Genomic DNA, 72,089 nt, shown 5'->3' on the forward strand with positions numbered 1-72,089 from the left:
ACATGTCTGTGTGTGTTTGCTGAGGATCTAGATGATGATCATTTGAAGTGAGCTGGCTTTATACTGCCTTTGATCTCAGCATCAGCTGCATTGTTTGGAGTGGCTGAGGCCTAAAGTGTTTTAAAATAGAACAGAATAGAATAGAATAGAATAGGATAGGATAGGATAGAATAGTTCAGTTGGAAGGGACCTACAACGATCATCTAGTCCAACTGCCTGACCACTTCAGAGCTGACCAAAAGTTAAAGCATGTTACTAAGGGTATTGTCCAAATGCCTCTTAAACGCTGACAGGCATGGGGCATGGATCACCTGTCTAGGAAGCCTGTTCCAGTGTTTGACTATCCTCTCAGTAAAGAAATGCTTCCTAGTGTCAAGGCTGAACCTCCCCTGAAGCAGCTTTGAACCATTCCCACACATCCTGTCATTGGATACCAGGGAGAAGAGATCAGCACCTCCCTCTCTGCTTCCCCTCCTCAGGAAGCTGTAGAGAGCAATGAGGTCGCCCCTCAGCCTCCTTTTCTCCAAACTAGACAAACCCAAAGTCCTTAGCTGCTCCTCATAGGACATGCCTTCCAGCCCTTCATTTCACCAGCTTTGTTGCCCTCCTCTGGACACATTCAAGGACCTTAACATGCTTCTTAAATTGTGGGGCCCAGAACTGCACACAGTACTCAAGGTGAGGCCACACCAATGCTAAATACAGTGGGATAATGACCTCTTGTGACTGGCTGGTTCTGCTGTGTTTGATGCACCCCAGGATGCGGTTTGCCCTCTTGGCTGCCAGGGCACACTGCTGACTCATATTGAGCCTACTGTCAACCAGCATCCCCAGATCCCTTTCTGTAGGGCTGCTCTCCAGCATTCTCTGAGCACTGAAGGAGGCAAATTCTTCCACTTTTGCATTTGCTACAATTGTAGCAAATTGGATTACATACAATTGGATTGTGTGTAAATAGTCCACTTTTGTTTGGTGTTGTGATGATGTTATTTTGATTTTGGTGTGGGGAATTCTTTTTTGTTGATGTGAGTGAAGTTTGTGAAGATTGTGTGATGAATGTGGACTTTAATGATAATTCTTAAATATGTGGTTCACAGAGGTGAGGGGTGGAATGTATTGGGTTTGCATGGCAAGGTTTTGGTAGTGGGGGGGCTGCAGGGGTGGCTTCTGTGAGAAGCTGCTAGAAGCTTCCCCTATGTCCAATAGAGCCAATGCCATCCGGCTCCAAGACGGACCTGCCGCTGGCCAAGGCCGAGCCAATCAGTGATGGTGGTAGTGCCTCTGTGATAAGATATTTAAGAAGAGGAGAAAAAAAACCAACAAACCTGGACAACTGCAGCCAGAGAAAGGAGTGAGAATATGTGAGACAAACAACTCTGTAGACACCAAGGTCAGTGAAGAAGGAGGGGGAGGAGGTGCTCCAGGCGCCAGAGCAGAGATTCCCCTGCAGCCTGTGGTGAAGACCATGGTGAAGCAGGTTGTCCCCCTGCAGCCCATGGAGGTTAACGGTGGAGCAGATATCCACCTGCAGCCCATGGAGGACCCCATGCCAGAGGAGGTGGATGCCTGAAAGAGGTTGTGACCCCGTGGGAAGCCTGCGCTGGAGCAGGCTCCTGGCAGGACCTATGGACCCATGGAGAGAGAGGAGCCCACGCTGGAGCAGGTTTGCTGGCAGGACTTGTGTCCCCATGGGGGACCCACGCTGGAGCAGTCTGTTCCTGAATGACTGCACCCCATGGAAAGGACCCATGCTGGAGTAGTTCGTGAAGAACTGTAGCCCGTGGGAAGGACCCACGTTGGAGAAGTTCATGGAGGACTGTCTCCCATGGGAGGGACCCCATGCTGGAGCAGGGGAAGAGTGTGAGGAGTCCTCCCCTTGAGGAGGAAGGAGCGGCAGATACAACGTGTGATGAACTGACCGCAACCCCCATTCCCCGTCCCCCTGTGCTGCTGCAGGGGGAGGAGGTAGAGAATATGGGAGCAAAGTTAAACCTGGGAAGAAGGGAGGGGTGGGGGGAGGTGATGTTAAGATTTGGTTTTATTTCTCATTATCCTACTCTGCTTTGATTGGTAATAAATTAAAATAATTTCCCCAAGTCAAGTCTGGTTTGCCTGTGACGGTATTAGTGAATGATCTCTCCCTGTCCTTATCTCAACCCATGAGCCTTTTGTTATATTTTCTCTCCGCTGCCCAGCTGAGGAGGGGGAGTGATAGAGCAGCTTTGGTGGGCACCTGGCATTCAGCCAGGGTCAACCCACCACAGCTATTCTATAAATATTTTTTAGTGTTGGGAAAATCAAATGTAAAGTTTGATACTTAAGTGCCAAATGGTTTGGTGGGGATAATAAAGTGAAATCTGTAGTGTAAATTGTATAGTGTCAAAAATGTGTTTTAAATGCAATGGAAATAAAGACGTTATGAATATGATGAAATTTATGCGCATAGTCCCAAGAGCCTTCCTGAATTTGGTGTCCATAACATTTAAGGAAGTACAGCATTGGTTATTGAAACATTACTAGATAAAACAGTGCTAATTTGGAACAAATTTTGAGAAGGGCACATCAATTAAGCAGCCACATTTTGGGAAGTGCTTGTTAATTTTTCTTAAAATCTATACTTTAAGGGTTTCATAGAATCATAGAATGGCTTGGGTTGGAAGGGACCTTTAAACATCATCAAGTCCAACTCCCCTGCTGTGGGCAGAGACATCATTCACTAGATCAGGTTGCTCAAAGCCTCATCCAACCTGACCTTGAACACTTCCAATGATGGGGCATCCACAACTTCTCTGGGCAACCTGTTCCAGTGTCTCACCACTCTCACAGTAAAGAATTTCTTCCTTATGTCCAATCTAAATCTACCCTCTTTCATTTTAAAACCCTTGCCCCTTGTCCTGTCACTACAGGCCCTGGAAAAAAGTCTTTCTCCATCTTTCTTAGAAGCCCCCTTTAAGTACTGAAAGGCCGCAATAAGGTCTCCCTGGAGCCTTCTCTTCTCCAGGCTGAACAACCCCAACTCTCTCAGGCTTTCTTCACAGGAGAGGTGTTCCATCCCTCTGACCATTTTCGTGGCCCTCCTCTGGACCCACTTTAACAGGTCCATGTCTTTCTTGTGCTGGGGACCCCAGAACTAGATGCAATACTCCAGGTGGGGTCTCACGAGAGTGGAGTAGAGGGGGAGAATCAACCTGCTGGCCATGCTGCTTTTTATGCAGACCAGGATACAATTGGCTTTCTGGGCTGCAAGCACACAATGTTGGCTCATGTCCAATTTTTCATCTACCAGTATCCCCAAGTCCTTCTCAGCAGGGCTGCTCTCAATCCATTCATCCCCCAGTCTGTATTAATACTGGTGATTGCCCTGACCCAGGTGCAGGACCTTGCACTTGGCCTTGTTGAACTTCATGAGGTTCCCATGGGCCTACTCCTCAAGCCTGTCAAGGTCCCTCTGGATGGCACCCCTTCCCTCAAGCATATCAATCAGCTGCACCACATAGCTTGGTGTCATCTGCAAACTTGCTGAGGGTGCGCTCAGTCCCACTGTCTATATGTACCGTTTCTTTCCCCCACACCCATTTGACAAATACTTTGCTTAGTTAAAATATTTTTCCCAAGTTTTGTTGCTTTATGAATACATTAGTGTTGCATATATCAGGTGAAGTTGTAATTAAAATTAAAAACATGCACAAAAACTTCCTTTTGAATCCTCCTGAAGCAGCTGTCATGGGATAACATTTATTGCTTACCTATTGTACTCTGTTAGTCAATTACTGTTATTTTTGTCCTTGCATTTGAAGGCAATATTAAAAGTTGATGGAGATCGAGTTGTTGTGTGCAGACATAATTTGTGCTGTTCTTTGGGAAGCATGTCCTTTGTCCAGCAATGTTTTCATATGCATAAAATAAAATAAATCAAAGCTACATATGAAAATGACCTTTAGAACAATTTGTGACATAGATGAACTGCTTCCAAAAATAAGAAGTCTTTTATTTTTATGTTACAAAGAGGAAAATAACTGGAACTATATGCAAGTGCAGTTTTTATTAAATAAATTGTTCTCAATATTACTTTTATGTTCTACTGGTATGAAATGAATCAAGTGATACCAAAGGTCCTAAATGTCTCAAAAGCAGTATTTTTAAATGTATCACAAATCAAATGTTTATAAAGTTGTCATGATCAGTACTTTTTGAAGAAAGCAAATTTGGTAGGAATTTCTCTTCTGTGATTAAAAATTCAGTATAATTCCCGTGGGTTTTTTAATGCTGAAAACCGATTTGCCAAGCACAGTAAGAGTATTCTGAGAAACCACTGAGAAAACTTGCACACAATGGGGACACACTTGGTAGAGTTATAGTTCATAGCTAGAAGAGCATATGCTACAGACAGGTGTTTATTTTGATTTTTAAATATAATGAAGTCTAGTTATCTTTCATAAACATTCAAAGGGGAGCTGATTTTTCAACAAGAGGAAAGTCAGAAACAAACTGACCTAAATAAATTTAATCAGAACAGTCTTCTTCACTAGACATTTCTGAAATTTTATCAGCCTCTGGAATAGATGGGTTTTATTTTGTGAACCAGTTAAAAGCATTTTTTTTTCAGCTGCAGGTTACTTTTTTCTGTGTATTAATCGAACTGCAGACTAGTTGTCCAAGTTAGAACCTCAGCGCAGTGTATCACAGTGTGCTAGTTAACAGCTGTTTGTGTGGATATTTTTATCGAATTCATATGCTACTTAATATGAGTACATTTTAGTCTCGGAGGGGGACAAAACAAAACAAAACAAAAAACAGCCCCCCAAAAGTGCCCTGTTTTAATTTAAAAGAAGCAACAGTGGAGATGAAAGCAGCATCTAAGAATATTGTTTGAGGAAAATGGTGGCAAAGTCTGTCTAAAAATGTTAAGTAAATAGTGTTTTCCTTAATTTTCAAGCTTACAATTTTCTGGACTTTGAGGAAGGAGGGATTTGTTTTACAAAGGTTTTTGTTTAATTACAGCCTGCAGAAAACAGCTCTTATTGCAAATTGTCTTTGCAGAGAGCTTATGATGCAAGATTCGTTTGGGGATTTGTATGATCGCTTCAGAATATAGGTGCAGAGATGGCCTGGCCCTATAAATCCCATCTCCTGCATTAGTAGCAGTGCTTTCTTATCTGCAATTAATGAGGAAATTCTGTCTGAAGGGAACCATTCAGTAACAAACTCTGGGGTGTTTTTTTCCCCTTTCTTATGAAAGGAACGGGAAGGAATTTGGTTTGTATTTGGAAGATCTTGTAAAAATGTAAGTGAAAAGACATGTTATGGTTTTGGGGGGGACTACCTTCTCCCAGAGAAATGCTGCAGAAATTTATTGTTTTGGAAACTTGGAACTTTTCTGTATAATTTTCAAAGGTCAAATAGTTTTAATTCTGTTTTGGGCCTTGTTTGTGTTGTATTTCAGCCAGCATTTTCCAGTGCACAGCAGTGACGTTTTTAATTTCCCCCCTGGTTTTGCTCAGTAGAAATAGTTCCTTGGTGTAGTTATAGTAGACAAATATAACAGAGAACCCTTTTCTGGGAGAAGAGCCTCCTCATGCATTTCTTAACCATTTTTGGAAAGAATTGATCTATCTGTGCATGTGAGAGAGGGAGGTGGTAGCTGTAAATTGAAGTGACATCATCTATATACTCCCATTGATCCGCTTTTAGACTAGAGCCAGGATAAAAGGAAATGGCATCAGGGAGGAAGTATACTCATTTAGGCACAGCCTCCAGTGTGCTAATGGAATAATAATAGAAATCACGCTACTGTCAATTGGTTGCTGCATTAGTCTGAGGCACATTTCCCCTCAGAGGAGACTTTCAATGACTTCATTCAAGTGCAGACTGGAGGAAATGGGATACTCAGCATACCAGCTGTATTACTTCAGTGATTTGTGCCCTGGCTTAGGGGTGCAGTGCAAGCATTAGTGCTGTGGATGTTCAAGTACATATATCTGTGTCACATTTCATGGCTGTGAAAGGTCAGTAGCCAAATGTTTCAGTGGAATTTTTTCTAGTATAAAGGGCAAATCTGGCACTTATTGTATTTGTTAATGTAGGAATTGTAAATGCGCTCCTTCATATGGGTGGTCTTCTGGGATGTGAGGTCACTAACCTCTGTAGCTGCAATACCAGATCTTTGAAGAGACAAGATTTGTTTTCTTTGTGCTTTTTACATGTTAGGGGTAGGATTCAGAAAATTCGTAGTTTTGTTCCAAGATTATTTGTAGAAACCCTTTCAAAACTGTTAATGTGTTGAGATATTCCTGTAACAGTATAATGCTTGAAGTGTCTTGTATACTAATATGGATAAAATACAAAGTATGCTTTTTCTCCATCTTGGCTTTTTCAAATACAGAACTAGTTTTGATGATACTCTGTCTCTTTGTTTTTGTTTGTTTCAGAGATTTCAGCCTAATTATTCAAACTTTAAAACCACCACATCAGGTCACACATGAAAATTTAGTGGAAAAACAAAATAAACATTTTCAAAAGGCTGAATAGTTGCAGGAGAGGTTGTGCAGTCTTAAGGGCAAGATAAAATATACAGTGTTGGGATACAGCTTTATAGTGGGGATGTTGTTTCATTATATGGGACATGACAAAAAACCTCTGGTGTGCTTGATCAAAACATTAATTTATTCCCTCTTTGTAGTGTCAGTACTCACAATTGGGGGCAGGGGGAACCCTGGGAAATTAATAAGATTTCCATACAACAGGCATGGGTTGGGAATAATTATCTACTTTACAATATAAATAGATGTCATTGCAGCAATTGTAGCCATAATACAAAGTACTTGATTCACATTGTAAATACTGTTTCTTGATATTAGACACATTTCCTGGTCCAAGTGATGTACTTAAAAATGCTCAAATAGATGTGATTATTAATGGAGCATGCTCCTGTGCAGTTCAGAGGGTGTTGTGGTTGTTTATTATTATTATTATTATTATTATTATTATTATTATTATTAACGGGAAGGCTGAAATTTTGTGTTGTTTTCTGGAAGTGTTTTTGACATGGAAATATACATTAACACAGTGAAATTTATCTTGCAGTATTTTTCTGTAGCTGCATTGTGTATTTTTCCTGTATGTTAGATATTTGAGATGCATTCTAGAAATATGATTTGTCATAAAGGAAAATGGTTTCATAATACTTGAAACCAAATTTATTTTTGTTTTCTTTAGCATTTATGATTGGTAGCATTTAAAAGCAAGGGTCTCTCTGTATTAATCATAAGGCAAACAAATGGAAAATTGACAGTGTGTACCTCAAACCATTCTATGTGAATGATGAGAACTAACAGGTGGATGGGACAAATAAGAATGGTGGTGAGGAAAACAAAAAATAATGGGGTGTGTTTAGTTGACTAAAACTTCCAGTGCAATTTTATGAAGTTATAAATAATCTTTAAAAACTTTTGGAGATAGTGTTATTGATATTGCTCTATTTGTGGAAAAGAGGGTAGAAGAACTTTAAACCCTAAAAATAATTTTGTAATAGTCTGTGTCTTCAAACTTCTTCTGAGCTTTGGGATAGATTTTCTCTTAGGCAGAATCTCTTTTATTACAAGGGAGGGGGAAAATTGAAAGAAAATATATTCCTACTTGTATTTTTTGTTGGAATAAATGAGAGAACAAAATGTTATAGTTGCGCCCACTAGTGCCAATTTGGTTACCAGTCTGTAAGTATTTGTGCTGTTATTGCCCCTGCCTTCTGTGCCCGTGTTCACTAGTTCTTAATTTGCCCTTTAATTAAACCATGAGTTGAAATCTAGTACGTAAAGTCTCCCCTTGGGCATCTAGAACGTGGGAAAATAACAGAAGTCATGGTCTCGGATTTTTTTTTCTCTACAGTCTCAAATGTAAACTGAATTGTGAAAACTCTTTACCTGTAATGCAACACTAGACAGAGGTAAATTAGGGACATGGCTGCTGCTTTACTTCTTTGCTTTTGTTGACTTCAACTGGATTCCCTAATATTACCTTAAACAATGGCTTTCTGTGGGTGAATCAGTATAAAAATTATATTGATGATATATTATAAAATAATAACTCTCAGCTCTTCTGTACTTTCTCTAGCATATATATGTGTGTATATATATTAAAAAAACCCAAAAGTGTGTGTGTGTGTGTGCTCACGTGTATGTATTCCAGCAGCTATTCTACAGATGATAAAAATTAAGTATGGCTTTGCTGTCTTTGTAGTTAAAAGTGAAAGCTTGCTAAATAAGAAGTTACCTTTCTGTGTGTAGTGTTCTGCAACATTTCAAATTTTATTAGCATTCAAAATGAATTTGGTTTCCAAGCAGAGCCATTTCCCAGAACCCTTCCCTATTTTGTTTTTTAAAGTACCCCCCCCAGCAGCCGTTCTTGCACTGTGCAATAAACATTCAAATTGGCATTTTAGTAGTTGTCCTAAAATTGAAATATCAAATATTTTTAACAACTCCATTTTGTTGGCAGGCTTGGGTATTAGAAAATATTTCAGTTGGAGCCAGTAAGACGTAGGGTTTTTTCAGACACAAAGAATACAACTTTAATAATAAAAGAATGTCTTGCAAGGAAACCAAATCATTTAAATCTTAGAGATCTATTTCCCTCTTTGTTATGATTTAGGTACTAATGATAAATTATGTCAGACTAAGAGGGAAGAAAATATCACTGTGCTTATTTAGTTGTTAACTGGAATCTTTACAGGTTAAGACTTAACAGGAGATCCTTGATATATTCATGGACTTACTGTCAGAGAACAGGGGTGCAGGCTTGTTCAATCTGCATAATCAGACCTGGCTGGGGGGGGTCTGTTGGTAAGAGGACAGTGAAAGAGGCATTCCCTATGGCTCATGTTGGGGAATTTTTATTGTACCACTTGAGGCAAATTAAACACACATTTGTGCTTAAATATTAAAAAAAAAAAAATGAACAATGCATTGGACAGTCCTACCACCATAAGCAGTTCTACAAAGAGTCTGCAAAGGTGCAACAGGAGCAGATTCCTTATATACACTTGCACCAGCTCCAATCCTGTGAGCATCGGCATGGGGGCCTCAGCCCAGCCTTGGGTCCATCTCCTAGCCCAGCTCTGCTGTCCAAAGGTGGCCCCTGAGCACTTGCATTTCAGGATGGCTACAAGACAATGCTGCATGCTGTTTATCTCATCACCCAGGGAAACTTTACTCCCTTACAGGGACTTGTTCTGTCTCTGGCATTCCTGCTTCCAGCCAGTTTAACCCCTTCTGCAGTTGGGCCTTCTTGCCCTCCATGCCAGATCATTCCTTGGTCACAAATTACCACTGCTGAGCAGTTACAATTTTAATTTCCCCTTCACTGATTACATTTTGTACCTGCTTAGCACATTGATACAATAGAGGGGGACATGAACAGTGAGGCAGGAGTAGAGAGTTTCCAAACGCGATTAAAAATTTGACATAGTGTGTGGTGGATTGACCTTGGCTGCCCACCAGGTGCCTACCAAGCCGCTCTATCACTCCCCCTCCTCAGTGGGACAGGGGTGAGAAAATAAGATGAAAAACTCGTGGGTTGAGATAGAGGCAGTTTAATGAAGAAAAGCAAAGGCCTCACACAGAAGCAAAGGAAAGCAAAAAGATTTCTTCTCTACTTCCCATCAGCAGGTGATGTCCAGCCACTTCCTGGGAAGTAGGGCCTCAGTACGCATAGCAGTTGCTTCGAAGACAAATGCCTTAATAACGAATGCCTCCTGCTCCTCCTCCTTTCTCTTAGCTTTTATTGCTGAGCATGAGGTCATATGGTATGGAATATCCCTTTGGTCATTTTGGGTCAGCTGTCCTGGCTATGTCCCCTCCCAACTTCTTGCCCACCCCAGCCTGCTGGCCTTTGTGGGGAGGGTTTGTAGAGACAGCCTTGATGCTGTGTGAGCACTGCTCAGCGGTAGCCAAAACATTGGTGTGTTATCAACAGGGTTCTAGCTACCAATCCAAAGCACAGCACTATGAGGGCTGCTATGGGGAAAGTTAACTCCATCCCAGCCAGACCCAATACATAGTGTTAAAATAATAGGATATCTTTTTTTTTTTTCATTTGTCTTTCTGGAGTATATTAAAAGTGAGCAGTGCTGGTTTCTTTCTGTGTGCAAAAGCTTAAATTCACGTCCTTACTATCTCCACATTACTCTTGGTTCCCCACGATGATGGATAGTGAGGAAAGCTTTGTGGTATATAGCAAACATCTGACTGGTCATCCTGAGCCCTAAATTTCAAATAGATGTTTCATGGCAGCTGGTGTAATTTCTCTCTGAACTCTGAATTATTTATTTGTTCATCCAATAAGCCTATTAAACAGAGCAGTTAAGCACTTGCTACATCAGACTTCTTGTGCTTTTTCTTTTCTGGCTACATTAGGTTCAACTTGAAAAGTTGAACATTAGGTTTTGGATTCAGGGCACCTAAGTACTAAATATATTCATATATATATATACAGTGTGCCACAGACACTATATCCATGCTTTCTTTTCTGTCTAATGATGGATGCCTCCTGATTCTTTGCACTAGAAAATGGCTTAAAAAATGTGTTGTTAGAACATTATTTTATGTGTCACTTAGTTGTGTTGCATTTCTTTGTTCACTGTAAGAATACCAAGCAATTGCTCATAAAATAGGTAAAAATGCTACTCTTCACAGAATCACAGAATGGTTGAGGTTGGAAAGGACTTCTGGAGGTCATCTGGTCCAACCCCCCTGCTCAAGCAGGGCCACCTAGACCAGGTTGCCCAGGACCAAGTCCAGATGACTTTTGAATACCTCCAAGGATGGAGACTCCACAACCTCCCTGGGCAACCTGTTCCTTATGTTCAGATGGAACCTCCTGTGTTTCACTTTGTCCCCATTGACTCTTGTCCTGTTGCTGGACACCACTGAAAAGAACCTGACTCTGTCTTCTTTACACCCTCCCTTCAAATATGTATACAAATTGGAAGACACGGAGGTGATTCGAGAAAGCCAACATGGCTTCACCAAGGGCAAATTGTGCCTGACTAATCTATTGGCCTTCTACAAGTGGAGTGAATGCATCAGTGGACAAGGGAAGAGCTACAGATGTCATCTACCTAGACTTATGTAAGGCCTGTCAAATGGCCCCCCACAACTTTCTTACCTCTAAATTGGAGAGATATGTGTTTGATGGATGAATTGTTAGAAGGATAAGGAACTGGCTGGATGACCACATCCAAACAGTTGCAGTCAATGGCTCAATGTCCACGTGGAAACCAGTAATGAGTGGTGTCCCTCAGGGGTACTGGGACTGGTATTGTTCAATATCTTTATTAATGAGATAGACAGTGGGACTGAGCACACCCTCAGCAAGTTTGCAGATGACACCAAGCTATGTGGTGCAGCTGATTGATATGCTTGAGGGAAGGGGTGCCATCCAGAGGGACCTTGACAGGCTTGAGGAGTAGGCCCATGGGAACCTCATGAAGTTCAACAAGGCCAAGTGCAAGGTCCTGCACCTGGGTCAGGGCAATCACCAGTATTAATACAGACTGGGGGATGAATGGATTGAGAGCAGCCCTGCTGAGAAGGACTTGGGGATACTGGTAGATGAAAAATTGGACATGAGCCAACATTGTGTGCTTGCAGCCCAGAAAGCCAATTGTATCCTGGTCTGCATAAAAAGCAGCATGGCCAGCAGGTTGATTCTCCCCCTCTACTCCACTCTCGTGAGACCCCACCTGGAGTATTGCATCTAGTTCTGGGGTCCCCAGCACAAGAAAGACATGGACCTGTTAAAGTGGGTCCAGAGGAGGGCCACGAAAATGGTCAGAGGGATGGAACACCTCTCCTGTGAAGAAAGCCTGAGAGAGTTGGGGTTGTTCAGCCTGGAGAAGAGAAGGCTCCAGGGAGACCTTATTGCGACCTTTCAGTACTTAAAAGGGGCTTCTAAGAAAGATGGAGAAAGACTTTTTTCCAGGGCCTGTAGTGACAGGACAAGGGGCAAGGGTTTTAAAATGAAAGAGGGTAGATTTAGATTGGACATAAGGAAGAAATTCTTTACTGTGAGAGTGGTGAGACACTGGAACAGGTTGCCCAGAGAAGTTGTGGATGCCCCATCATTGGAAGTGTTCAAGGTCAGGTTGGATTCTACAATTCTATAAGATCCTCCCTGGGGCTTCTCTTCTGTAGGCTAAACAGGTGTGACTGACTAGCACACCCTTACAGTGGAGTATTGCTCAGGGGAGAAGGGCAAAAAAACCCAATGATCTTGGGGAAGAATGTATCATTATATTGGGTTTGTGTGGCAAGGTTTTGTTAGTGGGGGGGGCTGCAGGGGTGGCTTCTGTGAGAAGACACCAGAAGCTGCTCCCATGTTGGACAGAGCCAGTTTCAGATGGCTCCAGGATGGACCTGCTGCTGGCCAAAGCTGAGCCAATCAGCAGAGCTGGTGGTGCCTCTGTGACAACATATGTAAGAAAGGGTAAATAATGCTGCACAGCAGCTGTGAGAGAGAGGAGTGAGAAAATGTGTGAGAAACCACCCTGCAGACATCAAGGTCAGTGAAGAAGGAGGGGGAGGAGGGATTCCAGGTGTGGCAGCAGAGATTCCCCTGCAGGCAGAGAAGGACTCCATGCCAGAGCAGGTGGACGTGCCCTGAAGGTAGCTGCAGTCCTGTTGTGGTTTAGCCCCAGCCGGCAGCTAAGCACCACACAGTCGCTTGCTCACTCCCCCCCGGTGGGATGGGGGAGAGAATCGGAAGAGCAAAAGTAAGAAAACTCGTGGGTTGAGATAAGAACAGTTTAATAATTGGAACAAAATAATAGTAATAATAATAATGAATTGTAATGAGAAGGAAAACAACAAGAGAGAGAGAGAGGAACAAAACCCAAGGGAGGGAAAAAGAAGTAAAATAAAATAATAAAAAAAAAGATACAACTGCTCACCACCTGCTGACCGACGCCCAGCCAGTCCCCGAGCAGCGATCGCTACCCCCCAGCCAACTCCCCCCAGTTTATATACTGGGCATGACATCATATGGTATGGAATAGCCCTTTGGCCAGTTTGGATCAACTATCCTGGCTGTGCCCCCTCCCATTTCTTGTGCACCTGGCAGAGCATGGGAAGCTGAAAAAGTCCTTGACTAGTGTAAACATTACTTAGCAACAACTAAAACATCAGTGTGTTATCAACATTATTCTCATGCTAAAATCCAAAGCACAGCACTATACCAGCTACTAGGAAGAAAATTAACTCTATCCCAGCCAAAACCAGGACAAGTCCATGGAGAGGAGCCAACGCAGGAGCAGGTTTTCTGTCAGGACCTGTGACCCCATGAGGGAAAAAGGCTGGAGCAGTCTGTTTCTGAAGGAATGTTCTCCTTGGAAAGGACCCATGCTGGAGCATTTATTGAATACTGCAGCCTGTGGGATGGACCTACATTGGAGCAGTTCATGAACAATTGTATCCTGTGGAGGGACCCCATGCTGGAGCAGGAGAAAAGTGTGAGGAGGAAGGAGTGGCAGAGATAAAGTGTTATGAACTGATTACAACCCCTATTCCCCATCCCCCTGCTCTGCTCGGTTGGGGAGGAGTTAGAAGAGTTGGGAGTGAAGTTGAGCCTAGGAAGAAGGATGGGTGCTGGGGGGAGGTGTTTTTAGTTTTGTTTTTATTTCTCACTATCCTGCTCTGTTTGATTTGCAATACATTAAATTAATTTCCCCAAGTTGAGCCTGGTTTGCCCGTGACAGTAATTGGTAAGTGATCTCCCTGTCCTTATCTTGACCCATGAGCTTTTCATCATATTTTCTCCCCCTGTGTTGTTGATGGAGGAGGACTGACAGAGCAGCTTGGTGAGTACCTGGTGGCCAGCCAAGGTCAACCTACCACAGATCCATAGGGCAAAGGTCTATTTTTTTTCTCAGAAAAAATAAGCAGCATTTAAACTGTTGCTGTTTATTGTGCCCTTTTATTTTAATTTTTTGTTGCTGTGAGTTTCCAAATGCTTTACTTATTTTTAATTAATACTTGAACCAACTCTTCTATTTATAGCTATTAGGATATATTTTAATCACATCTGAATAGCAATGACATTTCAGACGTTCTATAATGGGAAGAGGAATAACTAGGGAGGTAGATCAAAGCAATAGCTGTGGTGTTGCAGCGTTGTGCCAGTGAATTGTGAACACCAGGCCACAAGCTTAGGTTTCTCAGGTTTTTCCTTTCTCTCCACATTCATGCTTGTTTTCTTCTTTGCAACGTCATATAAAGGTACATGAGTTATCATCTCAGATATTTAAAAAAAAAAACTCCTACAAAATTATGGCCTAAGTAAAAGGAGCATAATCTCAATTTTATTTTACAAGGTGAAACCAAGAGCTTAGCAGGCCTTGAGAAGTACAACTAAGATAACATTGCCATTAGCATTTTACCAGTCATCAGATCACAGGTACATGCAGTCCTTTAAAAGGAACATTAGTTCACATTCTCCCATGTACTTGAGGGAAGAATTTTTCATGTCTCTACCTCCAGTATGTGCAGTGAGGATTTTTCTTGTAATGACACATGGATAAAGAAACACAGTCCAAGATTCTAGCTTAGATGTTTATGTCTAAATTTAATTTGTGGAGACATTAATCAGTTATTGTCATCCACTTGTTTTACTGGAGTTCAAATGTTCTCAGTAACTGAACATCAGAAATTGATAATTAAAGATGAAGGCATAAAAAAATTGTAGGCAGGCCAATAAAAAAGAAAACTCTGTAGATATCAGAAGTTTTTATTCAGGGATTTCTGTAAGTAAAGTTGTCAGCTGAGTTCCATCCAACAGCAGAAAGTTAAGAAATAAGAACTTGTTTTCATATGTTTGACAACTAATATTTACATTCACATTAATCTTATAGTAGGTATTAGCAAGGATATGCCAAGCAATGTGTGAGAGTGGTGCACAATGAAGTATGCTTTCTGGATTTTAAACAAAGTTTGGCACTTAAAAATTGTCCGTGAAATGATTGTGTGCACCCTTGGGAGTTGGAAGGCTTTCCCTGTATATATTATAGATAGCTAAAAGACCTTCTTCTAGCATCAGAGGGAATATAAAGAATAGTATGTATATGTTGCGCTGAGTACTCTTGCAATGGCAATAATGCTCCAGACTATGTACTACTACTGTGGAAAAAGTAAAGGGTTTGAATATTCTCACCCTGTTGGCTACGTGTGTTGGGAGGAGTAAAAGGGATGGTTGCCTGGTGGATTTTACTGGTGGGGTGAAATTAGTTGTCGTGGTTTAGCCCCAGCCGGCAACTAAGCACCACACAGCTGCTCACTCACTCCCCCCACAGTGGGATGGGGGAGAGAATCAGAAGAGTAAAAGTGAGAAAACTCGTGGGTTGAGATAAAGACAGTTTAACAGGGAAAGCAAAAGCCGTGCATGCAAGCAAAGCAAAACAAGGAATTCATTCACTACTTCCCATCGGCAGGAAGGTGTTCAGCCATCTCCAGGAAAGCAGGGCTCCATCACGCGTAGTGGTTACTTGGGAAGACAAATGCCATCACTCCGAATGTCCCCCCTTCCTTCTTCTTCCCCAGCTTTATATACTGAGCATGACGTCATGTGGTATGGAATAGCCCTTTGGTCAGTTTGGATCAACTATCTTGGCTGTTTCCCCTCCCAGCTTCTTGTGCACCTGGCAGAGCATGGGAAGCTGAAAAATCCTTGACTAGTGCAGCAACAACTAAAACATCTCTGTATTATCAACACTGCCTTCAGCACAAATCCAAAACATAGCCCCATACCAGCCACTATAAAGAAAATTAACTCTATCTCAGCTGAAACCAGGACATTAGTAAAGAACCATCCCCTTCTCTCTGCCCCTTTTTAAAGGAACGGAATGTTCTTTATGAACACTTTGATCCTGTAACACAGTGACACTGAAATACCATATTGAAGCTAGCACTGGGGATGAAATGGGAAAAACTTGCGTAAGGAGTTCTTGAGACAGGTTGATCAGAAATGAGATGCAGGTGTTTTGAGCCTGTTTTGTCTTTGAGTGATTTTAAAGTTCAGTCATCTATAATCCTGTCTAACATAGCTCAGTAACAATATAAAACCCTTCCTTAAATTATAATTTTTGGTGGGGGGAATTTTTTGTTGTTGTGAACAGTGCCAACACCAAGGCCAGAGAAAAAGGAGGGGGAGAAGGTACTCCAGGAACCAAAGCAGAGATTCCCCTGCAGCCTGTGGTGAAGACCACGGTAGAGCAGGTATTTCCATGCAGCCCGTGGAGAGGACCATGCCAGAGCAGATATCTACACAGCAGCCTGTGGAGAACCCCACACTGGAGCAGGTGGATATGCCCCAAAGGAACTGCAGCTCATAGGAGGAGCCCACACTGGAGCAGGCTTTTCCTGAAGGACTGCAGCCTGTGAAGAGGATCCATGTTGGATCAGGGTAAAAGTGTGAGGAAGAAGGAGCAGCAGAGAGGAACTGTTATGTACTGATTGTGACCCCCCCACACACCATTCCCCATGGGGAGTGGGGAGAGGAGGTAGAAGAGTTGGGAATGAATGAGTGAAGCTGAACCTGGGAAAACAGGGTGAGGGAAAGGTGTTTTAGTTTGTCCTGTTGAGGAGGGAGAGAGAACAGCTGGGCAGGTGTCTGGCAGGTGGCCAAGGTTAATCCACTACAACTCATTATTGATTTTTTACATTTTTTTTCCCCTTTTTTTTTTCCTGCATCCTTCACACATACAGCATGGAATGTCCTGGTTCCCATTTGCTGAAGCATTTATATCTATATTTCTTAAACATCTTTTTTTTTAAACTTTATAGTTATTGAACTATATTGAACTGCACTTGATGTTCTAAAACTGTGTGCACCTGGCAGTGTCTGCACTTGCACACAGTGACATGCAGGCTTGTTATCATTCAGCTAAGATCACCAACAGCAGTATTTTGTACTGCTCACTGCTTGTTATCACATGCATATCCAGCCTTTCCAGCCTAAGGGCAACAACTTACTTCAGAAAGGAGGGAAGAGTTTGCAGTAGGTTCTCTCTCTTGTTTTGATTCCTTCGTAGCAGCCAGGAGAAAGGACCTCTGGAGGTCATCTGGTCCAACCCCCCTGCTCAAGCAGGGCCACCTGAAGCCAGTTGCCCAGGACCATGTCCAGATGGCTTTTAAATATCTCCAAGTAAGGAGACTTTACAACCTCCCTGGTCAACCTGTTCCAGTGTTCAGTCACCCTCACAGTGAAAAAGTGTTTCCTTATGTTCAGACAGAACTTCCTGTGTTTCCGTTTGTGCCCATTACCTCTTGTCCTGTCACTGGGCACCACTGAAAAGAGCCTGGCTCCATCTTCTTTGCACCCTCCCTTCAGGTATTTATATACATTGATGAGATGCCTCCTGAGCCTTCTCTTCTCTAGGCTAAACAGTCCCAGCTCTCTCAGCCTTTCTTCATAGGAGAGATGCTCCAGTCCCTTAATCATCTTCATAGCCCTTTGCTGGACTCTCTCCAGTATGTCCATGTCTCGTACTGGGGAGCCCAGAACTGGACACAGGACTCCAGGTGTGGCCTCATCAGTGCTGAGTAGAGGGGAAGGATCACCTCCCTCAACCTGCTGGCAGTGCTTTGCCTAATGCAGCCCAGGATACCATTAGCCGCCTTTGCTGCAAGGGCATGTTGCTGGCTCATGTTCAACTTGGTGTCCATCAGGACCCCCAGGTCCTTTTCTGCCAAGCTGCTTTCCAGCTGGGCAGCCCCCAGCATGTACTGGTTGTTCCTCCCCAGGGGCAGGACTTTGCACTTCCCCTTGTTGAACTTCATGAGGTTCCTGTCAGCCCATTTCTGCAGCCTGTCGAGGTCCCTCTGGGTGGCAGCACAACCCTCTGGCGTATCAGCCACTCCTCACAGTTTTGTGTCATCAGCAAACTTGCTGAGAGTACACTCTTTTCGTGGTTTAACCCTGGTCAGCAGCTAAGTCCCACACAGCCACTCGCTTACTCTCCCCACAGTGGAATGGGGAAGAGAATTGGAAGGGTAAAAGTAAGAAAACTCGTGGGTTGAGATAAAGACAGTTTAATAGGTAAAGCAAAAGCTGCACACGCAAGGAACAAGGAATTCATTCACTACTTCCCATGGGCAGGCAGATGTTTAGCCATCTCCAGGAAAGCAAGGCTTCATCAGGCTTAACAGTTACTTGGGAAGACAAATGCCATAACTTCTGAATGCCTCCCCCTTCCTCCTTCTTCACCTAGCTTTTATTGCTGAGCACAACATCATATGGTATGGAAAATCTCTTTAGTCAGTTGGGGTCAGCTGTCCCAGCTGTGTCCCCTCCCAACTTCTTTCCCACCCCCACCCTACTTGCTGGTGGGGCAGTGTGAGAAGCAGAAAAGGCCTTGACGCTGTATAAGCACTGTTCAGCAATAACTGAATAACTGGTGTGTTATCAACACTGTTTTCATCACAAATCCAAACCATAGCACCGTACAAGCTACTATGAAGAAAATTAACTCTATTCTAGCCAAAACTAGTACAACTCTGCCCCATCTTCCAGATCATTAATGAAGATGTTGAACAGAACTGCACCCAGTATTGACCCCTGGGGTACACTGCTAGTTACTGGCCTCCAACTAGACTCCACGCCTCTGATCACCACCCTCTGGGCCCAGCCATTCAGCCAGCTTTTTAGTCCACCTCCACTGTCTGCTCATTCAGCCCATACATCAACAGCTTCTCTATGAGGATCTTATGGGAGACAGTGTCAAAAACCTTACTGAAGTCAAGGTAGACAATATCCACTGCTGTCCCCTCATCTATTAGGCCAGTCATTTCATTGTAGAAGGTTATCAGGCTGGCCAAGTATGACTTCCCCTTGGTGAATCCTTCCTGACTGCTCTTGATGATTTTTCTTGTCCTTCATGTGCCTGGAAATGGGTTTCCAAGATTAGTTGTTCATCACCTTCCCAGGGATCAAGGTGAGGCTGAGTGGCCTGTGGTTCCCTGCATTCTCCTTCTTGCCCTTCAGACAAAGTAGTATGAGATCACTAGTACCTTCTTCCTTCTAAGAAAGGTACTGATTTAAATGCTTTGGTTAAAAAAGAAAGGAAAAAACCCCAAACCCAGAGGTTAGGCAACATATTTCTGATTCTTAGTTGTGATAGTGACCTTTGAGCCTTCAGAGTCAGAGATGAGATGCTGATGGTCTAATCATGTTTCAGACTGGCCTGCCACCTTTCTTGGATGTTAGAAGAGGCTTCTAGGACATCTGCATAGTTGCATAATTTGTGGCTTCCTCCTGTTTGTTCAGTCCTCTTCTATAACAAAACATTATTTCATTGTCCATTTACTATTCAGACCTTGGAACATCTGAGAAGGCACAAAACAAGTTTGTTTTCCAGAGATTAAATTTGCTGACATGAATTATTTGAATTGAGCATATCCAATATAATTTTAAACAACATTTTGAGAGCAATGGAGTTTTCCAGTTTGGAAGCCATTTCTCCATCAGCTCTCAATGCCCTGAGCCTATCGTGGCTCTGACTTTGTCAGACAAGTAGGAGGCAATTGCTTGGCAGAACAATTGTGTCCTTAGTTTCCTCTTCCTATTCACTCTTTTCTTGTTCTACTGCTTCCTGCTGCATAAGAATATAGTTCATAGGTTACATCTGTGATGAACCATCACCATCTCAGTACAAGAAAGACATGGACCTGTTGGAGCAGGTCCAGAGGAGGGCCACAAAAATGATCAGAGGGATGGAATACCTCTACTATGAGGAAAGGCTGAGAGAGTTGGGGTTGTTCAGCCTGGAGAAGAGAAGGCTCTGGGGAGACCTTATTGCAGCCTTTCAATACTTAAAGGGGGCTTCTAAGAAAGATGGAGAGAGACTTTTTAATAGGGCCTGTAGCAATAGGACAAGAGGTAATGGTTTTAAACTATAAGAGGGTAGATTCAGACTAGACATAAGGAAGAAATTCTTTATGCTGAGGGAGGTGAGACACTGGAACAGGTTGCCCAGAGAAGTTGTGGATGCCCCATCCCTGGAAACATTGAAGGTCATATTGGATGGGGCTCTGAGCAACCTGATCTAGTTGAAGATCACAGAATCATAGAATGGTTTGCGTTGGAAGCGATCTTTAAAAGTCATCTAGTCCAACCCCCCCTGCAATGAGCAGGGACATCTTCAGCTTCAAGATTCTATGATTCTATGATTCTATGATCTCCTGTGTCTGAGAGAAGCATTATAGAAATTGGGTGCAGTGAATCGAAGATGACAAAGTCTAGCTGGAAGTTTAGCTGATCAAGGAGAACTGGGGTATGTTACAAAGAAACTACAGTTGCCATCAGACAGTGTAGTAGGAAAACAGATTTGAAAGTGGGTCTGGTTTGTTTTGTTTTGGTTTTTTTTCTGAGGTGGCCATTTTCTGCAGTTAATCTATTCAAGATCTCACTTCTGGTAGAACATAGAGAGTTGGTCTACTTAGAAAGTTTCTGTATGCTAATATTTTTAAAGTCCTCCTAACCTTGATGACACCTCTTGATATGAGCTTATTACATTTGAGCATAGTCTGTTGAGGACCTTCATTAAAAAAATTGCAATCAGTTAGTTACAAATATCTAAAGACAACACTGACAGCTCTGGATAACAAACAGTGAATTTGTAACTAGCAACCATATGATTATTTCCATTATTTGCATTATAACATCTTCATTTGGTCAGGGAGAGGCCTGTAATACATGCACACAAGGTTACAGGATGCGGAAGTAGCCTGCACAACAGTTATTACTGTTGTAGGTGACAGGAAAAAGATCGCTAAGGCCATAGGAGAAGGGCAGTGGATGTATGTGAATCTTTCCGTCCTGTCTAAGTCATAATAATAATTCTGCAAGTGTATTTTGTTGCTGAATTATGTAAGATCTAGTGATTAAAAAAAAAAGGATTGTGCATGAAGCAAAAAGATTTATGGTGCATTTCCACATTATTTTCACAGTAGAGTTAGCTTTTCTTTCCTACTGCAGACATCACTTTTTTGTACAATATATCACCTGCACAGCATATGTTAAGTTGCTTTGTTAGTTTTTCTCATCTCAGCAAATTGGCTGAAATGCTCTTTACTTTCATAATGCTTTCCCTGTATTCAGGATCATAACATGGTGTATATTTGGGAGAGGAAAAGAGGAGAGACTATAACTGTTTTTGAAGAAAATGTGAGTAAAATGAGTTAAGATCAGAATATCATGTCATGTGTGTGGCATAAAGCTATTCTTGCACTACTTCATTGTGCATGAGGTCTGCCTATGAGACCAAGGCTGTAAACTGGTGGCATCTCATTTCACTGACAGAAATCCAGCCATGCTAAAACAAACCATACAAGGTGCTTGGCATCCTAACAGTAGTGAGAATTGTGTTTAGGACAAAATAACTTTGATTCATTGAGCTTTCCTAGTCTGTAGAAAATCTAGTAGAAATAAAATTACAAATTGATTACAATGTAATATCTGTCTTGCTGCTTCCTGTTTGATGGTCACTGCATTAAGTTAAGCATTACCTTGCACTGCATAATTCAGTTTTCCTGCAGGTTGTTATTGAGCATTGTTGGAAGGTGTGTTCATGGAACAAAACTCTGTAGAGTATAGTGTAAAATTGGATGGAAAAAGGGAACTGGTCAGGAATGGTCAATCCATGCTAGCAGGCAGAAAAGGCACTTGGTGAGTTTTCCTTTCAGCACAGCCACTGGGCTAGTCCTCCTTTGCAGGATGTGCTCGGGGCAGGGGTTCAGAGGAACAATCTCCAGCTTTTGAATAAAACTAGCAATGTGTTGCAAATACCTCCACAGGCTTGCCGGTCCTTCTTGGCTGGACCATGGAGCAACATGTAGGCATCTTTCAGATAGTGTTATTGCAGTTGGACAGGAAGATATATGTATGCTTGATCCTTTTCCTTAACCCATGTCATTGTTGGCATGAACCACCGATTTGATAGATGAAAAATATATACACCTTGAATTAAGTGGCCATTTTACAGGACATTTCTTTCTTTGGGAAGCAGGGAGAAAGTGGAGGCAATAACATCTTGCTTGTTTTTGCAAAACTAAAAATAGTTTCTGTATTTATTTTGTTTTTAAGCATACAACTTGTTACTCAGCTTCAACTCAAGTCAGCAAGAGATGCCTTATTTTGTATATGAGAGTATGTTTTGCAGTGTTTACAAAGCTGCTGTGTAAATTTACCACTGATGCAAAATATACTTCACCTGCATTTTCCTTTCTTAATGTTATATTCATATGATTATTATGGCACTATAGATAGGTAAGATTACATTGGAAAAATGTTTTATTTGCACTTAGCAATTCGATATTTAGAAATTAACAACTTTGAATGATCAACCTGCATGCCAGATTTGTTTCTGGAAATAATAAGACTTGAGGCTTGTATGCGCAACCATTTCTGAGGTAGTATTTCTATTAAATAGACAAAAAAGAGAAAAAGTAAGAGATTTTTACAAAGTGAAATATCTTTACTGTTATCAGTCTGATACCTTTCCACTCATCCACACAAAAATATTAAATATTTCCCTGCTTTTCTCCTCATATTTACCCTGGCAAATCCTAGTAAAGAATATGTTACTGTCATAGAAAACCTTTTCCAGTTTCACCAGGAAAGGGGACATAAGGAAACACTTTTTCACTGTGAGGGTGACTGAGCACTGGAACAGGTGGCCCAGAGAGGTTGTGAATTCTCCATCCTTAGAGATAGTCAAATGCCATCTGGACATGGTCCTAGGCAATGGGCTCTAGGTGGCCCTGCTTGAGCAGGAGGGGTAGATCAGATGACCTCCAGAGGTGCCTTCCAACCTCAACCATTCTGTGATTCTATTTCTGTGTAAGGCAGTACAAACCTAGCACTGTAATACAAACCGCCTGGCATTCTCATGAAATTTAAAAGGTTAATCTGTTTGTATATATATGATAGCACTAAAATAGCTGCCAGTATGTCAACAAGGATGTGGTGTTTAAAAAAAACCACAAACAAAAACTTGTTGTATCAGGAGAAATCTTTCCTGATTGTTTCATTATGAAACTTTAGCTATGTTTGTATCTGTATAGGGGGCCTTCTGTGGGTTGGTTGGTTTTTCTTAAACTTTGAACAAACTGTAATCATAGAATGGCTTGTGTTGGAAGGGACCTTTAAAGATCATCAAGTCCAACTCCCCTGCCGTGTGCAGAGGCATCATTCACTAGATCAGGTTGCTCAAAGTCCAGTCCAACCTGACCTTCAACGCTTCCAGGGATGGGGCATCCACAACTTCTCTGGGCAACCTGTTCTAGTGTCTCACCACTCTCACAGTAAAGAATTTCTTCCTTATGTCCAATCTAAATCTACCCTCTTTCATTTTAAAACCCTTGCCCCTTGTCCTGTCACTACAGGCCCTGGAAAAAAGTCTTTCTCCATCTTTCTTAGAAGCCCCCTTTAAGTACTGAAAGGCCGCAATAAGGTCTCCCTGGAGCCTTCTCTTCTCCAGGCTGAACAACCCCAACTCTCTCAGGCTTTCTTCACAGGAGAGGTGTTCCATCCCTCTGACCATTTTCGTGGCCCTCCTCTGGACCCACTTTAACAGGTCCATGTCTTTCTTGTGCTGGGGACCCCAGAACTAGATGCAATACTCCAGGTGGGGTCTCACGAGAGTGGAGTAGAGGGGGAGAATCAACCTGCTGGCCATGCTGCTTTTTATGCAGACCAGGATACAATTGGCTTTCTGGGCTGCAAGCACACAATGTCCAATTTTTCATCCACCAGTGTTGTCTCACAAACGGAGTTTGTTACCCAGTGTGCAACACCCAATACACACACAGAGCCGAGATATCAGTTTATTTCAAGTTTTGTGCAAGACCAGGTGCTAGGTCTCCACAAAGCTAGCACACCACTCGTTCATACAGGTACAGTATTTATACAGTCTAGTTATACATATGCATAAGTAATTACATAAATCATTTTTCTATTGGTCTACATTTTCTCATCTTATTCTTAAAGCTACAGTATTACTTTAATATTCTACGCATGCCCAAAGGTGAGGGGTCTCTGCTTAGGCCAGGGTCTCCAGCTCAAGGGGTGTGACTTATAGTATTATAATGAGGACAGTTCGCGTGAGGGTGCTTCTTATCACACTTCTACTAGTAGCTTCAGTAGAAGCTACTTTTGTTCCCAAATCATCTTAATTAGCTTACATATTTCTCCAGGATGTGTTTCACTTCCCAAGGACAATAATTTTGATTAGACATTCCACATTCCGATCTAAATCCCCTTATCAACTTTATGTAAGTCCTGGCCTTCCGCCAGCTCCTGATTGACTACACCAGTATCCCCAAGTCCTTCTCTGCAGGGCTGCTCTCAATCCATTCATCCCCCAGTCTGTATTAATACTGGTGATTGCCCTGACCCAGGTGCAGGACCTTGCACTTGGCCTTGTTGAACTTCATGAGGTTACCATGGGCCTACTCCTCAAGCCTGTCAAGGTCCCTCTGGATGGCACCCCTTCCCTCAAGCATATCAGCTGCACCACATAGCTTGGTGTCATCTGCAAACTTGCTGAGGGTGCGCTCAGTCCCACTGTCTATCTCATTAATAAAGATATTGAACAATACCGGTCCCAATATGAATCCCTGAGGGACACTGCTTTTTACTGATCTCCATTTGAACATTGAGCCATTGACTGCAGCTCTTTGAATGCAGATGTTCAGCCATTTCCTTATTCATCGAATAGTCCATCTGTCCAATTCTTACCTCCAATTTAGAGGTAAGAAAGTTGTGGGGGGCCATCTGACAGGCCTTACATAAGTCTAGGTAGATGACATCCATAGCTCTTCCCTTGTCCACTGATGCAGTCACTCCACTTGTAGAAGGCCAATAGATTAGTCAGGCACAATTTGCCCTTGGTGAAGCCATGTTGGCTTTCTCGAATCACCTCCCTGTCATTCATATGCCTTGACATAGCTTCCAGGAGGATCTGTTCCAGAGTCTTACCGGGCACAGAGGTGAGGCTGACTGGTCAGTAGTTCCCAGGGTTCTCCTTTTTACCCTTTTTAAAATTCTTAAGATACTTTTTATCATAAATTGATTTTGATGCTACATCCAAACAGCTCACTTACTTATTATTTCTCATTTCTGTATAAAGGCTGAGTGCAGATGCCTGTTCTGCCTGGATGGGACCACAAAGTTGGAAAAAATCTAGCATGCCATAAGCATATGAGGTCTAAGTAGTGCAAGAATTAGGTCAGTTCAAAATTTCTAACCGTAGCTGGTTCTGATGTCATTACCTTAGCTGCAAAGATCTGGTCCCATTGCTGAGTCACTGACTTACTAATGCATGGGTAAAATTCTGCTGTCCTCTTTTCAACTCTGCCATTTAAATACCTTTGGGGTTGCAGTGTCCTGGAGAGGAATCTTGCTGTGTTCCACATGGAATAAATATTATCCTAAGTAGCAAGGGTAGTTGTATTCTTGGGGCAGGGAATAAAAAAAGATGACTCAAAGAAACCCTGAAACATGGAATAAAATTTAGGTGTTCTCATTACAGGGATGAGTATGTGTTTCCTCTGGGTTTATAAAATCAAGATATATTTATCTTAAGAATTTGAGAGTGGGAGCAGGGAAAAGGGCATGAGAGTGATGTGAAAGGTCTTTGTCTTTAGAGTCAAAATCTCATGTTTAATTGTTTTGAAAATTGGAACCAAAGCTTTAAACTACGTAAAATTGGAAGGATGTGAGTATAGGCCATATAGGCTGGCTGTAGACTAAACCATGGAAGAGCTAGGCAGCCACATTGTTCATTGCCTGGAATTTGTGTCTCATTTTCATATTCAGCTCCTGATTCCATCTATGTCAGTAATTTTGCATGGAAATGACAAATGTTTGGACCACAGTCACTTTGGGAGGTTGGAGATAAAAGGAAGGCACTCCTTTTTCTCTAGTTACAGGAGAGAGGAGATTGAAGTAGAAGGAATGAGAGAGGGATATAAGCAAAGGGAATAGCTTGCTGTTGGGTTGATACTTGCAGCAACCTTTACTTTTGCTGAACAGGAGTTATAGTTTAAAAAAATGGTAATAGGTTGGTGTGCTTGACATCAAACTCTTCAGAGTTGGATTTCTGCTTCAGATGTATGGGTGTTAACGTGCTTTTTCCCCACTATAACATTTGGTTTTATAAGCCCAGCATGCTTTTATATGCATGTATAAATAGCTTGTGTGTTGAAATATATATACAAACATTGCATGGGTAAAAATTCTAGGCAGACTCTGCCAGGATAGCCAGCCAGAGGAAACAATAATTATGGGTAATATTTGAATCATTCATGATGTTGATGAAAAAAAAAAAAAAAATTGTTGCTACCAGAAGTATTATTGTAGGAAGGCATTGGGTAAGGTGTCAGAGGGAATTTGGAAGGGGTTGTATATGAGACTGACAGAGACAGTTGCTGTAATATTGTTATATATTTTGGATAAGGTGTCAGTTGGAACATATACCCAAGCCTGTCTTATCTTGCTGAAGGTATGGGACTTTTCCCTTTAGTATTTCTTGAAGGCTGCAATGTGAGGCTGTACTTGAGGTTAGGATCTGTTCTTCCTTTCCTATCCTCAGAGGTACAGGATCTCCCTATCCCAGCAATACCCTGTCCTTACTCGCTCACAGCCTGCGTGCCTTCATGTGTGTGGCTGACCTCTACACGTGGCTTGGAAGACAGGAAAGCGCTACTGCTGCAGAGACAGAGGGTAAACAGGAGCATGGCCAGAGCCACCGGGCTGCACCAAGAGCACCCCGCCAGCCCTCAAGTGGGGACAATGAGGGCAGCAGAGGTGCTGCAGGGTTGGGCATGGGGCTAGTGCTGTGGGTACCAGTGCTGGGACCAATTCAGTTCTGGTCCCACACTGCTGTTGTACCAGCAGGTCTTCTATTACTGTGGGTGCAGCAAGATTTGTGAGAGCAGAGCAGGCCTTTGTTCTGCAGTAGGCCAGAAGGCAGCCCTATTTCTGAGAGCTAGCAGCACCACAGCAAAGCAAAACTCAACATATATCTCCAGTAAAAATGTTAAAAAGGCAGCTGATAACATCTTTTTCTGCCATTTCCATCTTGCTGCAAGCTGTGAAAAGCACCAACACTCCAGCATACTGAACATGCAATACCAAAACGGCAGGGGAGAAGGAAGAATTTGGTTCCAGTGTAAGTAGTGTATTTATGTTTTTAATTAAGACTTATTTTTAAGAGCCTTTGTTTTTTCAAATTAAATGAGTTCACATGCTGTGTTAAACATTTCCTTACCTCACATGGCATTATGATATAGGAGCTACTCCCTCTAGAATGGCAGCATAAATGAAAACATGAGAAAAGCCTTTAGGCACAGCTGGGAGACTCTCTTCCAGCAGATGTTAAAGTTGTTGTCGTGGTTTAGCCCCAGCCAGCAACTAAGCACCACGCAGCCGCTCGCTCACTCCCCCCTGGTGGGATGGGGGAGAGAATCGGAAGAGCAAAAGTAAGAAAACTCGAGGGTTGAGATAAAGACAGTTTAATAGGGAAAGCAAAAGCCGCGCACGCAAGCAAAGCAAAGCAAGGAATTCCTTCACTCCTTCCCATGGGCAGGCAGGTGTTCAGCCATCTCCAGGAAAGCAGGGCTCCATCACGCGTAATGGTTACTTGGGAAGACAAACGCCATCGCTCCAAATGTCCCCCCTTCCTCCTTCTTCCCCAGCTTTATATACTGAGCATGACGTCATGTGGTATGGAATAGCCCTTTGGTCAGTTTGGATCAACTATCCTGGCTGTGTCCCCTCCCAGCTGCTTCTGCACCTGGCAGAGCACGGGAAGCTGAGAAGTCCTTGACTGGTGCAGCAACAACTAAAACATCTCTGAATTATCAACACTGTTTTCAGCACAAATCCAAAACATAGCCCCATACCAGCCACTCTAAAGAAAATCAACTCTATCTCAGCTGAAACCAGGACAGTTGTCACACTACCTTGATGTTGGTACTAGCTGTTTTTTCCCTCTTCCTCATCTAAGCTTGCTATAGATCACTTTATTGGTCTGCAGTAAAAGAACAAAAATTTGGATCAAATATTGTTGTGTATCAGTCTTCTGTTAAATGGGAGAGAGAAGAGGCAGGCTGAAGAGCATATGGAATTACAGAATTAAATGTCCAGTTAGTCACTTATTCACAATGAGAGCTTTGACACAAGAAGAGAGGCGCAGCCTGTGTTACTTCTCAAGAAGGATTAGACATGGCTTCTGAATCTCTCTTATCTTTTCTGCCTTCTTTTGGAAAATTTTCTTCTATGAATGCAAATGTCATTGATCACAGATGTGGCCTGCCTAGGGAGCAGAACATCTCATCATCTAATTCCAAGCTCTCTTTTTGTGAATCTGAGGTGGGAAAAAGGGCATTTGTTTTTTCTAAACAAGTTTCTAGCACGTACTTTGCCAAGGGATGAATTTTGACCTGAAATGCTGCTGTTCAGTTGCTATGCCTTTCAAACAAATGAAGGGAGAGTAGTAGTGATGTTCTCTGCTCTATTTGGATTCTTCTAAGCAGCATGTTGTGTGATTCCTAGGCTTCTGTATGCTTATGTAGGTATGGTGGGTTGACCTTGGCCAGCTGCCAGATGCCCATCCAGCTGTTCTCTCATTCCCCCTCCTCAACAGGACAGGGGGAGAAAATAAGATGAAAAAGCTTGTGGGTCAAGATAAGGACAGGGAGATCACTTACCAATTACCATCATCAGCAAAACAGACTCAACTTGGGGAAAATTAATTTATTGCAAATTAAAATAGAGTAGGATGGTGAGAAACAAAGACAAAAGCTGAAATACCTTTCCCTCATCCCCCTTCTTCCCAAGCTCAACTTTACTCCTTCATTCCCAACTCCTCTACCTCCTCCCCCCCAGCCAGAGCAGTGCAGGGGGGATGGGGAATGGGGGGTTACAGTCAGTTCATAACAGTTCATTTCTGCCACTCCTTCCTCCTCACACTTTTCCCCTGCTCCAGCGTGGGTCCTTCTGATGGGCTGCAATCCATCAGGATAAACCTGCTCCAGTGTGGGTCCCCCACGGGCTGCAATTCCTGTCAGGAGAACCTGCTCCTGCGTGGGCTCCTCTCCATAGGCTGCAGTTTGAAGAAATCTGTTGGGAATATCCAACTGCTCCTGTGTCGGGTCCTCTCCACAGGCTGCAGGGAAATACCTGCTCCACTGGGGTCTCTTCCAAAAATTCTACAGGCTGCAGGGGAATCTCTGCTCTGGCACCTGGAGCAACTCCTCCCCCTCCTTCTCCTCTGACCTTGGTGTTTGCAGGATTGTTTCTCAAGCTTTTTTTCCCCCCTCACTCCTCACTGTCTGTGCAGCGTTTTGCCTTTTCTTAAATGTGTTTTCACAGAGATACCACCAGCTTCACTGATTGGTTCAGCTTTTTTCTGCGGTGGGTCTGTTTCTGGGCCAGCTGGAATCAGCTGTGTCTGGCACAGGGCAGCCCCTGAACTCTTCACACAGAGGCCACCCTTGCAGCCTCCCCTGCTACTGAAACCTTGCCATGTAAACCTATTATATTAGAAAAGAGATTGCCATATTGGTTGTGGAGAAGCATGTTTCATTTGGAAGTGGAATCGTATGTTTACAGTGTCGGGGACTTGGAGAAGAGGGAGCTGATTAGGTTGCTCTTAAGGCCCAGGTACTGTAGAAACTTTTAAAAAGTAACATTCAATTGTATTATTTAGAAATACTTGAATGCTAAAATTGAAACATACAGTTGGAGGGGAGATGAAAGGATGGAAAAGAAATACATGCCCACAAGAAATACATTTCCCACAGCATTCTCCTGTAGAAACTGGCTGCTCATGGCTTGGACGGGTGTACTCTTCGCTGGGTAAAGAACTAGCTGGATGGTCGGGCCCAAAGAGTGGTGGTGAATGGAGTTTACTCCAGTTGGCGGCCGGTCACAAGTGGTGTCCCCCAGGGCTCTGTGTTGGGGCCAGTCCTGTTTAATATCTTTATCAATGATCTGGACAAAGGGATCGAGTGCACCCTCAGTAAGTTTGCAGATGACACCAAGTTGGGCAGGACTGTTGATCTGCTTGAGGGGAGGAAGGCTGTACAGAGGGACCTGGACAGGCTGGATCGATGGGCTGGGGCCAATTGTATGGGGTTCGACAAGGATAAGTGCAAGGTCCTGCACTTGGGTCACAACAACCCCATGCAACGCTACAGGCTTGGGGAAGAGTGGCTGGAAAGCTGCCCAGCAGAGAAGGACCTGGGGGTGTTGGTTGACAGCTGGCTGAATATGAGCTGGCAGTGTGCCCAGGTGGCCAAGAAAGCCAATGGCATCCTGGCTTGTATCAGAAATAGTGTGGCCAGCAGGACTAGGGAAGTGATTGTGCCCCTGTACTCAGCACTGGTGAGGCCGCACATCGAATACTGTGTTCCGTTTTGAGCCCCTCACTACAAGAGAGACATTGAGGTGCTGGAGCGTGTCCAGAGAAGGGCAACAAAGCTGGTGAAGGGTCTAGAGCATAAGTCTTATGAGGAGCGGCTGAGGGAACTGGGGTTGTTTAGCCTGGAGAAAAGGAGGCTGAGGGGAGACCTTATCACTCTCTACAACTACCTGAAAGGAGGTTGTCGAGAGGTGGGGGTCGGTCTCTTGTCCCAGGTAACTAGTGATAGGACGAGAGGAAATGGCCTCAAGTTGCACCAGGGGAGGTTTAGACTGGATATTAGGAAATTTTACTTCACTGAAAGGGTTATCAAGCATTGGAACAGGCTGCCCAGGGAAGTGGTTGAGTCGCCATCCCTGGAGGTATTTAAAAGACGTTTGGATGAGGTGCTTAGGGACATGGTGTAGTGGTGGTCTTGGTAGTGTTAGGTTTATGGTTGGACTCGATGATCTTAAAGGTCTTTTCCAACCTATACAATTCTGTGATTCTGTGATTCTGTGAAATCAAATTTATAAAGGGCATTAGGTTCATTAGGTTCAACCTTGTGCCTATTGCTAATTAGAGGCTTGCACCAGCTATAAGAACACACTGCCTGACTTGCTGGCTCACTTGTGGAGTTACAGGTTCAAATAATGTCAGTTTTCCCATAATCTGCAGTTGAGTGAAGTGCAGAATACAGAATTTTTTTTTTAAAAGCTTGATCATAAAACGCCTCTTACTAAATGGAGGCAGTGGCTGTACAAGCTTTACCTACAGCACTCTATCAATCAGAGCTGTTCAGTGGAGGAAGGAGAAAGGTCCTTCTCCTCATTGCCAGCTCCCCTTGTACATTGTGCAAATGCTTGATCTTTGCAGAAATACAAATCAAAAGGAGTAAAATCAATTAAAATGAATTAAGTGTGATAGCTACCAATATTACCAAACTCTAATGTCTGGTATTTAGACCTCTACATAGTTCTCCTTAAAAATTACAATTAACTCCTAACAAAAAATAATTTTGATTAGCCGACCCATTATTAGTTTAGGGTTTCCTGAATGACCATGCTTCAGTTTGCTGGGTCGTTGGTGGACTAAGATATTTGTTCTGTGGGATCTAGGGAGGAAAAGGTTGTTATCCAAGATGGCAGTTATTGGCGTGGAGTTGCCTGTACAATCAATATCCAACACAGATCATGAGAGGGCTCAGTGAATTCAATCAGGCTCTGGTCCTGCTACCCCTATTTCCAGGGAACAGCAATTCTTCCCAGTACTTAAAGTAAAAAGCAGAATGAATAAGGCTTGTAGAAGCCATTTTTGACATGTGAAGGGTTATCATAATTTTGACCATAACTTTGGAAATTAAATATAATACTGAGAAAAAGTATTACACTGTAAGAAACGGAAATGGCGGCATTAATTGAACCTTAATGCTAAAAAGGTTGCTATCAAAGAAAGATACCTGCTGCTTTGACTCTATATCTGGCCCATGTTTTCTTTGGCCCTGCAGCATTGTCAGAGGGAGTGTTATGATTCAGTGCCTGAGAAATAACTTATGCCATGAAAAATCCTGGAGTTCTTGGTCGAAAATACAAGCTCATTTAAGCTGTTAGACAGCTTCTCTGCTCAGACTCCTTCTGACAAACCCTTGGCATATGCAATAAACCCCATTCCAGAATTCTTGTCAAAAGAATGACGAATCCATTCTGCTTGCATTCTGTAGGTTTTTGGCTAGTGAGGATATTTTTTCAGATTGCCAAACTGATACTCTGTCAGCACAATTGTAACACACATGGCTGTTTCATTGCTCCTTCTGAACTCATTCAGCATCACTGATCTTACTTGGGTAAATGTTTGTGAAACCAAATTTATGTGCTAAAGTATGCATATACTGTGGAATAAAAATATGAATGCTCATTTGAAACTCAGACTACGTAGAATGAAAAGTCACTGGTGCATCCTGGCTGTTGTGTTAAGGAATAATTATTTCAGCTGTTAATGAATCTGTCTGCTTTTGCAAAGATCAAGGAAAAAAATGAAATCTTTTAAACACGCTTTGCCACAATGATATTTTAAAATTGGCAATTCTTAAACTGTTCTTCTATGTTAACATATTGTAAAACCTGGTTTTTAGTCCAAAATATTGGCCTGTAACATCTAATAGTTGAATCCAATTTATGTGGAGATAGGAAGATACTGGAGATAAATACTTTCAGATGGAACAGAACAGCACTCTGGTACTCTGGAGATACCCAGCTTCCTCCTCATTAATAAAAACTAAGCTATAGTAACGTAGTTGGGTTATTTTAAAAAGTTTAATTGTATTTTTCCTCTACAAATTAGACTGGAGCGTGGCATTTGTGGCTATTTTTTTAACATTTGCAATTCTAATTTTTGGAGTAATTTTTTTTTGGTTGAGTCTGAATCTGTGTTTTATAAAGATCACTTATGCCTCCTACCTTTAATATAGGCTCTATTTTGTTGGACAACAGTTCTTACTACGTTTTAAATTACCCCATTTTCTAAGATCTCCAAGTATGTTGCTTTTCTTTTGCAATTTAGATTTTTTTGTCTCATGGTGCCTTTTAACTTAGATCCAGCTATTATTAGAAAAATGTACTTTTTCCATGAAGCTAGTCTCCCATTCTGCAGACCAAAAGCTTAGTACAACTCTTTAGGTTGTTTTTTTTGTTGTGGTTTTTTTTTTTTTAATAAAAGCATGGTTTAAATTACTTGCTTTCTAAATCTTATTTTTAGACCTAAGAAGTAAAATATTTATTTTTTTGCTTGCATACATATGACTGAGAACATTAGCAAGCTATATCATTACAATGTGAAGCTTTCTGTGTAGATGTTTGTTTTAAGCTTGTCTGATGATTTGGGGGCATTGGGAAGAATAATATGAGAGCAGGCAAAGTAATTTATTGTCTGGGTCAGATACGAAAAATGATCACTTTGAGACTTGTATAAAATAGTTTAAAAATACTTTTTTTTCAGGTATGTCAATGAGACCTTTTATTTGGAAAATCAAGCCATGTATTTGGTGCCTGAGATGATTGCCTATTCAGTCAGCTTCAAGCATCATTTAAGAAAATATATTGTCCCAGACTTTTAAAACAGAAGGACTGTACTAGATCTGGATTATTAATATATTTTATATATTTCAACTGAAATAATCTCACTTAACAGTTTACTTTCACTGAAGATAGACTAAGACAGTGTCATTTTGGTTTCTAAACATTTTCTATTGCACTGTCAAAATACAGGTAATGATAGGCAATATTGTATATTTTTCTTAAAAATAAATTATAAGACCACTGGAATTATTTTATAAGCTGCTGATGCTAAATTTGGGAGCTCGGTGCTATCTGACAGTAGCACCCCTTCAGGACACTTCATCTAGATGCTAGTCAATACATAGATATTGATGTGGCTGATATTTATGAAAATGAAACTGTCAATTTTCAAATGTCATACCTGAGACAGTGAATGAAAGTTTCCTGCCACTGAATTGTGCCTCTGAAATATAGTACAATGTGTGGTGTGTCTTGCAAAACTCAATAACAATCTTCATCTAACTTAAAGATGGCGGTAGAAACTTTAGCATCAGCTGTGAAAACAGGTTTGGAAGAAAGAAAAAGTAGGAAGGGCTGTTCAGTCTGGGGAATCAGTCCTTTCAGGGACTGAACTGAGAAGGAGGAAGCATGTGAAGGACTGAAAGAGTAAGGGACAGAGCGAGCAAAGGAGGAAGTGAGCAAAGTTCATCAAAGGACAGCATTTTGTCAGAAACATGACAGACTGTTGGCCCAGGATAGCAAATGTACAGCTTACCGGTCACACACAATACCTTTGAGTTCCCATTTAATCACAGAGCCTGGCCGCGGCATCTCCACACCGCTCCACCCTCCGAACAGTACCTTCTTAGAGTCAGTACACCAAGCTCCCCTGGCGTCACCGACGTCTAAGGTTACAGGCCTAGGGAACTTCCATGGAATGGCCTTGCATGTCAGCCGCATTCCACCCAGGAATCTTCTTCAATGCTGTACCTTACCTAAAAGTGTGAATATAAGTTTAATTTCTAAGTCACCTCCAGCTATTATCCCACAGTGCTGTGTGATGGCACTCAAGATGATCTGCTCCATAACCTTCCCTGGCACTGAGGTCAGGCTGACAGGCCTGTAGTTCCCCGGATCCTCCTTCTGGCCCTTCTTGAAGTTGGGTGTCACATTGGCTAACCTCCAGTCAACTGGGACCTCCCCAGTTAGCCAGGACTGCTGATAAAGGATGCAAAGTGGCTTGGTGAGCACTTCCACCAGCTCCCTCAATACCCTTGGGTGGATCCCATCCAGCCCCATAGACTTGTGTGTGCCTAAGAAGTGGTGTAGCAGGTCGCTAACCATTTCCCCTTGCATTATGGGGGCTTCATTCTGCTTCCCCATCCCTGTCTTCCAGCTCAGGGGGCTGGGTGTCCCGAGAACAACTGGTCTTACTAGTAAAGACTGAGGCAAAGAAGGCATTAAGTACCTCAGCCTTTTCCTCATACTTTGCCACTATGTTTCCCCCTGCGTCCAATAAAGGATGAAGATTCTCCTTAGCCCTCCTTTTGTTGCTAATGTATTTATAGAAACATTTTTTGTTGTCTTTTACCACAGTATCCATATTTAGTTCTAGTTGGGCTTTGGCCCTTCTAATTTTCTCCCTGCATAAACTCATGATGTCCTTGTAGTCCTCCTGAGTTGCCTGCCCCTTCTTCCCAAGGTCATAAACTGTCTTTTCTTTCCTCCTGAGTTCCAGCCAAAGCTCTCTGTTCAGCCAGGCTGGTCTTCTCCCCCACCTGCTAATCTTTCAGCACATATGCTGGGGGCCGCCCAGCTGGAAGGCAGCTTGGCAGAAAAGGACCTGGGGGTCCTGGTGAACAATGTTGAATACGAGCCAGCAATTTGCCCTTGCAGCAAAGAAGGCTAATGGTATCCTGGGCTGCATTAAGAGGAGTGTTGCCAGCATATTGAGGGAGGTGATCTTTCCCCTCTACTCAGCACTGGTGAGGCCACACCTGGAATGCCATGTCCAGTTCTGGGCCCCCCGTACAAGAGACACATGGACATACTGTTCAGGGTCCAACAAAGGGCTATGAAGATGATTAAGGGACTGGAGCATCTCTCCTATGAGCAAAGGCTGAGAGAGCTGGGACTCTTTAGCCTAGAGAAGAGAAGGCTCAGGGATCTCATCAAAGTATTTAAATACCTGAAGGGAAAAGAGAAGGTGCAAAGAAGATGGAGCCAGGCTCTTTTCAGTGGTGCACAGTGACAGGACAAGAAGCAATGGGCACAGTAAGGGTGACCGAGCACTGGAACAGGTTGCCCAGAGAGGTGGTGGAGTCTCCATCCTTGGAGATATTCAAAAGCCATCTGGACGTGGTCCTTGGCAATCGGCTGTAGGTGGCCCTGCTTGAGCGGGGGAGTTGGTCTAGATGAACTCCAGAGGTCCTTTCCAACCTCAGCCATTCTGTGATTCTATGGTTCTATGATTCTATTATTCTATGTGTATTTGTTAGAATAGCCCAGCCTAAAATCTACTACCTTGTCAAAGCTATGGTGGCAAAACTGTTTTATTTAACTGAAAGTTCCCTGTTTCATGGTTTTATATCTAACTTTTATCCTTTCAGCATGAATGTAGTATTGGTACAGAATTATATTTAAGCCTTATCTCCTGGATTATACACTTATGTAGAGGAAATTATCTTGTGGCTCTTCCAGATGCTTGTAATGATAATCTCCCCCCTCCCCCCTTTTTAACATTTTAAAATAAATAACCTCTAACCTAACTTAAAGAAAAAAAAAGTGTAGACTGGAAAAGTTTGAGGTGAAGATACTGCAAATCTCTGCCTGTCTTTGGATACTTTGGCGTTCCAAAGCTCGGACACACAGACACACTAGCACAACCTACCTAGTGGTGTTTTGAGGCATTTGACAGGTTGCTGAAAATGGTATCCGCCCTTAAAATCAGAAACTTCTGTGCTCTTATTTTAAGGCATGTAGGATTTCATGTGAGCCTAACATATTAAAGTACATTTTATGTTATGTTTCCCAGGCCACCTCTTTTGCCAAGGTGATTTAAAAAAAAAAAAAACTGGTTAGAAATTTATTGTTTACTAGCATTTGCACAGGTATAATAGTTTCATTTTTTTTCTTTTTTTTTTTTTCTCTTCCCAAAGTTTCATCATCGGTGGTGAGAACTTGTCAAACACAAATATGTGCCTGGATATGGAGATGTTGAGAAATTTCTCAGAGAAGATCAGGTCAGTTCCACTTAATTAACATTTTCAAAATAATCACCTTTTACTGTGTCAAACTAAAAACTGGTTTTAATATCTTTTCTTGCTGTGGATTGTCAAAAACTTGAATTTTTATTCATTTCTTTCCCTTTCCTTAAACACTGTGGGTTAAGAAAGCTACCTAGTTGTACTTAGCCCTACCTAAGCATGCTCATCTTCTGGTAAGTGGTTAAACAGGATATATCATCTCCTTTGCTTTAATTTTATGCAAGCCACAGGTGGTAGTGATGCTGGAAAAATGCTTCTCAGCATCGTTTCCATTTGCAGGATGACAAAGGCAAGTCTAGTTGTGAATATTAATGCATATAGATGAGCGTTAGGTGCAAAATAGTCAGTGCTGTAGAGACTTAAGTTTTCAGGACCATGTCCAGAAAGAGAAATACAGGGATCTCTAGGGTAAGGGAAATGCTAGGAGAAGATTTTTAAGGTCTAAAAGGCTGGCCATACTCACTGTCTTTACTATGGCTTATTATTTAAGCAATTATGAACTTACAGTTGTAATTGTATCTCTGCTTGTTCTTTCAATTTCACTTTCATGTATTTTTAGTCCCTATGAACTTTATAAAATCAAGACATTCGCTGCCTAGGATGACTTATATATTTAAAATTTATGCAGAAAACTGCAAGATATATCAAAATCTGCAACATATTCATGTCTTTGCCTTTTATGTTGACAATGAACAGTCATTTACAGCCTATGAAGTTTTTATGCTTTCAAACAAATATATTTTGTCACAACAGCACAATAAAGTTATTACAGTCTCCCATACTCTTTCTTCCAGCTCTAGAGTATGCCTCCTATTTATATCTCCTCAAGATTTATAATTTCCTCAAGTTTATACAAACAAACAAACATGTTGAACTGCATTATGTTTGGAACAGATATTATGACAAATAAAGACTAACATTTTCTACAGTGCAGGGAAAGAATTTTTGCAACTATTTTTTAATGCCATCTTCAATATCCTTCATTTAATTTACTCTAGCTATGCATGCAGTTTATGGCACAACCAGGTTCTGGAACAATTACAACTGAAATGAGAGTAGTTGCATGTCTTTATGGATCATGAAAGACTTGGATTTTTTTAAAGTCTGGGAAAAATGCAAAAGAGACCATTTAATCCTTTTCAGGATTACAAAAACTGACTGTGTTTACTACATTTTAATGTTTGGGTTTGGGGGAAATTTATTAACACTGGGTAGAGAAGGTAATTCCTATTTGGAACAAAATCTCTACATTTTGAAATTCTCTATGAAAGCAACTGGACCTCAGCTCCAAGACAGTGTGCCTGATATGACTGCCCTGAAGCTGCAGATCCTGGAAATCTGAGCTCTCGGCTCTCTGAATGCAAAAGAGCATGGTTAGGGAATTGGCGAGGAGTCTGGCAGGTTTCTGTCTGTCTGGGACTTTTGCCTTTAATTTCAGTCTTTGTTAAACTTTAAATTTCCTTTCTTGTTGAAACTAAATTTTTTTAAGGCTTACCAGCCAACCCCAGAAATTGTGAGGAATAATATTAAAAAATGTGTTTTTCAATGATATCCATATTTTTTCCTCTCCTTAAGCTGTCCAAACATTGAGTACAACTTTAAAAGTTAATGTGCTAAGCTGCTAATATTTTAAGGCATATGTATAATCCTATTTTGATAAGTGCAACTTAACACTGAATTCCTGTAATTAGATAAAAATATTTGTATAATCATAAAATAAAATGGCAATCCATGATGAAATTTTGTTTCCTTTTAAGTTAGCCAGTGCTTTGTTACCTGCCATCAAAGGGGGCCAGATTTTGCACCAAAATGCTCAATTATCTTTCTTGATTGCTGCTATTTCCAAAATCAGTAGTAAGGAAAAGCCTGACTTCTTACCAAACCAGAATTGTGTGTATGTTTAAGCATATCTCATATGTAAAGAGAAGATTCTGAAACACAGACCTGACCATTTTCAATTGATTTCCAGTTACAGACTTGCCAAATGGGCATTTTAGAATGGACTGAGCAAGAAAGCATTTTATTGTTATGATATAACATACATCTCTTATATTAATGTTCTTTTTTCTTACACACTCAATGCAACATATAGGCAATCTTCCTTAGGCTAAAGAAAGACAGAGAAAACTTTGGAGGGAGGGGAGTATGTGTTATAGAGTATATGGTCTTTTCTCTGTGTGTGCATTTTTTGTTTGTTTTTAATTAAATAAGTGCTAGGAGGTAAATGGAACAAAAACTAGCTAGCTGGTCATAAGTGTTGATAGGATGAATGTGTGTTTTATTCTTCTTTCAGGCAATGGGCACATATCTCTATGGTGAGTTAATGGTGAATGAAGATGCAAAATAAGAACTTGCCTATAAATGCTGTGTCCTTAGCCGGAGCAGTGGCAGATATGCCATTCTGAAAAGGTGATTTTATTTTTTTTTTTCATGTAAAACCCTGATTTTACCTCATACAGAATGAATATGCATAGCTCACTAAACAGTAAACTTTGGCATACCATAGAATTTGTGGATGCTTAGCTCAATAAATAACTCTTGTTAAATATCTTGTTTGTTTTTAAACCCAGCTGCTGGAGCACTGAGTTAGATGCATGTAGGCACTAGCTGAAGAGCACAGAGGGGCTTTGTTCTAGGCTTTGTAATGGCCTGTACAATAGGCAATTGTAAGTCAGAACAGCCAGAAAAGGCCAGGCTCCACGTGCAGTTGTTTTCCATTCTGTATTCTTAACTCTGTTTACAACACATCTTAAACAAAATTGCAATTGTGTGAGAAGCAGTTTACCAAAGTTGCATATTGACTTGATAGGTAGCACAATCTTTGAAAAGAATCTGCACCCGTAATGGAATTATGAAATTGTACAAATCTGAATCGTGTGAGAACAATTTGATAATTTAAATAATTTTGTGCTAAGTGTAGTCAGGTCTTTGAAGACTGAATCTGAGGTAAGAAGAGAAGCCTTGACATTAAGAAGCTGCTTAATGTCATACACAATCTAGCTTGTTTCTGAAATTAATGGGGATGAGACAACAGAGAAAATGCAAAATTGCAAGTAATATTCACAAAATAAAGATTGCTGCAGGTTATAAACTGGTCATTTGCAAAGATATTCTCCATCTTTCAGTCTATTTATTTGAATTGCTTGAGATAACCTTACATTATTTGTACATGTATGTTTAACACACAGCCAGTTAGGATTGGTATGAAGATCAGCAGAGACCAGTACAGCATACCTCAGATTTTTGCCTAATGATATAATTCATCTGACAGACTGATTGCCTTGGATGTTCACATAACTTTATAGTTGATTTGTGATATCAAAATTAAGACATCTAATTTAGCAAAATCATAATTTTGTAATCAGTACTGAGCAGGAATCTTAATTCTCTCCCATTCAAGCCTCAACATGTAGGCAGTGCTTGATATTAAGTTCAACGTGAATTTATGGCATTTACTATATTTATATGGACTATGGCAGATACCATGAGAACAAGTTTGTTTATGAATAGTCCTGTTCTGTATAGACAAGAACTGTGCCTGCCAGGAAAATGTGGTCAATGTGGATTAGATTGTAGAGTGACCGGATGTCAGTTGGAGGGGAAAGGGTCACATTCTAAAAACAGGCAGGGCTATAACAAGACACTTGCTTATGCGCTCCCAGTTATCAAGAACCCACCCAAATTTGAGAGTTACATTCAACATTTCTGTAATCGGGTAAATGCCTTTTAAGTGTCTGAAGTACAATGAAGGCCATAAAGATGCAGATGCAGTTTGTTCTTCTTGGTGCTGTCTTCCTATAGTTCCTTAAATATTAAAATGAAAATAAAAATTTCTACAAATTTCTGGTGGTAAGTATCTAGCATAGGAAAATTACACAAGATATGTTAGCAATAGTCTAGAATTACTTGTTTGACTTCTCAGACAGACTAGAAATGCATGCTGAGCTAAATAAATAAAATCTGAGGATTTTGTTATGAGAACTATGCTCTTAAGAAATATTGAGCTTGTGAAGAAAGAGTGACTGCACAGCTTTCTTTTAATGTTGTGGCTGTTTGGGTTCCTGGCATGATGATTTAGGATTTGAGATTAAAATCACATTGCCAGGGATTACCACATAGCCATAACCCCAGCTGCTACTATGAAAATCATCATGACTATCTATCTGATATACACCTTGGAACCTTCTCCATCCATTTAAAAAGTCCAAACAGAAAAGGAACACATATCATGGAAGAACCTCATATGATAATTAGTTAGATGAAGACCTCTCTGACAAGGTACAGAGCTTAGCTGATTGGTGAACAGTGATTGTTTTCCTCTTTGTTCACAGTGGCTAAGTTCTGTACCTGAAGAGAAGAGGAGATGAGAACATTTCTTAAGTGCCAGCCTACATCAGGTGGAGTGCATTTGCTGGCTGAGATACACTGCTGCTTAATATATAGTTCTGTAATAAATGTTTGTGTGTGAAACACAGTATACAGAGCATAAGAAGCAGAGGTGACACAGCAAGAACCAAAGACACTCTTTTTTAGCTAAGAATAAACAGTGCTCTTTACTTTTGCAGTCAGACTGAGAATTTAAGATAATTTGGTTACAGTGCTTTTCTAAAGGTCAGAGGGAATAAATGTGATTTTAAATTGGAATTGTCTATAAAGCGTTGTTTTGTAAAGTAGTCTCTTCTTTAATGGATGCTCTCATGATTTCTCTGCAGTTGTAGCTTAGCAATGTATATTGTTTGCAGGAAATTATTGTTTCCGACTGGAGCTGCCATTTACAGCTGCTGCTGTTGTTCCAAGCTTTTGATGGACCCGTCCTCCGGTGCCTACTGAGCTGATATCAGTTCTGATTTTACATACTGGCTCAGTTCAGCAGGAACAGGAGTCGAGCCCTGGAGCAAAAAAGATGTACCTTTTCTAAGAGCCTATGAAAAATGTTATTGTTTTCTCTCTAAAATCAAATTAGTACACCTTATGATATTCTTAACACAAGAAGGTATGTGGATATGCAGAACATTATACAGTATTACTGCAGTAATTGACCTCTAGCATCATCTTCAGAGTGACCTGCTAATAATTATGGGAGTGTGTTTGTACTTTGGCCTGATTTTTCAAATGGACTTAGTTTTTAAGTTACTGGCAGAGCATAACTGTGGTTATGGAACTTAGAGAGCTAAATTTATAACTATATCTAAAAACACTGTTTCCCCTTATATTTCATCTGGTAAAGAGTATTGAGTACCCAGAAGGGAGATCTCTCTAGATTTCTAGACCTACAACAATAGCTTTTGGAGAAGAGCCAATCAAGAATACACAAATACTCCTTTATTGTAGCAGAGTAATAATTTTTACTGCTGCTTCTGCTGCAGGAAAGATCACAGAGAAATTATTTTAAGATTTCTCCTACTAAACCCTGGTGGTACTAGGATTTCATTGACCCAAGATATCAAAGGAAGGATTATGTGACTGCTAAAACAATCAGCTAATAGAAATGGTTACCTCTCAGTATTTATGTTTTCCAGAGGCTCACTGTAACCAAGAACACTTAAAACCACACACAGATACTCAAACACAAACTTCATGTGCACAAAAACTACACGTGCACACACACTACTGTGGCTCAAGGTAGTTCTTTAGTACAAACAGTTTGGGTTTTTCTTTGCTGTTTGGTGATATAGCCATTCTAAGCAAAGGAGCAAGCAAAATAGCAGAGAAGCAAGTGAAGGAGTGAGTGGAGACATGGAGAAGCAAGCAATGGAGCAAGGGGAGGAGCGAAGAAGTGAGCAAGCAAAGGAGTGAGTGAAACAGCAAAGGAGTGAGCAATAGATTGAGCAAATGAAAGAGCAAAGGAGCGAGCAAAAGGAGCTAGCAGAGGAGTGAAGGAGCGAGCGGAGGAGCAGAGGAGCAAGCAAAGGAGCGAATGAGAAAAGCTGCAAAGGAGCAAGCAAAACAGTTGAAGGGGTGATCTAAGGAGTGAGCAAAGGAGTGAGCGAGTGAAGGAGCGAGCAAAGGAACAAGCAAGTGAAGCAGCGAAGGAGCAAGGGAGCAAACGAAGGTACAAGCAAAGCAGCGAAGGAGTGAGCAAAGCAGCGGAGTGAGCAAGCAAAGCAGAGAGTGAAGCAGCAAGCAAGTGAAGCAGCGGAGGAGAGAGGGAGCATAGGAGCAAGCCAGCCAAGCAGCAGAGGAGAAAGCAAAATAGTGAAGGAGTGCAGGAGCAAGCGAAGGAGTGAGCGAGCGGAGGAGCAAGCAGAGTTGCAAAGGGTTGAGCGAGTAAAGCAGCTGAGCAGAGCAGTGAAGGAGTGAGCAAGGGAAGCAGTGAGTGACACAACGAGTGAGCAAAGGAGCAAGCACACAAACCAGCAAGTGAAGGAGCAAAGCAGCAAAGCAGCAAGCAAGTGAAGCAGCAAAGGAGCGAGCCAAGCAGTGAAGCAGTGGAGGGGTGAGAAAGTGGAGGAGAGAGCGAAGCAGCAGAGTGAGTGGAGGAGCGAGCAAGGCAGCGAGTGAACAAAGGAGAGAAAAGGGAGGGAGAAGGGGAGAGAGGAAAAAAGAGGGAGAGGAGGGAGAGAGCAGGAGAGAGAGAGATGGGGGGAAGAGACAGGGAGAGGAAAGGGAAAGAGAGAAAGGGAAAGGCAGGAGAGGGGGGGGGAGAAAGAAGAGGGGGCAGAGAGAAGGGGAGAGAAAAAAAGGAGAGGAGAGAGTGGGAGAGAGAAAGAAAGAGAAATGGAGAGTGAGAGTGAAAGAGAAAGAGGGAAAGGTAGGAGAGAGAGAAAGGGGGGGAGAGAGAAAGAAGGAGCGAAACAAGAGAGAAAGGAGGAGAGAGAGGGAGAGGGAAAGAGACAGGGAGATGGGGAGAGAGAGAGGAGTGAGAGGGAGAGAGAAAGAAAGAGAACGTTAAAGAGATGGAAAGAGAGGGAGAGAACAAAAGGGAGAGAGAGAAAAAGGAGGGGGGGAGAAAGCAATACAGACAGTTGACCCAACTTGACTGAAGAGATATTCCATGCCATATAATGTCATGCTCAGCAATAAAAACTGGGAGTGTAGTCTTGAATCAGCACCAAACAGAGCCTGCCTAAATGGTGACTTCAGTCCACAGAATACAACTCATATTTACACCACTACAGTCTCTGAGCTCCCCCCTTCGAGGCACAGTGTCATTACCTGAATTATGGGACAGTCAGCAACTTCTTTCATATGCAGCAAGAGTTAGGAAATTGTCCAAGAACATGCTGAGTTACTGCAATGGCTTCGAATGCAGTTACACTCACAGATGTATTTATTAAGGGATCCTATTCCTAAAAGAGTTATGCCTCATTTCACAGGTTTGTCCTGCAAAGGCCAGCAAGGGAAACCAACCTGCTTTTTGCTTTTTCCATTCTGTAAGGGAAAGAACCCAGAGCTGAAGAAAGTTCTTCCAAAAGGCACCCAGAATTTAAATGTTTTGTAAGCTTTGAGTAGTTCATAGTCAGCACTGTTAAACCTACATGGCAAATCAAGAAAGTAATATACTCATAGAATACAATCACATAATCGTATAGGTTGGAAAGGACCTTTAAAATCATCGAGTCCAACCGCAAACCTAACACTGCCAAGTCCACCACTAAACCATGTCCCTAAGTGCCATGTCTACATGTCTTTTATATACCTCCAGGGATGGTGACTCAACCACTTCCCTAGGCAGCCTGTTGCAACGCTTGATAACCCTTTCGGTGAAGAGACTTTTCCTAATATCCAATCTAAACCTCCCCTGGCGCAACTTGAGGCCATTTCCTCTCGTCCTATTGCTTGTTACCTGGGAAAAGAGACCGACCCCCACCTCTCTACAACCTCCTTTCAGGTAGTTGTAGAGAGTGATAAGGTCTACTCTTCCCCAAGCCTGTAGCATTGCATGGGGTTGTTGTGACCCAAGTGCAGGACCTGGCACTTAGCCTTGTTGAATCTCATACAATTGGCCTCAGACCATCAATCCAGCCTGTCCAGATCCCTCTGTGGAGCCTTTCTGCCCTCAAGCAGGTCAACACTCCCACACAACTTGGTGTCGTCTGCAAACTTACTGAGGGTGCACTCGATCCCCTCATCCCCATTCATAAAGATATTGAACAGAACTGGACCCAATACTGAGCCCTGGGGAACACGACTTGTGACCGGCCGCCAACTGGGTTTAATTCCATTCACCACCACTCTTTGGGCCCAACCATCCAGCCAGTTTTTTACCCAGCGAACAGTACGCCCGTCCAAGCCATGAGCAGCCAGTTTCTCCAGGAGAACGCTGCAGGAAATGGTGCCAAAGGCTTTACTGAAGTCTAGATAGACAACATCCACAGCCTTTCCCTCATCCACTAGGAGGGTCACCTTGTCATAGAAGGAGATCAGGTTAGTCAAGCAGGACCTGCCTTTCACAAACCCATGCTGACTGGGCCTGATCACCTGGGTGTCCTGTACGTGCCGTGTGATGGCACTCAAGATGATCTGCTCCATAACCTTCCCCGGCACCGAGGTCAGGCTGACAGGCCTGTAGTTCCCCGGATCCTCCTTCCGGCCCTTCTTGAAGATGGGCGTCACATTGGCTAACCTCCAGTCAACTGGGACCTCCCCGGTTAGCCAGGACTGCTGATAAAGGATGCAAAGTGGCTTGGTGAGCACTTCCACCAGCTCCCTCAATACCCTTGGGTGGATCCCATCCAGCCCCATAGACTTGTGTGTGCCTAAGAAGTGGTGTAGCAGGTCACTAACCATTTCCCCTTGCATTATGGGGGCTTCATTCTGCTTTCCCCATCCCTGTCTTCCAGCTCAGGGGGCTGGGTGTCCTGAGAACAACTGGTCTTACTAGTAAAGACTGAGGCAAAGAAGGCATTAAGTACTTCAGCCTTTTCCTCATCCTTTGCCACTATGTTTCCCCCTGCGTCCAATAAAGGATGAAGATTCTCCTTAGCCCTCCTTTTGTTGCTAATGTATTTATAGAAACATTTTTTGTTGTCTTTTACCACAGTATCCATATTTAGTTCTAGTTGGGCTTTGGCCCTTCTAATTTTCTCCCTGCATAAACTCATGATGTCCTTGTAGTCCTCCTGAGTTGCCTGCCCCTTCTTCCCAAGGTCATAAACTGTCTTTTTTTTCCTCCTGAGTTCCAGCCAAAGCTCTCTGTTCAGCCAGGCCAGTCTTCTCCCCTGCCGGCACATAGGGACGTCCTGCTCCTGCGCCTTTAAGATTTCCTTCTTGAAGAATATTCAGCTTTCCTGGTCCTCTTTGCCCTTCAGGACTGCCTCCCAAGGGACTCTCTCAACCAGGCCCCTAAACAGGCCAAAGTCTGCCCTCCAGAAGTCCAAGGTAGCAGTTCTGCTAACCCCTCTCCTTACTTCTCCAAGAATCGAAACCTCTATCATTTCGTGATCGCTGTGCCCAAGACGGCCTCCAAACATCACATCTCCCACAAGTCCTTCTCTGTTCGTAAACAACAGGTCCAGCGGGGCACATTCCCTAGTTGCCTCACTCACCAGCTGTGTCAGGAAGTTATCTTCCACACACTCCAGGAACCTCCTAGACTGTTTCCTCTCCGCTGTATTGCATTTCCAGCAGACATCTGGTAAGTTGAAGTCCCCCATGAGAACAAGGGCTAGCGATTGTGAGACTTCTCCCAGCTGCTTATACAATATTTCATCTGTAATATATAATCCAGGCAGTTTATCTCCACAGATGATGAAGGTCTTGAGAATTACTATTAAATTAAGCTCTATTACAGAAAATGTTAGTTGTTTTGTTAAAGTCTGAGTTTACAGTTCTAGACTCCTCTGCACACATAAGTGTGTAGGAGGAAACAGAACTGTGTCATCTTTGTAAGAATGAATCAGCACCAAAGTTATTGAACGGGGGGTTTTTTAGTATATTATCCTTTAGAAGAGATATTACTCCCATTTGCACATTGTGTTCCACTTTAAAAGTGGCCGCTCTGAAGTTTCATTCAGTTTTCTTGGCTTCTTTCTCCACATTTTCCCTACATTTCTCTTTCCCTCACGTGCCCACTACCATTACGTAAGAGTACTTCCAAACCTGCCAAGCCACTGTATTTCTCTATCATGTGCCAATGGCTTTACTAGTTTTGTGTTGATTTCTTCCATACAAAAAACTTGACAGAAGCTTTAAGAAATATTAGGGAAAAAACACACCTTTCAGGACTGTGTCTAAAATATCATCCCTAAGCAGCCAACTTGTAAACAAGTTGTAGAGAACACAAATAGTAGGTGGTGATAGGTACCGCATGTGCTGCAACAGTAATGTGCAACACTAAGTCATTGTGTTGCGAGATGGATTTTCCTACTGCATAGCAATGTTGTCTGAGTTTCTGGGCTATAAGAGGGAGGAGATTCCATGCTTTCATGGGTCATGACAGGGAGATTGTTCACCAGTTACCGTAAAGAGCAAAACAGACTTGACTTGGGGAAAATAATTTAATTTATTGCCAATTAAAAATAGGATGGTGAGAAATGACAAAACTAAAAACACCTTCCCACCCCCACCCTTCTTCCCAGGCTCAGCTTCACTCCTGACTCTTCTACCTCCTCCCTCCACCCCCGAGCGGAGCAGGGGGATGGGGAATGGGAGTTGTAGTCAGTTCGTAACACTTTGTCTCTGCCACTCCTTCCTCCTCACGCTTTTCCCCTGCTCCAGCGTGGGGTCCCTCCACGGGATACAATCGTTCACGAACTGCTCCAGCGTGGGTCCTTCCCACGCTGCAGCGGGACAACCTGCGTCACCATGGTCCTCTCCACAGGCTGCAGGGGAATCTCTGCTCCGGCACCTGGAGCACCTCCTCCCCCTCCTTCTTCACTGACCTTGGTGACTGCAGGGTTGTTTCTCTCACACGTTCTCACTCCTCTCTCTCACAGCTGCTGTCCAGCATTTTTTTACCCTTTCTTAAATATGTTATCACAGAGGCGCCACAGCATTGCTGATTGGCTCAGCTTTGGCCAGCAGCAGATCTGTTTTGGAGCCGGCTGGAACTGGCTCTGTCCAACATGGAGGCAGCTTCTGGTGTCTTCTCACAGAAGCCACCCCTGCAGTCCCCCCAAAAAAAAACTTTGCCACGTAAACCCAATACACCCACATACTGAGCACAAAAGCTTGCTCTCAAATTCATGGCACACTCTATTCCAGCTAAGTGATTCTCACTCTCTAAAAGCATATTAAATATAAAATGAAGTTGTTGTTTTTTTAAAACTATAAAATATCTACCTTTGTGCTACAATTTCTACTATCTATGGTTCAGGTTTTATGTACCCTATAACAGACAAAGGAAAACAAAAAGATTTCTCTACTTCCCATCAGCAGGCGATGTCCAGCCACTTCCTGGGAAGTAGGGCCTCAGTACGCATAGCAGTTGCTTCGAAGACAAATGCCTTAATAACGAATGCCTCCTGCTCCTCCTCCTTTCTCTTAGCTTTTATTGCTGAGCATGAGGTCATATGGTATGGAATATCCCTTTGGTCAGTTTGAGCCAGCTGTCCTGACTATGTCCCCTCCCAACCTCTTGCCCACCCCCAGCCTACTGGCCTTTGGGGTCAGGGGGTTGGAAAGACAGCCATGATGCTGTGTGAGCGCTGCTCAGCAGTAGCCAAAACACTGGTGTGTTATCAACACCTTTCTAGCTACCAATCCAAAGCACAGCACTATGAGGGCTGCTATGGGGAAAGTTAACTCCATCCCAGCCAGATCCAATACAGTAAGGCAGACATATACTGCATTAGTATGTGAAGAAGTAGAACCACATGAATACGTTCATACTGAGAACTACTGTTCTGTTTTCCATGTAGGTATTATGATTGCATCCACAAAAGGTAGTATTTTATAAGAGCTGACTTTGGCACTGTGCAAGCCAGGTGCCTGGGTTCTTATTGAAAGTACTTAGAAATTTAGGCACCTAAGATCCTCTGACCTTCTCCTTTAGGATCAATAAATATTTTAATATTTACATGGGAGAAAAAAAGTTTCATTAGGAGATATGAAGAGAGTCCCTCTCAGAATACTTGATAGACTGGTTGTTGAAATATTCTCATTGAAGACACCCTTTGAGATCTTGAGCAGACATAGAAATTGTACTCAATTGCTCACCCACTGGGTGAGTGCTGTCACTGCTGGACCATGAGACAGAGAAAGGCAGCAAATGTTTTTCTGCTCTGTTTGGTTAACTCACCCTGCAAATGAGAGAAGTAAGGAAATGTTTAATTTGTTAACCTTGAAGGTTTGGGCCAGGCATGGAGCTGCTTGGTGCTATGAGAAATGCCCTGTAACAGAGCTGGATTGCCAAGGAAGATGGTGAAATGTTTAGTGGCTCCAGGGAGAAGCAGCAGCTGGGTGCAGTTTTGAGAGTCTACATTATGGATGTGGATGTCTACAGCAAAGTGAGTTGAAACTTGGAAAATGGTTTACTTCTGTGGATTTAGTTCTGGTTCCACATGCAGGAATCTTAACAGCTGTTATTTTGTCAGAAAAATCCTTTAAGAAACAGCTTTCATTCCCCATCATGCGTAACAATTTAACTGTTCAGTACCTTACACACTGTGAGTGCAAACTCAGTTCAGCCCCAAATTCTCTCAGCATTTTATTTCATTCAGAAGCTGTGTTTGAACAATTTCATATAAGAGGTTAGCTGGAAAGAGGTATGAGTTACCCAAAAAGGACTCTTCCAGGACCTATAAGCATAAGTCTTTCCAAGGTAGCCATTTCTCAGAGACTGGTTGGGCAAACTGTATTGGGTTTACGTGGCAAGGTTTTGGTAGCGGGGGGGCTGCAGGGGTGGCTTCTGTGAGAAGATGCCAGAATCTGTCCCCATGTCCGACAGAGCCAGTTCCAGCTGGCTCCAAGACGGACTCGCCACTGGCCAAAGCTGAGCCAATTAGCGACGGTGGTAGCGCCTCTGCGATAACATATTTAAGAAGGGGTAAAAAAAGCTGCGCAACAGCAGCTGTGAGAGAGAGGAGTGAGAATATGTGAGAGAAACAACTCTGCAGACACCAAGGTCAGAGAAGAAGGAGGGGAGGAGGTGCTCCAGGTGCTGAAGCAGAGATTCCCCTGCAGCCCATGGTGAAGACCATGGTGACGCAGGTTGTCCCCCTGCAGCCCATGGAGGTCCACAGTGGAGCAGATATCCACGCTGCAGCCTGTGGAGGACCCCATGCCAGAGCAGGTGGATGTGCCTGAAGGAGGCTGTGACCCTGTGAAGAGCCCACGCTGGAGCAGGTTTTCTGGCAGGACCTGTGGCCCCACGGGGGACCCACGCTGGAGCAGTCTGTTCCTGAAGGACTGCATGCCGTTGAAAGGACCCATGCTGGAGCAGTTCGTGAAGAACTGCAGCCCGTGGGAAGGACCCACGTTGGAGAAGTTCATGAAGGACTGTCTCCTGTGGGAGGAACCCCACGCTGGAGCAGGGGAAGAGCGTGAGGAGGAAGGAGCGGCAGAGACAATGTGTGATGAACTGACCGCAACACCCATTCCCTGTCCCCCTGCGCTGCTCAGGGGGAGGAGGTAGAGAAGCCAGGAGTGAAGTTGAGCCCGGGAAGAAGGGAAGAGTGGAGGGGAAGGTGTTTTTAGATTTGTTCTTATTTCTCATTATCCTACTCCGTTGTTAATTGGCAATAAATTAAATTAATTTCCCCAAGCCGATTCTGTTTTGCCCGTGACGGTAATTGCTGAGTGATCTCCCTGTCCTTATCTCGACCCATGAGCCTTTTGTCGTATTTTCTCTCCCCTGTCCAGTTGAGGAGGGGGAGTGATAGATCGGCTTGGTGGTTTGAGATGACAACAGATTTGATTGGAGTATGCTAGACTGAATTTATAGTTGTTATACCTGTTTATCTGTTACTTTGCAATTGTTACTTGCTGTTGCTGGTCAAGATGTTGACTTGTTTGCTCGCAATACTGGTTTATTTGTTCCTGCACCTGCTCCATGGTGTACTCCCTCTCTTGCTGTACATCAAACTCCAGAGCTCGTTAATGGCTGCTTTCAGGTTTTGCTGTGATGTTTATCGCGTTGTTTTCCTTTGCCTGGGAGAGCTATGATAAAAACACTGGCCTTCAGCCTAATCTGTTATTTGGCTCCTGCTTTTCTGATTCTCCCCCCCTATCTCGACCCATGAGTTTTTCTCTTGCTTTTGCTCTTCCTGTTCTTGTCCCCTGTCCCACTGGGGGAGGGGGGGAGTGAGCAAGTGGCTGGGTGGGTGCTTAGTTGCTGGCCAGGGTCAACCTACCGCGTTGAGTTATGACCATCCCCCCCACTTACGGTAAACTCTTGCAAATACAACAAAACCAAAAATCATAGAATATTAGCACCCCTCTCAATCAATTCTGCATCTCTTGGCATTCCTAAAACTCACCCCATTTAAATTCCAAGCATGACCAATTAAAATTTCATTCCAATTTACTCAGTTTTAAGTCTGAAAGGTACTATTCCCTTTTCTAGTGTAAAACGCAAGTCTCCTCCTTCCTCACTGACACCTTTCGCATGCCCCCTTCACTATGACCATGTCAACTTCCCTCATTTTGAACTCTCTACTGCTCATTTCAGTAATACTGCAATATTACTCTGCAATACTGTTAAGATTTTTTTATTGACACCACTTGTGTTGAGACTGCCTGTCATGCCCTAAACTCATTGTCACCTCTTGTTCCTTTTGACTACAAGAAGGCTTTTTAATAACCTCCCCAATTTTAGTTCTGAGGGAAGCCTTTGTCCCCATCTCCTTGTATATAAAGAAATGCAACCCCGTGACCTAAATGCTCAACTTTTTTTTTTTTTTTACATAGATGAGGATTCAGATGAATAATCACTCTCAAGGTCGTCCATTTTATGCAAGAACAAAAACAAGCAAGCCCTTCTATTGACTTTTACAGTTTCTTTACACACCATCTCTACTTCCCTAGCGCTGGCCTCTATTTTCGTCGGTCAAATCACAGGAACGCAAGGGTTTCCCACTTGAGAGATGGGAGGAAGGACTGGGAATTAGGAAGCAGTCACCCTAGGAAAATGGTGAGACTAAAGTCTGTTAAGCTAGCTGATTCTCTTACCAATATCAAGTAATGCCAGCATCAGCTGTGGGATGAATGTGATGCTGAGAAAAGCAATTGCTCTACACCAAACAGCAAAGGTCAGTGCTAAAAGTTTGTGTATTTTTTTAGCAATATAATTTACATTTTAGCATCAAGAGACTCTAATGCCACAACCACAGTTTTATAACAGGTAAGAACCAAAATTACAAAAAAAATGTTCCTCTCTCTCTGTTTTGAAACACAGTTAGTACAAAAGAGAGAAGGGTTTCTGGTCTGTTTTGGAGGTGGTGAGGACCCGCTGCTTCCAATGCAGTCTGGAAGGAGGTGCCTACTCTTAGAACTTCTGAAGAATCAGAGCTAAACTGTCATGGAGAGTCAAGAAATAAAATGGAATTGATAGGAAAGCAATGAAGATGGCACTACAACAGGTTATCATGTGGCAGTCCTTTTCATTTCCTTAAATACATGTGGATTGCCATACTCTGGAATAGGTTTTGGAGAACTGTCCCAAGCCACAGTTACTGTTTTAAGTGGCATATCATTACTGGGCTGTTCAAATGCCTAATTTTTGAAACAGAGAGAAGACGGCATGAATATAATAACAAATTATCTTCTTCTGTCAATATAATAAATCAAAAAGAATTCTATTACAATTAAGTTTGCCAAGTCTGAAGAAATCAGGCCAGGGAAGAGCTGATTTAAAGACTGTTGTATGGTAGGATTTTGGTTAGACAGAAGTATGGATGTGAAGGAACTCAATAAAAAGTTAGGTCAGATTTTCAGCTCATATGCAATTTTATATGCAAGACCTTCAGTTTTATTCTATGATGTTTGCATAACTTTGTGGTATTCGGTCTTAAAAATAAATCATTATATTTAAAGTGACTGGATCTAGTGCTTGTACAACCTGCCCACACACAGAGAAGAGGCAACAGAGGAAATACTGTCTCTAGCTCAGCTGCTGGAAAGGTGAAACAAATCAGAACATCAGCAGCCTGCCTGCCTGCCTGCCTGCCTGCCTGCCTGCCTGCCTGCCTGCCTGCCTGCCTGCCTGCCTGCCTGCCTCCCTCTCTCTCTCTCTCTCTCTCTCTGCCTCCCCCCCCCCCTCTCCCCCTCCCTCCCGGCCCCTGGCCCCCAGGGATAAAGTGAACCTTACCTAAAAATACATTGACTGTGAAGCTAACTTTATAGGTGTGAATTAACAGTAATTAACTCATTAAGATTTGCATTAGGGTACTGCCTGGCAGCAGATCTGGCATTACACACATAGGGACATACAGGGGCTAAGATATGCATCTTCCCCTTTGCTGACAAGTACGCTGGATGACTTGCACTGTTACCTAACTTAGCCTAGCAAAGACCCAGTTGTTTCGGTTGCTTGATTCACCTTGGCCTAGAAACCCTTGTCATAGACCATACCTACATTGGCTTTGGACACTGGGCAGAAAGGGGAAAGAGAGGGGGAAGAGAAAGAAAAAGCAATGTTTCTATCTAAAGCGTAAACTGTCTGAGAGTTCTCTCTGCCAATATAGCAAGTAGAAACAAACTTGTTGAAAAGAAACTGAGATCAGAAAGTTATGATGAAAAATCATAAACAACAGCTAAGATAAATACAGAATAATTACATGCAATGTGCTGAATTTGCCATCATCTGAAACCTTTAAATCCCAGCAGAAAGGTCTTTCCAAAACAGATGTTATAGCTCAGTTGCAAGGTTTGGGCTTGACGTGCTCAGCATGGTTCTATGGCCTGGGTTAAGCAGGCCGGAGTAAGCAACTACAGCTATTCATTATGGCCTTAAAAGCATGCTATATGGTATATTGATTAGCCCTAATAACTTCTGTGTTTTAAGAAAGAAGTAAACCCACAAAAAAGAAAAGTTGAGACATAATGGTGGGTTTTTGCAATGTATTTCAAGAAGAAATTTAGTGGTCTATGAAGATAACATTTATGTTTTTCTGGTGTCTCCAGAAAAGATGGTGATGATTCCACCTAGTAGAAACTCATAGTTAATGCCTAAATTCAGACACACACATAGATAGATCAGTAATTTCCATCTTAAGAATAAATTCTGCAGCAAATTTCAAGGCCTCTCTCTTCAATGGAATTTGATACTAGCTTTTCCGTCTCTATTTGCCAACATCTCCAGCTGATATGGAAGTGAAGCACAATCATGAGATTACAAATGCTTAAATGTCTGCTGGTAGTCTCTACAGGGCATGATAGTACAGATGGAAAACTTGTATCTTCAGCTACCGTTACAAGTTAGTTTGGAATAAAGACAATTTATACACATGAAACGTTGTGGCATCATTAGTCAAAAGAAAGAGAAGCTGCTTTGTCTTAAGTGGAATATTAAAAGAACTTTTAACAGTAGCATGCAAATGACAGTACTTTTAACAGTAGCATGCAACTGTTTTGGGAGGCTCAAAATAAACCTACAAACTAAGAAATAAAATCAAAACAGTGAGGAGTGAATAAGCTATATATTCAGGATGATTTCACAGGTGTACATAGGAAATCTCAAGGACAGTGTAAATCCGAATGTGGAAGGGTAACTAAGTGGAAGGTTTTGTTATCCTGTGCTGCATAAAAAGAAGTGTGGCCAGCAGGTAAAAGGAGGTGATTCTCCCCCTCTACTCCACTCTCGTGAGACCCCACCTGGAGTACTGCATCCAGTTCTGGGGTCCCCAGTACAAGAAAGACTTGTTCAGCCTGGAGAAGAGAAGCCTGGGGTTGTTCAGCCTGGAGAAGAGAAGGCTCCAGGGAGACCTTATTGCGGCCTTTCAGTACTTAAAGGGGGCTTATAAGAAAGACGGAGAGAGACTTTTTACTAAGGCCTGTAGTGACAGGACAAGGGGCAACGGATTTAAACTGAAAGAGGGTAGATTTAGATTGGATATAAGGAAGAAATGCTTTACGATGAGGGTGGTGAGACACTGGAACAGGTTGCCCAGAGAAGTTGTGGATGCCCCATCCCTGGAAGTGTTCAAGATCAGGTTGGAGGGGGCTTTGAGCAACCTGATCTAGTGAAAGATGTCCCTGCCCATGGCAGGTGGGTTGGACTAGATGATCTTTGAAGGTCCCTTCCAACCCAAACCGTTCTATGATTCTATGGTTATGGTCAAGAACACAGGAAAAATGTTTATTTCAAGATGGAAATACGCATTTGCAAAAGTTCATGAGCCCAATAGATATTTTTATTCAAAGTAATATAAAAGAGAGGGTCATTGTTTCTGACAGGTTGCATTTTTATAAAATCAGTCTATCTGATATGATACAGAAGAGTTGTGAAGCATGCTTTTAAAGATTTGAAGAGGCAGGGAAGTTAGTTAAGAAATGTACAGAACTATTAAAGACATAGTATTGTTGGATTTTTCCTGCTACTTGTTGATGCCCAGGTTAACTGTCTTACAAGGAATTGTTATTTCCTAGTCATATCAGTACTATGATTAAATTGAATATAAAAATCACGGATACATTTCTGCAACTCTGTGGTTTTTTTTCCCTTCCTTGTCTCCCTCCCCACGCATGCATTTGTGTTTTATAAAACACAAATTAAGGCACAGTCTGTGCCTACTAACTATATTGCTAGAACTCAGCTACAGCCAGCTAATGTTTCATATTTTTGTTTCAGCAGCTGATGGCAATCCAATGCCTCTCCCTAGCTGGCTCTTGAACCATGGCCATTAAAAGGATCCAGTCACTATGAGTACACTTAAGCCTTCAGAAGGGGCTCATGAGGGTTATTCCTTTCCAACAGCCAGACAGATGGTTAAAGGAAGATGGCCAATGCAAGCAAGAGAAACTCCTTTTTGACATTCAGCAGTGAACAGACCACCTAACAGCAAATTCCCAGAATAAGCTACTCCCTGTTAAGGCAGCAACTGAAACAGCTACCATGTGCATATCTTTTAAAAGTCCGGACAAACATTTGAAGGAAAACATCTATCACGAGTAAGAAAAACTTGCCAGAGAGGCAGGTGGACTTAAACAGGCCCACATGTGAATACTGCTATGAATTAAGTGCTAGAGGGGGGTCTCTAGCACCAGCTAGAAAAGATGGTGATGATTCCGCCTAGTAGAAACTCATAGTTAATGCCTAAATTCAGGCACACACACACACACACACATAGATATATCAGTAATTACCATCTTAAGAATAAATTCCGCAGCAAATTTCAAGGCCTCTCTCTTCAATGGAATTTGATACTAGCTTTTCCGTCTCTATTTGCCGACATCTGCTGGTAGTCTCTACAGGGAATGATAGTCTCTACCAGCATTGCTAATTGGCTCAGCTTTGGCCAGTGGCGGGTCCGTCTTGGAGCCGGCTGGAACTGTCTCTGTCCGACATGAGGGCAGCTTCTGACATCTTCTCACAGAAGCCACCCCTGCAGCCCCCCGCTACCAAAACCTTTACACGTAAACCAAATACAACACTCAATTACTTGATAACAGCAAATTTGGACTCAGTTTTGAAAAATATTAAAACTCCTTACATTTTACTCTTATTATAAAAACTGGTTACTATTAGTTGCCTGTCTCTTAAAAGACAGTAAGAACAAAGGCTGGAACAGAAGGAGCGGTGGGGTGGGAGGGTTTTATTGCACTCAACTGTTTTCCTTTAGGGTGAGTGCTGAGCCAATAATGGAATATAAAACATTAGCTTGATAACTGCCTACAACTGAGGAGAGCATTGCTGCAGTGTAAGATGACACTAATGCCACAAGAGTGGTTAAGAACAAAGTCAGTAATTTAAAGGCAAAAAAAAGAGCATGCATTTCCAAGGTGTGTTGTTCACATTATTTAAATATAAATATTTTCACTAGTAATTTGCTTGAAAATTTCCATACTCTTCATTACAGTATGTTAATAACTGTATTTGTCAAAGTTAGAGATCTGTATGCAGTTGCAGGGCTATGATCTTATTGGGATCACGGAGATTTGGTGGGATGGCTCGCATGACTGAAGTGTTGCAATGGAGGCATACAGGCTCTTTAGGAAAGACAGAGGGGGAAGACGAGGAGGTGCAGTTGCCCTTTATATGAGAGAGCAGCTGGAGAGCATGGAGCTCTGCCTGGGGATGGATGATGAGCCAACTCAGAGATTATGAGTAAGGATGAAAGAGCAGACCAATGTGGGTGACATTGTAGGAGGTGTCTGCTATAGGCTGCCTGACCAGGAAGAACAAGCGGATGAGGCCCTCTACAGACAGATAGGAGCAGCCTCACGTTCACAGGCCCTTGTCCTCATGGGGGCCTTCAACCACCCTGACATCTGCTGGAGGGTCAACACAGAAGGGCATAAGCAATCCAGGAGGTTCCTGGACTGCATCGACAACAACTTCCTGACCCAAGTGATAGAGGAGCTGATGAGGAGAGGGGGTCTGCTGGACCTCATACTCACCAACAAGGAGAGGCTCATTGGGGATATGAAGGTCGAAGGCAGCCTTGGCTGCAGTGACCATGAGATGGTGTAGTTCAGGATCCTGAGGGGAGGGCAAAAAGTAAGCTCACAACCCTGGACTTCAGGAGAGCAGACATTGGCCTCTTCAAAGATCTGCTTGGAAGAGTCCCATGGGAAAAGGCCCTGGAGGGAAGGGGAGGGCAAGAAAGCTGATTGTTATTCAAGGATCACCTCCTCCAAGCTCAAGAGCGGTCCATCCCAACAAATATGAAGTCAGGCAAAAATGCCAGGAGGCCTGTGTGGATGAACAAGGAGCTCCTGGCAAAACTCAAACACAAAAAGGAAGCATACAGAGGGTGGAAGCAAGGACAGGTAACCTGGGAGGAATATAGAGATGTCGTCTGAGCATGCAGGGATGAGGTGAAGAAAGCTAAATCCCAAATGGAATTGAATCTGGCCAGGGATGTCAAAGGCAACAAGAAGGGCTTCTATAAGTACATAGGTGACAAAAGGAAGACTAGGGAAAATGTGGGCCTGCTGCTGAATGAGGCAGGGGGCGTGGTGACACAGGACATAAAAAAGGCTGAGGTACTGAATGCCTCCTTTGCCTCAGTCTTTACTAGCAAGATCGACCTTCAGGAATCCCAGGCCCCAGAGACCGGGAAAAAGGCTGGAGCAAGGAAGATGTATTCTTGGTGGAAGAGGATCAGGTCAGAGAATACTTAAGCAAACTGGACATACATAAGTCCATGGGCCCTGATGGGATGCACCCACAAGTGCTGAGGGAGCTGGCCAATGTGATTGCGAGGCCACTCTCCATAAACTTTGAATGATCAAGGCGATTCGGAGAAGTGCCTGAGGACTGGAGGAAAGAAAGTGTCCCTCCTATCTTCAAGATGGAGGACACATGGAACTGCAGGCCGGTCAACCTCACCTCGATCCCTGGGAAGGTGATGGAGCAGATAATCCTGGGAACCATTTCCAGGCACATAAAGGTGAATAAAGTCATCACAAATATTCAGCATGGATTAACCAAGGGGAAGTCATGCTTGACCAACGTCATAACCTTCTATGATGAAATGCCTGGCCTGGTAGACGAGGGGAGATCAATGGATATTGTCTACCTTGACTTCAGTAAGGCTTTCTTCTCCCATAAGATCCTCATAGAGAAGCTGTTGATGTATGGGCTGGATGAGCAGACAGTGAGGTGGACTGAAAACTGGCTGAACGGCTGGGCCCAGAGGGTGGTGATCAATGGAATGAAGTCTAGTTGGAGGCCAGTAACTAGCAGTGTATCCCTGGGGTCATTACGGGGTCCAGTCCAGTTCAACATCTTCATTAATGATCTGGAGGATGGGGCAGAGTGTCCCCTCAGCAACTTTGCAGATTAAACAAAACTGGGAGGATTGGCTGATATGCCAGAGGGTTGTGCTGCCATCCAGAGGGACCTCGACAGGCTGCAGAAATGGGCTGACAGGACCCTCATGAGGTTCAAGAAGAAGGGCAAAGTCCTGCCCCTGAGGAGGAACAACCCCATGCACTAGTCTATGGAATCATAGAATCACAGAATCATTTAGGTTGGAAAAGACCTTTAAGATCATCGAGTCCAACCGCAAACCTAACACTGCCAAGTCCACCACTAAACCATGTCCCTAAGTGCCATGTCTACACATATTTTAAATACCTCCAGGGATGGTGACTCAACCACTTCCCTGGGCAGCCTGTTCCAGTGCTTGACATCCCTTTTGGTGAAGAAATTTTTCCTAATATCCAATCTAAACCTCCCCTGGCGCAACTTGAGGCCGTTTCCTCTCGTCCTATCACTTGTTACTTGGGAAAAGAGACCGACACCCACCTCGTTAGAACCTCCTTTCAGGTTTTCACCCACCTCCGTTCAACCTCCTTTTACCTGGACTTCAGTAAAGCCTTTGACACCGTTTCCCACAGCATTCTCCTGGAGAAACTGGCTGCTCATGGCTGGGATGGGCGTACTGTTTGCCGGGTAAAAAACTGGCTGGATGGCTGGGCCCAAAGAGTGGTGGTGAATGGAGTTAAATCCAGTTGGCGGCCGGTCACAAGTGGTGTTCCCCAGGGCTCAGTATTGGGGCCAGTCCTGTTTAATATCTTTATCAATGATCTGGACGAAGGGATCGAGTGCACCCTTAGTAAGTTTGCAGATGACACCAAGTTGGGCAGGAGTTTTGATCTGCTTGAGGGGAGGAAGGCTCCACAGAGGGATCTGGACAGGCTGGATCGATGGGCCGAGGCCAATTGTATGAGATTCAACAAGGCTCAGTGCCGGGTCCTGCACTTGGGTCACAACAACCCCATGCAACGCTACAGGCTTGGGGAAGAGTGGCTGGAAAGCTGCCCAGCAGAGAAGGACCTGGGAGTGTTGGTCGACAGCTGGCTGCATATGAGCCAGCAGTGTGCCCAGGTGGCCAAGAAAGCCAATGGCATCCTGGCTTGTATCAGGAATAGTGTGGCCAGCAGGGCTAGAGAGGTGATCGTGCCCCTGTACTCGGCACTGGTGAGGCCGTACCTCGAATACTGTGTTCAGTTTTGGGCCCCTCACTACAAGAGAGACATTGAGGTGCTGGAGCGTGTCCAGAGAAGGGCAACAAAGCTGGTGAAGGGTCTAGAGCACAAGTCCTATGAGGAGCAGCTGAGGGAACTGGGGTTGTTTAGCTTGGAGAAGTGGAGGCTCAGGGGAGACCTTATCGCTCTCTACAACTACCTGAAAGGAGGTTGTAGAGAGGTGGGGGTCGGTCTCTTTTCCCAGGTAACAAGCAATAGGACGAGAGGAAATGGCCTCAAGTTGCGCCAGGGGAGGTTTAGATTGGATATTAGGAAAAGTCTCTTCACCGAAAGGGTTATCAAGCATTGGAACAGGCTGCCCAGGGAAGTGGTTGAGTCACCATCCCTGGAGGTATTTAAAATATGTGTAGACATGGCACTTAGGGACATGGTTTAGTGGTGGACTTGGCAGTGTTAGGTTTGCGGTTGGACTCGATGATCTTAAAGGTCTTTTCAACCTAAATGATGCTATGATTCATCCCTTCAGTCTGAATTTCTATTAACATCTCTTCGCACTTACAGTGGCATGGGTATGGAAAACTGAACACAAATCCCAGTAATAACAGATTAATATGTTACTGCTGGTCAGCTAAAATGCAGTGGCCAAACAAAAACCTATTCCTAGCATACCTCACAGAATAAAATGCATTCTGCTGTGTATATGCACTAGGCTAAGATTCTGGTTGAAGAAAGAGGCCCAGAAGGGAAACATGGAGAGCTTGCATAATTCAAAAGGATCTTGCTTAACCGTCTTGGACTGGAAAGAAGCATCATCATCAAAAAAGTCAGCTACTGTTTGCATTCTTGTCCAAAACAAGTCCTTGAAGCAGGAAAACAAATTTTTAAAAGCTTTCTATTTGGTATAATATCTAGGAAGGATTTATAGGGATGTGGAGATTATAGAGGGGAAGACATGCATTAGATCGATGATGCAGGAGTCACCGTATGAGAAATCTTCCATTACTCAGATTTACCAAATACACACTGTTTCCTTCCACTGGCAAACTAACAAAAGTAGCTTTCATATGCCACAAAATCATGGCTTATACTAATGTTAGATCATAATTCAACACGATGAAAGAGCAAGGAAAAAGAAATACCAAAGATTTATAATAATTGTGATAAATAAAGCAAAAAGAATTCCAGTACAGCTGTTGCTCTTAAAAGTTATCGGTATCATCAACTGGGTTTTTGTTTGTTTGTTTGTTTAAAACATTCTGAAACCAGCAAACCTTCCTTGTAATATTTAAATCATGCATTCCTTCTTAAGAAGCCAAACATAGGAAAACAAGAATGTAGCTATCCACTGCTCATTTTGTTCTTTCTGTCTTTACTGCACATTTACTAACTGATTGAATTGACTTATCGCTATTTAACGGGATATTGATTCTGTTTTAGAAAGTTAGAAGTATTTTCATACTCTTTGCTGCTGGTAAAAAAAAAAAGACTGCACTGTGAAAGGATGGTCACAAATTCATCTTCAGCAATTGTAATATACAGATAACTACGATACCCATAGCATTGATACCGATAGCATTGACCAAACAAATCTGCAAGAAAAATATATTGCAGCTCTTTGCCAATCTTTCTTTTAATTAGTTAAAATTGTATATAATTTTAATATGGAGAGAATTTAATGAAGTCCAAAGAAGCTCACATCCAACAACTGGATTAGAAAAGAAATAAAACAAAAAAACACATTCTTCCTTTGGAGACAAATTTTAGATTATTTGAGATCCAACCAAAATAAATTGGACTGACATACTCTGGCCTACACCAGCTCGTGACCTCCCTGCACTAGGGAATGCTCAAATAGTTTTAAAAGCCGTTTATGCTGCTTTCTATAAAGAAACAAGATTTGCCTTCACTCTTTCTTAACAGATTACAGCAGCAGACTGCTATACTACAGCATGACTGCTTGCTCAACAGTCATACTCCTCAAAAGAGAAATACTAATGTCCTGGTTTCGGCAGGGATAGAGCTAATTTTCTTCCTAGTAGCTGGTATAGTGCTGTACTTTGGATTTTAGTATGAGGATAATATTGATAACACACTGATGTTTTAGTTGTTGCTAAGTAATGTTTACACTAGTCAAGGACTTTTCAGCTTCCCATGCTCTGCCAGGTGCACAAGAAATGGGAGGGCGCACAGCCAAGATGGTTGATCCAAACTGGCCAAAGGGCTGTTCCATACCATATGACATCATGCTCAGTATATAAACCGGGGAGAGCTGGCCGGGGGGTAGCAATCGCTCCTCGGGGACTGGCTGGGCTTCGGTCAGCAGGTGGTGAGCGGTTGCATCACTGTTTTTTTTTTTCCTGGGTTTTGTTCCTCTCTCACTCTCTTGTTGTTTTCCTTCTCTTTACAATTTATTATTGATTTTTGTTTGTTTGTTCCAATTATTGAACTGTTCTTATCTCAACCTACGAGTTTTCTTACTTTTGCTCTTCCGATTCTCTCCCCCATCCCCCTGGGAGGGGGGAGGGTGAGCAAGCGGTTGTGTGGTACTTAATTGCTGACTGGAGCTAAACCACAACAGTCCTTTTTGGCGCCCAATGTGGGGCTCGAAGGGTTTGAGATAATAACAGATTAACCAGAGCCTATTAAGGAATTTAGAACTGTTAATAGTTGCGGGCCACGATATTGATTCATCTGTCCTCGATATTGGTTTACCTGATCTGCACCATGCTCATTTTTTGCTGTACATGTTAAAGATCGGTGTTGGTTTTTGCAGTTTGCTCTGCTCTGCAGTGATTAGTGATGTTTTGCCTGGGAGATTTGTTATTAAAACAGTGACCTTGGGTTTATTTTGGTATCTGAGTTTTGTACTGAAGCCATTACTGTACTTCGGGTACCACCTTATGGAGACAATTAGCAATTATACTTCTTCCTCTGAGAGGTTTTTTATGGAGGAAATACAAAATGGCACCTTCACTACTTTCTTCTACAATGTTTCCTCCTTCATTACAATAACTTTTCAGTATCTTGAACATCCTTGGGTAGTTAAGATCCTTCTATTGGTATTGCTTGGCAATATTGTTTTGGTTTTGTCTGAGGTTAGTAAGCAATTTAAGAATATCATCCAGAGCTCTGCCCCAAGGCCAGATAGTTATGAGTGGCAGGGTGTGGGGGATAGCATGGGCAAGTACCTAGGACGGTGGGCACCTCCAGTGTTTTGGAACTTCACCCCTGAACAAGTGCAGGATCCTGAAAAACTAGTAGAATATTTGGAAAAAGTATGCTGTCACCCTGCCAATTCTAAGGAGACACAAATCACTGCAACATGCTGGGGCCTGGCCCATGCCTACTGAGCCCTGCTCAACACTATTAAGAACCCTCAAGGATCTGGTGACAAAATGACAGGTACTGGGGCTAGTCCAGCGCCCCCTGCGACAGTCACTGCGGCTACTTCAGCCCCCAATGCGACAGTCACTGCAGCTACTCCAGCCCCCTCTGCGACAGGCACTGCGGATCAAGCAGGAAACCAACCCGTGTCAGTATCAGTCACCCCTATACGCAAGAAGAAATCCTGGAAGCAAAAGTCAGCTCGTTTAGAAAGGGAGGATGAAAGAGCAGGGCCATCACAGGGAGAGGAGGAGGAAGAGGAAGAACTCGTGGACGAGATGGAAACCACCCGATCCCTATCCCTGAGTGAGCTGCGAGATATGCACAAAGATTTCAGTCATCGCCCAGGCAAGCACGTTGTCACCTGGCTGCTCCGATGCTGGGATAACGGGGCCAGTAGCCTGGAATTAGAGGGTAAGGAAGCCAAAGAGCTGGGATCCCTTTCTAGGGAAGGGGGCATTGACAAAGCAATTGGAAAAGGGGCACAAGCCTCAGACTCCTTTCCTATCGCATGCATATCTTTCCTATCCCACGCCACCACAGAACTTGCTTTTCAAGGCCTGGGATGTTTTTTTGGGTGGTGGTATGGGTTACAGGGTATGTTTCCAACCCTCTGGTGGTCACCTCCACCATGGTAAGTATGTGACACATAGCTTGACGGGTTCGTGGCAGTGTGATATAATCAATCTGCCAGGCCTCCCCAGACTGATATTGCAGCCACCAGCCTCTATACCAGAGAGGCTTTACTTGCTTGGCTTACTTGATTATGGTGCATATTTCACATTCATGGATAATCTGTGCAATGGCTTCAGTAGTCAGGGCCAACCCTCAATCATGAACCCATCTGTACGTTGCATCTCTTATGCAGGGCAGAAGCAATCCAGGAAGTTCTTGGAGAACTTCGATGACAACTTCCTGACACAAGTGACAGAGGAACCAATGAGGAGAAGGGCTCCGTTGAACCTCCCACTCACAAAAAAGGAGGGACTCATTGGTATATGGTCAAAGGTAACCTTGGCTGCAGTGACCATGAGATGGTGGAGTTCAGGAACCTGAGAGGAGGGAGAAGAGCAAAAAGCAAGATCACAACCCTGGACTTCAGGAGAGCAGACTTTGGCCTCTCCAAAGATCTGCTTGAAAGAGTCTGATGGATAAGGCCCTGGAGTGAAGGGGGGCCCAAGAAAGCTGGTTAATGTTGAAGGATCACCTCCTCCAAGCTCAGGAGAGGTCCATCCCAATCAGCAGTAAGTAAGGCAAAAATGCCAGGAGGCCCGCATGGATGAACACGGAGCTCCTGGCGGCACTCAAACACAACCAGCTGGGAGGGTTGGACCAGATAACCACTAGAGGTCCCTTCCAACCTCAACCATTCTGTGATTCTGTGATTTTGTGCTCTCTCCTTAGATGTCTTGATGTTACATGGGCCCACCTATGAATATCTCACCCTTACGTTCCCAGTCCAGGTCTACCTGAGCCACTTCAATTCTGGCAGCCTGGGCTACCTGCTCATTGTTTCAATGTCCTTCAGTGGCATGGGTCTTAAGCATGTGAGCATCTACATGATGCCTCATACAGCGTATCCTGGTTTCGGCTGGGATAGAGCTAATTTTCTTCCTAGTAGCTAATACAGTGCTGTGTTTTGGATTTAGGATGAGAATAATGTTGATAACACACTGATGTTTTAGTTGTTGCTAAGCAATGCTTACACTAGTCAAGGACTTTTCAGCTTCCCATGCTCTGCCAGGTGCACAAGAAACTGGGAGGGGCCACAGCCTAGACAGTTGATCCAAACTGGCCAAAGGGCTGTTCCATACCATATGACGTCATGCTCAGTATATAAACTGGGGGGAGTTGGCCAGGGGGCAGCGATCGCTGCTCGGGGACTGGCTGGGCGTCGGTTGGCAGGTGGTGAGCTGTTGCATCACTTGTTTTTTTTGTTTTTCCCTGGGTTTGTTCCTCTCTCTCCCCCTCTCTTGTTATTTTCCTTTTCATTACAAATTATTATTATTATTATTATTATTATTATTATTATATACTATTTCAATTATTAAACTGTTCTTATCTCAACCCATGCGTTTTCTTACTTGTGCTCTTCCAATTCTCTCCCCCATCCCCCTGGGAGGGGGGAGGGTGAGCAAGTGGCTGCGTGGTGCTTAGTTGCTGACTGGGGTTAAACCACAACAGTCCTTTTTGGTGCCCAACGTGGGACTTGAAGGGTTGAGATAACGACAGATCTGACCAGAGTGTGTTAAAACAAATCTGTTATAAGCATCTATTATGTTAGTTTAGTAGTCGCTGGTAACAATGTTGATTTACTGGTTCTTAGAATTGTGTTATGTAGCACCTTACTTGCTGTATATACTGTTTATCAGTATTTATGTGCTGTTTATCACCTCTGGGAGATGGATTAAGGCTATTGCTTTGCTGTACTGTGTAACACTGGCTTATGCTATGATAAAATTCTTGTTCGTGAAATGGATCTCGTCTTTGTACTCAGCATTGCCATCACCTCTGTGCTTGAGGAGCCATCTATCGGGAATTATAGATAATTACACTTTTTACCTTTTCTCCTCAGAGAGCCAACCTATGGGGGAGAAATCTTCCTCCATCTTCCCCTTCATCTCCAGGCTAATTACAACAGCTCTTGAGAATTTTTAATATCCTTGGGGTGTTCAAACAAGCATGTTCCTGTTGCTATGTCTCCTGAATGTGTTTCAGGCCTTGTTTAAAGTTAAACAACTATTTAAGAATACCATCCAGAGCTCTGCCCCAAGGCTGGATAGTTATGAGTGGCAGGGTGTGGGGGATAGCATGGGCAAGTACCTAAGACAGTGGGCACCTCCAGTGTTTTGGAACTTCACCCCTGAACAAGTGCAGGATCCTGAAAAACTAGTAGAATATTTGGAAAAAGCATGCTGTTACCCTGGCAATTCCAGAGAGACACAAATCACTGCAACATGCTGGGGCCCGGCCCATGCCTACCGAGCCCTGCTCAACACTATTCAGAACCCTCAAGGGGAAGAGAAGGTGTCTGGATGTGACAACAAAGCGACAGTCACTGCGGCTACTCCAGCCCCCTCTGCGACAGGTACTGCGGCTACTTCAGCCCCGGCGACAGATACTGCGGTTGAACCAGGAAACCAACCCGTGTCAGTATCAGTCACCCCTATACTCATGAAGAAATCTTGGAAGCAAAAGTCAGCTCGTTTAGAAAGGGAGGATGAAAGAGCAGGGCCATCACAGGGAGAGGAAGAGGAAGAACTCGTGGACGAGACAGAAACCACCCGATCCCTATCCCTGAGTGAGCTGTGAGATATGCAAAAAGATTTCAGTCATCGCCCAGGTGAGCATGTTGTCACCTGGCTGCTCCGATGCTGGGATAACGGGGCCAGTAGCCTGGAATTAGAGGGTAAGGAAGCCAAAGAGCTGGGATCCCTTTCTAGGGAAGGGGGCATTGACAAAGCCATTGGAAAAGGAGCACAAGCCCTCAGCCTCTGGAGGTGAGTCCTGTCAGCTACGAAGGAAAGGTATCCCTTCAAGGAAGATGTTATATATCACCCAGGAAAATGGACCACCATGGAGAGAGGTATCCAGTACCTGAGGGAATTAGCTGTGCTGGAGGTGGTTTATGGTGACCTGGACGACAAGCGGTTACCCAAAGATCCAGATGAAGTCCAGTGCACACGACCCATGTGGCGGAAGTGGGTACGGAACGCACCAGCGTCGTGTGCCAACTCATTGGCAATACTGACCTGGAAAGACGGAGAGGGTCCAACAGTGGATGAAGCGGCTAGCCAACTCCAACAATACGAAGAAATTATCTCTTCCTCCCTCGTCTCAGCTGTGGAGAAACTGTCCCGGGAGGTCCAGCAACTCAGAGAGGATAGGTCCTACTTTCCACCTGTACGGACCAGCATCTCAGCTATTAGGAGTCAGCGTTCTTCTGCTCAAGAGAGAGCATATAGAGGGTACACACCACAGGGCACCCTATGGTTTTACCTGCGTGACCACAGAGAGGACATGAGGAAGTGGGATGGAAAAATCTACCTCGACCCTATAGGCATGGGTATGTGAGTTGCAAGGAAAAACAATCACCAAAGGGGGTTCTTCCAGGAAAATTGCTGCTCTGGTTTCCAGCGGACAGTTCCTCAGACAGAGCAGAAGGGCTGATCTTACTCCTGATTCTAATGACGGAGCTCCTGACTCGTATATACAAGAAGTGAGTAACGAATACTATGGCCAGGACTAGAGGGGCCCTGCCTCCAGCCAGGTGGAGGAAAGGGACAACCGAGTTTACTGGACTGTGTGGATTCAATGGCCTGGCACATCAGACCCACAGGAGTATAAGGCTCTAGTAGACACTAGTGCACAGTGTACCCTAATGCCATCAAGCTATACAGGGGCAGAACCCATCTGTATTTGTGGAGTGACAGGGGGATCCCAACAGCTGACTGTATTGGAGGCCAAAGTGAGCCTAAGTGGGAATGAATGGCAAAAGCACCCCATTGTGACTGGCCCTGAGGCTCTGTGCATCCCTGGCATAGACTACCTCAGGAGAGGGTATTTCAAGGACCCGAAAGGGTACCGGTGGGCTTTTGGTATAGCTGCCTTGGAGATGGGGGAAATTAAACAGCTGTCTACCTTTCCTGGTCTCTCAGAAGACCCTTCTGTTGTGGGATTGCTGAGGGTCGAGGAACAACAGGTGCCGATTACTACCACAGCAGTGCACTGGAGGCAATATCGCACCAACCGAGACTCCCTGATTCCCATCCATAAGCTGATTCATCGACTGGAGAGCCAAGGAGTGATCAGCAAGACTCGTTCACCTTTTAACAGTCCCGTATGGCCAGTGCAAAAGTCTAATGGAGAGTGGAGACGAACAGTAGACTATCGTGGCCTGAACGAAGTCACGCCACCGCTGAGTGCTGCCGTGCCGGACATGCTGGAACTTCAACACGAACTGGAGTCAAAAGCAGCCAAATGGTATGCCACAACTGATATCACTAATGTGTTTTCTCAATCCCTTTGGCAGCAGAGTGCAGGCCACAGTTGGCTTTCACTTGGAGGGATGTCCAGTACACTTGGAATCGACTGCCCCAGGGGTGGAAACACAGCCCCACCATTTGCCATGGACTGATCCAGACGGCACTGGAACAGGGGGAAGCTCCAGAACATCTGCAATACATTGATGACATCATTGTATGGGGCAATACAGCAGAAGAAGTTTTTGAGAAAGGGAAGAAAATAGTCCAAATGCTCCTGAAAGCCAGCTTTGCCATAAAACAAAGTAAGGTCAAGGGACCTGCACAGGAGATCCAGTTTTTAGGAATAAAATGGCAAGATGGACGTCGTCAGATCCCAATGGATGTGATCAACAAAATAACAGCCATGTCTCCACCAACTAGCAAAAAGGAAACACAAGCTTTCTTAGGCATTGTGGGTTTTTGGAGAATGCATATTCCAAATTACAGTCTGATCGTAAGCCCTCTCTACCAAGTGACCCGGAAGAAGAACGATTTCAAATGGGGCCCTGAGCAACGACAAGCCTTTGAACAAATTAAACGGGAGATAGTTCATGCAGTAGCCCTTGGGCCAGTCCGGGCAGGGCAGGATGTAAAGAATGTTCTCTACACTGCAGCCAGGGAGAATGGCCCTTCCTGGAGCCTCTGGCAGAAAGCACCAGGGGAGACTCGAGGTCGACCCCTAGGGTTTTGGAGTCGGGGACACCGAGGATCCGAGGCCCGCTATACTCCAACTGAAAAACAGATATTGGCAGCATATGAAGGGGTTTGAGCTGCTTTGGAAGTGGTTAGTACTGAAGCACAGCTCCTCCTGGCACCCCAACTGCCGGTGCTGGGCTGGATGTTCAAAGGGAGGGTCCCCTCTACACATCACGCAACTGATGCTACGTGGAGTAAGTGGGTCGCACTGATCCACACAACGGGCTCGAATAGGAAACCCCAATCACCCAGGAATCTTGGAAGTACTTATGGACTGGCCAGAAGGCAAAGATCTCGGAATATCCCCAGAGGAGGAGGTGATGTGTATGCTGAGGAGGCCCCACTGTACAATAAACTACCAGAAAATGAGAAGCAATATGCCCTGTTCACTGATGGGTCCTGTCGTCTTGTAGGAAAGCATCGGAGATGGAAAGCTGCTGTATGGAGTCCTATACAACAAGTGGTAGAAACTGCTGAAGGAGAAGGTGAATCGAGCCAATTTGCAGAAGTAAAGGCCATCCAGTTGGCTTTAGACATTGCTGAACGAGAAAAGTGGCCAGTGCTCTGTCTCTATACTGATTCATGGATGGTGGCAAATGCCCTGTGGGGGTGGTTACAGCAATGGAAGCAGAGCAACTGGCAGTGCAGAGGCAAACCCATCTGGGCTGCTGCATTGTGGCAAGATATTGCTGCCTGTGTAAAGAATGTGGATGTAAAAGTACGTCACGTAGATGCTCACATACCCAAGAGTCAGGCCACTGAGGCACATCAAAACAACCAGCAGGTGGATCAGGCTGTTAAGATTGAAGTGGCTCAGGTGGATGTGGACTGGCAACATAAGGGTGAATTATTTATAGCTAGGTGGGCCCATGACACCTCAGGCCATCAAGGAAGAGATGCAACATATAGATGGGCTAGTGATCGAGGGGTGGACTTGACCATGGACACTATTGCACAGGTTATCCATGAATGTGAAACATGCGCTGCAATTAAACAAGCCAAGTGGTTAAAGCCTCTGTGGTATGGAGGGCAATGGCTGAAATATAAATATGGGGAGGTCCTTTTTATTTATATAAATAAAAACCTGCCAAGGCAAGTGCCATGTGCTTACAATGGTGGAAGCAACCACCGGATGGCTGGAAACATATCCCGTGCCCCATGCCACTGCCCTGAACACTATCCTGGGCCTTGAAAAGCAAGTCCTATGGCGACATGGCACCCCAGAAAGAACTGAGTCAGACAACAGGACTCATTTCCAAAACAACCTCATAGACACCTGGGCCAAAGAGCATGGCATTGAGTGGGTATATCACATCCCCTATCATGCACCAGCCTCCGGGAAAATTGAACAATACAATGGACTGTTAAAGACCCCACTGCGTGCAATGGGTGGTGGGACATTCAAACATTGGGATACATATTTAGCAAAGGCCACCTGGTTAGTCAACACTAGGGGATCCGTCAGTCGAGCTGGCCCTGTGTGACGAATGTACTCGACCTCTTAACTAAACTAGCAGTACTTTGGTACAGGCTCCAAAGGATGTAAAGCTCTGAGCTGTGACCACGCCAAGAACTCCTCTGGTCCCGATATGTTCTCTGAGAACCCACAAAGAAGCTCTGTGACACAGTGAGCATCGATGCATTTGAACTTGGAACACCAGTCATGCAATTGATACATGAATAGCGGGTAGCTTTTCCAAGACTCATTTATCAAGGAACAAAGAAGTTGTGGGTACTAGGAGACTCATGCATATCTTTCCTATCGCATGTAATTTGACTACAAGCCAACCACTTTATCTATAAAGTATATATGACAGCCAAATTGAGCCTTCTTTGAGCTCTCCCTGTTAGGCAGCATGGCTGCTTGGTGGTGATCTCCCCTTGAGCTGGGACACCTCTCAAGGTTGCTCCTCGAGGAAGAGAGATCTTTTACCAATGGCAGATCTTTGATAAGTGACCGATATCGCACATAACCTTGTAGTATAGTAACTTTGATTTTGTCTTGGTAACTTTGATTGCATGCTGAATTGATAAATCTTGCATATATAACCCTTAGACAGAAACTGTTGTCCAAGTCTGAGACTAAGATTGGACCTAGCCACACCTAAGCTCCATCAGGAGTTTAGAAAGCAAGGCCGTCTACTCTGAACCTCGTGATTCAACGGGAGGGTCCTCCATACCCTTTTGTATCCTCGGTCTCTCTGTGAATCTTTCTAACTCCAGTGTAACCCAATTTTCCTGTGTATGTTTCTTCCATGCAGTAATTAATAGAGTGAACCTTGCCATCGAACTTTGTTAAGTCACACTTTTATAAATCACATTAAAACCACTTTTGCTAATACCTTTGACGGTGATTCTTTAAGCGATCTAAATCATTCATTCGCAACACGCTGCCCAACCAGAAGTTTTACATGCTGTAGAAAGGGATAAAGTCACTGTAGTGCACATAAAAAATATGCTGGGGAAGACAGCTGGAAAATTTCTGCCTTGGGTAAAGGCAAACCCATTTGTGGGATTGCTTTTGCTCAAGGACTTGGGTGCACTTGGTGGGTAATGCGGTAGGATGGGGAATTCCGCTGTGTACCTCAAGGGGATTTGATTTTGGGTGAAAATAGCCAATAAAATATTGTTTATTGATGTTATGGTATGATGTTAATTACTATACAATACTGTATGTCATCACTTTTATGGTTGTTATATACATTATCAACAGTATTTCAGTAAGAATCACCCAGATTAATGAAGAATGACCTTTGATGAAACCAAGCAAAGTGCAGTGGTGATGGAACCAGAACTGGCTTCAGCATGCAACAATCCAACACCACACACCATCTCTCCTGCCCTGAAAGGCTATTATGACACATGGAGCCCAAAGTCATGGACCAAATGAACTCAATGGACATTTTAGACGGATGGCCCATAGACCAAGGGAATAATTTCTGTGTGTATATATCAAAAGACAGGGAAAGTGGTGGTGATTAATTGGAATGTATTAGAAAGAGTAGAACCTGGGCATGAAGACAATGGTATAGACTAAGGGGTGGACACTGTCCTGGTTTCAGCTGGGATAGAGTTACTTTTCTTCCTAGTAGCTGGTATAGTGCTGTGGTTTGGATTTAGGATGAGAATAATGTTGATAACACACTGATGTTTTAGTTGTTGATAAGTAATGCTTACACTAGTCAAGGACTTTTCAGCTTCCCATGCTCTGCCAGGTGCAGAAGAATCTGGGAGGGGGCAC

The 72,089-nt window shown here is 43.3% G+C and overlaps 1 long non-coding RNA gene across 1 annotated transcript; it reads left to right on the plus strand.

Moving 5' to 3' along the window:
- The first annotated feature begins 5,925 nt into the window (after positions 1–5,925).
- On the plus strand, positions 5,926–51,892 carry LOC140651519 (uncharacterized). Its single transcript, XR_012042414.1, has 6 exons — positions 5,926–6,005; positions 36,660–36,743; positions 39,061–39,176; positions 45,893–46,088; positions 46,220–46,344; positions 51,558–51,892. It is a non-coding gene; the product is annotated as an uncharacterized lncRNA (long non-coding RNA).
- Positions 51,893–72,089: the final 20,197 nt, after the last annotated feature.

This window comes from Ciconia boyciana, chromosome 4 (genome assembly GCF_034638445.1).
Source record: "Ciconia boyciana chromosome 4, ASM3463844v1, whole genome shotgun sequence".
Taxonomy (NCBI): domain Eukaryota; kingdom Metazoa; phylum Chordata; class Aves; order Ciconiiformes; family Ciconiidae; genus Ciconia; species Ciconia boyciana.